The sequence below is a fragment of the Triticum urartu genome, chromosome 6A, assembly GCF_056163025.1.
Source record: "Triticum urartu cultivar PI428250 chromosome 6A, HENAU_Tu73, whole genome shotgun sequence".
Classification (NCBI taxonomy): Eukaryota; Viridiplantae; Streptophyta; class Magnoliopsida; order Poales; family Poaceae; genus Triticum; species Triticum urartu.
Window position 1 is genome coordinate 201,196,600 of NC_141878.1, and position 72,089 is coordinate 201,268,688.

Genomic DNA, 72,089 nt, shown 5'->3' on the forward strand with positions numbered 1-72,089 from the left:
TATCGTTGAAGAAGTCACTCTTCACATGCATTTGGTACAGAAGAATGTTGTTGTGGTGAGTATAGACTAGCAGTATACGAATGGCTTCAAGCCTAGCCACAAGAGAAAAGGTTTCATCAAAGTTAATTCCCTCTACTTGTGTGTAACCTTGAGCAACGAGACAAGCATTGTTTCTGATGACTAGGCCATGTTCATCTTGTTTTTCATGGTAGATCCATTTCGTGCCAATAATATTGTGCTTGCGTGGATCAGGTTGTTTGACTAGCTCCCAGACATTGTTGAGCTCGAACTGATGAAGCTCTTCTTGCATAGTGCTACTTTTGAGCTTGCGTTGGTTTTTCCCTTGAAGAGGAAAGGGTAATGCAGCAAAGTAGAGATAAGTATTTCCCTCAGTTAGAGAACCAAGGTATCAATCCATTAGGAGACAATGCACAAACCACCAATACCTGCACCAACAATCAAACAACTTGCACCCAACGCGATAAAGGGATTGTCAATCCCTTCACTGTTACATGCAAAAGTGAGATCTAATAGAGATAGATGAAACTAACCAAAAGATAAAGTAAATATTTTTGGTATTTTTTGGTTTATAGATATGAAAATAAAAGATTGCAAAATAGTAGATAGGACACTAATATGATGGAAAATAGTAGGTCGGAAACTTATATGATGGAAAAAAACTCGGGGGCCATAGGTTTCACTAGTGGCTTCTCTCAAGACAGCAAATAACACGGTGGGTGAACAAATTGCTGTCGAGCAATTGATAGAAAAGCACAAAGTTATGACAATATCTAAGGCAATGATTATGAAATATAAGCATCACGTCTGTGTCAAGTAGACCGAAACGATTCTGCATTTACTACTATTACTCCACACATCAACCGACTCCTGCCTGCATCTTGAGTATTAAGTTCATGAAGAACAGAGTAATGCATTAACTAAGATAACATGATGTAGAGGAATAAACTCAAGAAATATGATGTGAACCCCATCTTTTTATCCTCGATGGCAACAATACAATACGTGCCTTGCTGTTGGGAATCGTTACATGGAAAACAAAAAAATTATACGTACACGCAATGATCTATCCATGGAGATGCATAGCAACGAGGGGGGTTGTGTGTCTACGTACCCTCGTAGACCGTAAGTGGAAGCGTTTCTCAACGCGGTTGATGTAGTAGAACTTCTTCACGCTTCAACCGATCATGTACCGAACGCACGACACCTCCGCGTTTTGTACACGTTCAGCTCGGTGACGTCCCTTGCCTTCTTGATCCAGCAAGACGTCGAGGTAGTAGATGAGTTCCGTCAGCATGACGGCGTGGTGATGGTGATGGTGAAGTGATCCTCGCAGGGCTTCGCCTAAGCACTATGAAAATATGACTGGGGATGTAAACAGTGGAGGGGGGCGCCGCACACGGCTAAACAATTGTCTGGTGTGTGCTCGGATGGCACCCCATATATATAGGTGGGAGGGAGGAGCAGCCATAGGAGGCGCCCAAGTAGGAGGAATCCTACTTGGACTCCCTCCCAAGCCGCACGTCCCTGCCATATATAACCGAGGGGGAAGCAAAGAGGGGGGAGAGGGAAGGAAGGGGGAGTCCTACTCCACACTTTCCTTTCCCTCCCCTCTTTCCTTCTCCTCCTCATAGGGATGGCCACTATAGGGGCGCACCAGCCCCTTGTGGGATGGTGTGTTCCCTATCTTGTTCCATAAGGCCCATATTTGTCGGGGGTGCCTGAAACTCCTTTCCGGTGACCCGATAAGTACCCGGTACCCTCTGAAACACATCCGATGTCCGAATACCATCGTCCTATATATCAATATTTACCTCTCAGCCGTTTCGAGACTCCTCTTCATGTCCGTGATCACATCCAGGTCTCCAAACAAACACTTGGTCACCAAATCATTTAACTCATATAACACTATATCATTAATGAATGTTAAGCGTGCGGACCCTACGGGTTCGAGAACTATGTAGACATGACTGAGACACCTCTCCGATCAATAACCAATAGCGGAACTTGGATGCCCATATTGGCTCCTACATATTCTACGAAGATCTTTATCGGTTGAGCCGTTATGACAACATACGTAATTCCCTTTGTCCATCGGTATGTTACTTGCCCGAGATTCGATCATCGGTATCTTCATACAGTACAAAAAGGAAACTTCCATGATGATATGTGTTTGTCACAGTAGGTCACGTTTTCTGTCATGCATGTGCAACCATGACGATTTTATGACAGAATCAAGATAGTCATACCTGTGTTGTCATAGAAGTGTTCCATGACATTACCAAAATTATCATCACGGAAGTGTCCACTTCCATGACGATAAATGGCGCGTCATGAAAGTGCTTTCATCAAGGGTGACCGACACGTGGCATCCACCGTAATGGGTCACCGTTAAGCTATTGGGTCCGGTTTTGGATCCGATAACCCTTTAACAGCCCGGACCAATGAGGATTTTCCACGTGTAAAATTCTCATTGGCCGGAGGAAACACATGTTGGCTCACCGTTGGGACAGATGTCATCCACTCATTGGACAGGAGGTGCCTATGATAGGTCGACATGTGGCACGGCCCAACAGTGGCCCATTCCGGTGAAAAAGGTCGACCCAGTAAAAATTAGCAGGCCGGCCCATATAAGGCCTACTTGTGCAGGTCCATTTAAGCCCACGGCCCATACGAGATGTGCCAATTCAGCCCGTCAACAGCCTGTTAAAGAGTTGACACCATTGTAGCCCATCTCCAGTTCGAGCCCGTTAACAGCCCACTATATATTTGAGCTCAATATCGGCCCGATGTGATTTCGGCTTGTTAACGGCCCATTCAAGGGATGCGCCAATTTTCAGGATATACATCTTTCGGCCTTTTAGCGACCCATCTAAGTGTTGGGCCAATTTCCGGCCCGGTGTGTCTTTCAGCCTGTTGACGGCCCATAAATGAGTTGGGCCATTTGTAGTTGGACCGTAGTTTTGGCCTTTTAGCGACCCGTTTAAGTGTTGGGCCAATTCCGGCCCGGTGTGTCTTTCAGCCTGTTGATGTACCATAAATAAGTTGGGCCATTTGTAGTCAGACCTGAGTTTTGGCCTTTCAACGGCCCATGCTCTTCATGGTCCAATACCAGCCCAGTTTCTCTTTCGGCCTTCTAAAGGCCCACAACACAGTTGGGCCATTTACAGTACGACCTGACTTTTGGCCTCTTAGCGGCCAATGCTCTTCATGGTCCAGTACGAGCCCGCTGTCTCTTTCGGCCTGCTAAAGGCCCATAGTATAGTTGGGCCATATGTAGCCCAACCTTAGTTACGTCCTGTTAACGGCCCGTGAAATCAAATGGGCCCACCTGTTGCCCGCTTTGATGTCGGCCTGTTAACGACCCGGGAGGTAAGAGGGCCGACCATTAACTTTCGGCCTGGTAATGGCCCATTAACTTAATGGGCCCACTAAAGTTTGTACATGTCTATAGGCCCAATTAGATATCTTGAGCCCATTACAACAAGCAATTATACACAGGACCAAAACCGATCAAGCAAAGGTACGGCATACAGGGACAAATGTTGCACATCCAGCATATATTACAGGATATTAGATCCACTGGGCAATCAAAGATTGATGCCAGTGCAAATAAATGAACAGAACCTAACGTAATACAACGTCACAATCTACAACCTCAGCGTGGATGACGCCCATAAGCATGTGGGCAAGTTCTTGCTGCTTTGCTACACTATCTCTGAAAACATTTATCAGTTGTTGTTGTTGGGGAACGTAGCATAAATTCAAAATTTTCCTACGTGTCACCAAGATCAATCTATGGAGTCATCTAGCAACGAGGGAGGATTGGATCTACATACCCTTGTAGATCGCGCGCGGAAGCGTTCAAGAGAACGGGGTTGATGGAGTCGTACTCGTCGTGATTCAAATCACCGATGATCCTAGCGCCGAACGGACGGCACCTCCGCGTTCAACACACGTACGGAACGGAGACGTCTCCCATGCCTTGATCCAGCAAGGAGGAGGGAGAGGTTGATGGAGATCCAATAGCACGACGGCATGGTGGAAGTAGCGGGATTCCAACAGGGCTTCGCTAAGCGCTGCGGGAGGAGGAAGATGTGTCATGGGAGGGAGAGGGAGGCGCCAGGCCTTAGAGTGGTTTGCTCCTCCTTTTCCCCACTATATATAGGGCCAAGGGAGAGGGGGAGGCGCAGCCCTTGCCCCTTCCTCCAAGGAAGGGTGCGGCCAAGGGTGGGGAGGAGTCCATCCTCCCTAAGGCACCTCGGAGGTGCCTTCCCCTTTAGGACTCTCCCCTTTTTTCTCTCTCTTGGCGCATGGGCCTCTTGGGGCTGGTGCCCTTGGCCCATATAGGCCAAGGCACACCCCCTACAGCCCATGTGGCCCCCCGGGGCAGGTGGCCCCACCCGGTGGACCCCCGGGACCCTTCCGGTGGTCCCGGTACAATACCGGTGACCCCGAAACTTGTCCCGATGGCCGAAATAGCACTTCCTATATATAATTCTTTACCTCCGGACCATTCCGGAACTCCTCGTGACGTCCGGGATCTCATCCGGGACGCCGAACAACTTTCGGGTTACCGCATACCAATATCTCTATAACCCTAGCGTCACCGAACCTTAAGTGTGTAGACCCTACGGGTTCGGGAGACATGCAGACATGACCGAGATGACTCTCCGGTCAATAACCAACAGCAGGATCTGGATACCCATGATGGCTCCCACATGTTCCACGATGATCTCATCGGATGAACCACGATGTCAAGGACTTAATCAATCCCGTATACAATTCCCTTTGTCTATCGGTATGTTACTTGCCCGAGATTCGATCGTCGGAATCCAATACCTAGTTCAATCTCGTTACCGGCAAGTCTCTTTACTCGTTCCGTAACACATCATCCCGTGATCAACTCTTTGGTCACATTGCGCATATGATGATGTCCTACCGAGTGGGCCCAGAGATACCTCTCCGCTTACACGGAGTGACAAATCCCAGTCTCGATTCGTGCCAACCCAACAGACACTTTCGGAGATACCTGTAATGCACCTTTATAGTCACCCAGTTACGTTGTGATGTTTGATACACCCAAAGCATTCCTACGGTATCCGGGAGTTGCACAATCTCATGGTCTAAGGAAATGATACTTGACATTAGAAAAGCTATAGCATATGAACTACACGATCTAGTGCTATGCTTAGGATTAGGTCTTGTCCATCACATCATTCTCCTAATGATGTGATCCCGTTATCAACGACATCCAATGTCCATGGTCAGGAAACCGTAACCATCTATTGTTCAACGAGCTAGTCAACTAGAGGCTCACTAGGGACATGGTGTTGTCTATGTATCCACACATGTATCTGAGTTTCCTATCAATACAATTATAGCATGGATAATAAACGATTATCATGAACAAGGAAATATAATAATAATCAATTTATTATTGCCTCTAGGGCATATTTCCAACAGTCTCCCACTTGCACTAGAGTCAATAATCTAGTTCACATCGCCATGTGATTAACACTCACAGGTCACATCGCCATGTGACTAACACCCAAGAGTTTACTAGAGTCAGTAGTCTAGTTCACATCACTATGTGATTAACACTCACAGGTCACATCGCCATGTGACTAACACCCAAGAGTTTACTAGAGTCAGTAGTCTAGTTCACATCACTATGTGATTAACACTCAATGAGTTCTAGGTTTGATCATGTTGCTTGTGAGAGAGGTTTTAGTCAACGGGTCTGAACCTTTCAGATCCGTGTGTGCTTTACAAGTCTCTATGTCATCTCCTAGATGTAGCTACCACGCTCTATTTGGAGCTATTCCAAATAACTGTTCTACTTGGAGCTATTCTAAATTGTTGCTCCATTATATGCATCCGGTATCTCTACTCAGAGCTATCCGGATAGGTGTTAAGCTTGCATCGACGTAACTCTTTACGATGAACTCTTTTACCACCTCCATAATCGAGAAAATTCCTTAGTCCACTAGTTACTAAGGATAACTTTGACCGCTGTCCTGTGATCCATTCTTGGATCACTCTGGTACCCCTTGACTGACTCATGGCAAGGCACACTTCAGGTGCGGTACACAGCATAGCATACTGTAGAGCCTACGTCTTAAGCATAGGGGACGACCTTCGTCCTATCTCTCTATTCTGCCATGGTCGAGCTTTAAGTCTTAACTTCATACCTTACAACTCAGGCAAGAATTCCTTCTTTGACTGATCCATATTGAACACCTTCAAGATCATGTCAAGGTATGTGCTCATTTGAAAGTACTTTTAAGCGTTTTGATCTATCCTTATAGATCTTGATGCTCAATGTTCAAGTAGCTTAATCCAGGCTTTCCATTGAAAAACACTTTCCAAATAACCCTATATGCTTTCCAGAAATTCTATGTCATTTCTGATCAACAATATGTCAACATATACTTATCAGAAATTCTATAGTGCTCCCACTCACTTCTTTGGAAAATACCAGTTTCTCATAAACTTTGTATACACCCAAAATCTTTGATCATCTCATCAAAGCATACATTCCAACTCCGAGATGCTTACTCCAGTCCTCAGAAGGATTGCTGGAGCTTGGCATACTTATTAGCATCTTTCAGGATTGACAAAACCTTCCGGTTGTATCACATACAACCTTTCCTCAAGAAAATCGTCGAGGAAACAATGTTTTGACATCCTATCTGCAAGATTTCATAAATAATGCAGTAATCGCTAACATAATTCCAACAGACTCTTAGCATCGCTACGAGTGAGAAAATCTCACCATAGTCAACTCCTTGAACTTGTCAGAAAACATCTTAACGACAAGTCGAGCTTTCTTAATGGTGACATTTACCATCATTGTCCGTCTTCCTTTTAAAATCCATCTGTACTCAACAACCTTACGACCATCGAGCCGTTCTGCCAAAGTCTACACTTTGTTTTCATACATGGATTCTCTCGGATTTTATGGCCTCGAGCCATTTATCGGAATCCAGGCCCACCATCGCTTCTCCATAGCTCGTAGGTTCATCGTTGTCTAGCAACATGACTTCCAAGACAGGATTACGTACCACTCTGAAGTAGTACGCATCCTTGTCATCCTACGAGGTTTGGGAGTGACTTGATCCGAAGTCTCATGATCAATATCATAAGCTTCCACTTCAATTGGTGTAGGTGCCACAGGAACAACTCTTTGTGCCCTGCTATACACTAGTTGAAGTAACGGTTCAATAACCTCATCAAGTCTCCACCATCCTCCCACTCAATTCTTTCGAGAGAAACTTTTCCTCGAGAAAGGACCCGATTCTAGAAGCAATCCCTTATTGCTTTTGGATCTGAGACAGGAGGTATACCCAACTATTTTGGGTGTCCTATGAAGATGCATTTATCCGCTTTAGGTTCGAGCTTATCAGCCTGAAACTTTTTCACATAAGCGTCGCAGTCCCAAACTTTTAAGAAATGACAACTTAGGTTTCTCTAAACCATAGTTCATATGGTGTCATCTCACCGGAATTACGTGGTGCCCTTTTAAAGTGAATGTGGTTGTCTCTAATGCCTAACCCATAAACTATCGTGGTAATTCGATAAGAGACATCATGGTATGCATCATATCCAATAGGGTGCAGTTATGATGTTCGGACACACCATCACACTATGGTGTTCCAGGCTGTATCAGTTGTGAAACAATTTCCACAATGTCTTAATTCTGTGCCAAACTCGTAATTCAGATATTCATCTCTATGATCATATCATAGATCTTTTATCCTCTTGCTACGACGATCTTTCAACTTCACCCTCAAATTACTTGAACCTTTCAATAATTCAGACTCGTGATTCATCAAGTAAATATACTCAACATCTACTCAAATCATCTGTGAAGTAAGAACATAACGATATGCACTTCATGCCTCAGCATTCATTGGACTGCACACATCAAAATGTATTACTTCCAACAAGTTGCTTTCTAGTTCCATTTTACTGGAAACGAGGCTTTCAGTCATCTTGCCCATGTGGCATGATTTGCATGTATCAAGTGATTCAAAATCAAGTGAGTTCAAACGGTCCATTTGCATGGAGTTTCTTCATGCATATACACCAATAGACATGGTTCGCATGTCTCAAACTTTTTCAAAAATGAGTGAGCCCAAAGATCCATCAACATGGAGCTTCTTCATGCGTTTTAGACCGATATGACTTACGTGGCAGTGCCACAAGTAGGTGGTACTATCATTACTATCTTTTGGCATGAACATGTGTATCACTACGATCGAGATCCAATAAACCATTCATTTTGGGTGTAAGACCATTGAAGGTATTGTTCAAATAAACAGAGTAACCATTATTCTCCTTAAATGAATAACCGTATTGCGATAGACATAATCCAATCATGTCTATGCTCAACGCAAACACCAAATAACAATTATTTAGGTTTTAATACCAATCTCGATGGTAGAGGGAGCGTGCGATGCTTGATCATATCAACATTGGAAATACTTCCAACACATATCGTCAGCTCACCTTTAGCTAGTCTCCGTTTATTCCGTAGCTTTTATTTCTTGTTACTAACACTTAGCAACCGAACCGGTATCTAATACCCTGGTGCTACTAGGAGTACTAGTAAAGTACACATTAACATAATGTATATCCAATATACTTCTATCGACCTTGCCAACCTTCTAATCTACCAAGTATCTCGGGTAATTCTGCTCCAGTGGCTGTTCCCTTTATTACAGAAGCACTTAGTCTCGGGTTTGGGTTCAACCTTGGGTTTCTTCACTAGAGCAGCAGCTGATTTGCCGTTTCATGAAGCATCCCTTTGTTCCCTTGCCCTTCTTGAAACTAGTGGTTTCACCAACCATCAACGATTGATGCTCCTTCTTGATTTCTACTTTTGTGGTGTCAAACATCGCGAATATCTCAAGGATCATCATATATGTCCCTGATATATTATAGTTCATCACGAAGCTCTAGCAGCTTGGTGGTAATGACTTCGGAGAAACATCACTATCTCATCTGGAAGATCAACTCCCGCTTGATTCAAGCGATTGTTGTACTCAGACAATCTGAGCACAAGCACAACAATTGAGCTTTTCTCCTTAGTTTGCAGGCTAAGAAAATCGTCGGAGGTCTTATACCTCTTGACGTTTGCACGAGCCTGAAATCCCAATTTCAGCCCTCAAAACATCTCATATGTTTTGCGACGTTTCAAAAACCGTCTTCGGTGCCTCAACTCTAAACCGTTTAACTGAACTACCACGTAGTTATCAAAACGTGTATGTCAGATGTTCGCAACATCCACAGACAACATTCGAGGTTCAGCACACTGAGCGGTGCATTAAGGACATAAGCCTTCTAAGAAGCAATGAGGACAATCCTCAGTCTACGGACCTAGTCCGCATAATTGTTACTATCAACTTTCAACTAATTTTTCTCTAGGAACATATCTAAACAATAGAACTATAGCGTGAGCTACGACATAATTTGCAAAAATCCTTTTGACTATGTTCAGAATAATTAAGTTCATCTTATGAACTCCCACTTAGATAGACATCCCTCTAGTCATCTAAGTGATTACATGATCCGAGTGAACTAGGCCGTGTCCAATCTGTGCGTGAGACGGACTAGTCAACGTCGGTGAACATCTTCATGTTGATCGTATCTTCTATACGACTCATGCTCGACCTTTCGGTCTTCTGTGTTCCGAGGCCATGTCTGTACATGCTAGGCTCGTCAAGTTAACCCTAAGTGTTTTTGCTGTGTAAAACTGTCTTACACCCGTTGTATGTGAACGTAAGGATCTATCACACCCGATTAACACGTGGTGCTTCGAAACGACGAACTGTCGCAACGGTGCACAGTTAGGGGAGAACACTTCTTGAAATTTTAATGAGGGATCATCTTATTTACTACCGTCGTTCTAAGCAAATAAGATGTATAAACATGATAAACATCACATGCAATCAAATAGTGACATGATATGGCCAATATCATGTAGCTCCTTTGATCTCCATCTTGGGGCTCCATGATCATCTATTACAAGAACATGATCAATCTCATACATTACATATATCATTCATCACATCCTTTTGGCCATATCACATCACATAGCATACCCTGCAAAAACAAGTTAGACGTCCTCTAATTGTTGTTAGCATGTTTTACGTGGCTGCTATGGGTTTCTAGCAAGAACGTTTCTTACCTACGCAAAAACCACAACGTGATATGCCAATTGCTATTTACCCTTCATAAGGACCCTTTTCATCGAATCCGATCCGACTAAAGTAGGAGATACAGACACCCGCTAGCCACCTTATGCAACTAGTGCATGTCAGTCGGTGGAACCTGTCTCACGTAAGAGTACGTGTAAGGTTGGTCCGGGCCGCTTCATCCCACAATACCGTCGAATCAAGATAAGACTAGTAACGGCAAGCATATTGAACAAAATCAATGCCCATAACTTCTTTGTGTTCTAGTCGTGCATAGAATCTACGCATAGACCTAGCTCATGATGCCACTGTTGGGGAACGTAGCATAAATTCAAAATTTTCCTACGTGTCACCAAGATCAATCTATGGAGTCATCTAGCAACGAGGGAGGATTGGATCTACATACCCTTGTAGATCGCGCGCGGAAGCATTCAAGAGAACAGGGTTGATGGAGTCGTACTCATCGTGATTCAAATCACCGATGATCCTAGCGCCGAACGGACGGCACCACCGCGTTCAACACACGTACGGAACGGAGACGTCTCCCATGCCTTGATCCAGCAAGGAGGAGGGAGAGGTTGATGGAGATCCAACAGCACGACGGCATGGTGGAAGTAGCGGGATTCCAACAGGGCTTCGCTAAGCGCTGCGGGAGGAGGAAGATGTGTCATGGGAGGGAGAGGGAGGCGCCAGGCCTTAGATTGGTTTGCTCCTCCTTTTCCCCACTATATATAGGGCCAAGGGAGAGGGGGGAGGCGCAGCCCTTGCCCCTTCCTCCAAGGAAGGGTGCGGCCAAGGGTGGGGAGGAGTCCATCCTCCCTAAGGCACCTCGGAGGTGCCTTCCCCCTTTAGGACTCTCCCCTTTTTTCTCTCTCTTGGCGCATGGGCCTCTTGGGGCTGGTGCCCTTGGCCCATATAGGCCAAGGCACACCCCCTATAGCCCATGTGCCCCCCCGGGGCAGGTGGCCCCACCCGGTGGACCCCCGGGACCCTTCTGGTGGTCCCGGTACAATACCGGTGACCCCGAAACTTGTCCCGATGGCCGAAATAGCACTTCCTATATATAATTCTTTACCTACGGACCATTATGGAACTCCTCGTGACGTCCGGGATCTCATCCGGGACTCCGAACAACTTTCGGGTTGCCGCATACTAATATCTCTATAACCCTAGCGTCACCGAACCTTAAGTGTGTAGACCCTATGGGTTCGGGAGACATGCAGACATGACCGAGATGACTCTCCGGTCAATAACCAACAGCGGGATCTGGATACCCATGATGGCTCCCACATGTTCCACGATGATCTCATCGGATGAACCACGATGTCAAGGACTTAATTAATCCCGTATACAATTCCCTTTGTCTATCGATATGTTACTTGCCCGAGATTCGATCGTCGGAATCCAATACCTAGTTCAATCTCGTTACCGGCAAGTCTCTTTACTCGTTCCGTAACACATCATCCCGTGATCAACTCTTTGGTCACATTGCGCATATGATGATGTCCTACCGAGTGGGCCCAGAGATACCTCTCCGCTTACACGGAGTGACAAATCCCAGTCTCGATTCGTGCCAACCCAACAGACACTTTCGGAGATACCTGTAATGCACCTTTATAGTCACCCAGTTACGTTGTGACGTTTGATACACCCAAAGCATTCCTACGGTATCCGGGAGTTGCACAATCTCATGGTCTAAGGAAATGATACTTGACATTAGAAAAGCTATAGCATATGAACTACACGATCTAGTGCTATGCTTAGGATTAGGTCGTGTCCATCACATCATTCTCCTAATGATGTGATCCCGTTATCAACGACATCCAATGTCCATGGTCAGGAAACCGTAACCATCTATTGATCAACGAGCTAGTCAACTAGAGGCTCACTAGGGACATGGTGTTGTCTATGTATCCACACATGTATCTGAGTTTCCTATCAATACAATTATAGCATGGATAATAAACGATTATCATGAACAAGGAAATATAATAATAATCAATTTATTATTGCCTCTAGGGCATATTTCCAACAGTTGTTGCGCACGAATGTGCAGGTCTGATTCCTCCACCATTTTCATCATTGCTTCAGCCATTAATTGGTTCACAAACATACATTTTTTCCATTGCATTCGAGACATAGGAAACTAAACAGATTCAGATGGCGATTTTGGCAGGCTTTTATTATTGATAGTGGAGAGTGTCTCGACCACTGCATCATAACATAAATTAGGAGGGGAACCGAACAGATTAATCATGAGTTATTGCCATATTACCTGGCCTAGATTTATTGGAAAGAAACAATGGGGTTGCCTTGCTGTTTTTAGAGTTTGTCTTCTTATCTTTAGTAGTCTGCACCAAATTAACACACTAGCATTGTTATCATTGGCCAGGTGAGATAATAGGAAAGCAACATTGACACAACGAACATTTGGGCAACCAGACCACACCAGCCTACACCAAATTAACACAATATGGCACATCTATCATCAGCCAGGTAAGGTAATACGAAAGAAACATTGACACAATGAATGAATGGGCAACCAGAGAAGCAGTACAATTCAGTAATGTGCATGATATGAGATAGTACACTCATGCAGCTCAGTATGCGAAACTACCAGGCAGTTTTCCTTACAAAAATCAACATTGCCCCCTTTAACATTTTTCTACAACTGAATTTAGATCAGATAAAGGTTGGATTCACACCAATTAACAAAATACATGCTGATGTAAAAATATAGTGATATACAACAGGTACTTACATCAGCATTGGAGCACAGATAATTCCCGCAAGATACTTTCCTTGAATATGATCCCAGTACAGAAAGTCTTCTATCCTTTAAGCTTATTTTCTAAAAGAGAGATGGGTAAGAAACATGTAGAAAATATGATCAGAATACTATAAAATTTCATGATGCGAGGATACGCCCATGCTTCTTAGAATGGAGTTGACATATTTTTGCTGGACTGGAGCAGACTAGTTCTGTGGCCACTGGAATCTTCTTATTATCAGTGGGAGTTGGGTTCTCTGTGCGGGAGCAGTATCTATGAAAACAGGAGTTGGTTTATTATCTCTTGGAGTTTGGATCTTTTGCAAAGACTTGGTTTGTAACCTTCCAGATTCTAACATAGCCATCTTCCCCTTGAATGTCTTATATAGAAGAATGGTACTTCAATTATAAAAACATGCTACAGCAGAGATGGAACAGGTACTGAAGAATAGAAAGGCATGACATATTGACATGTATTCCCTCCATCCTGAAATAAATGGATGGGTCTAGGCGTATTTCAGTTCTAGATACATCCAGTTTAATCCATTTCCGCGACATGTAATCCGGACAGAGGGAGTATGGTGTAAGATCTAGGGATACGACAGGACAACAGTGTAAAAAAACACTATTTGAATGTAAAACTGGATGCTAGCGGAATACATTACAGAAAAACACTAAGGGAACATATGTGTGTATGATTGGGAAACTAAGATGGCATTGCAAGAGACCACTAGAACAACACTTCAATGTAAAAAAAGAACAAAGTATGGTAGACAGATGAAGTACATACTGATGAAGCATGATTGAGAAGCATGATTGTCCAAACTGAGCAGATGGCATTGCGATAGAGTAGAATGACAGTACTTGAATTTGAAAATATGTTATCATTAATGGAATAGGTACTGAAACACAGGAAAGCATGCCATATTTACATGCATGATCAGCAGGTGAAGCACAAGGCATTGCAACAGAGTAGATGCACTCCAGGACATTATATGCATGATATACCCATATCAAGGGACAAGTTAGAGCAAGGACCTGTAACATCCCAAATTTCAATTTGGAATGTTATACATTAGGTCATCATTGCATATCATATTTTTATTGCATTTTGGCTTGATCCTAGAAATTCTACGCAACTCAAGGACCTACGGAGAGAGTTGGGAATTTCGTTATTTTCAAATTTGAGTTTTTCTCGAATTATGAAAAGAGGATCGTTTGATTTTAATTATTTTATCTTCGAATATTTCTTTTATAAAAAATAAAAGAGAGAGGATAAAATGACTTCCTCAAAATAAAGAAATATTGGAGATTTAATATTAAAACCAAATAAAAGTTTTATTCAGAGTTTTATTGCTATTTTATTTGAATTAGGAAAAATATGCGTTTTCAAAATTGCATTAGAGTCCCAAATAAATGTTCACCTTGTCCGGTAGATTTTTAGAGGACGGGGAAAATTTATTTCAGGATTTTTGGAGTCTGTTTAGTATTTGCTATATTTGTTTTTCTGCGCGGAATATTTAAAAAAAAAGGGAAACCGACTTTGGGCCGTATCCGCCCGGGACTCCGCCCGGGGAGGCTTTATAAGCCGCGCAGCCCAAGCCCCACAGCCCAACAGCCCACCGCTGCCGAAACACTAGCCGCCGCCCGCGCCGTCGCCGCCGACGCCGCCCTCTGCCGCCACCGTGCCGCCCCGCCGCCCGCGCCGCCGAAGCCGCCGCCCGCCGCGCCGCGCTACCACCCACCGCCACCCGACCCGCCACCGGAGCAGCCCGCTGCCGCCGCCGTCTTGTCGGACTTCGCCGGAGGTAGCCGCCGCGGCCGTCCTCGGTTTTCGCAAGAAAACCGATCGGGTTTTTTTGAAACCCTAGATCCCATTTTTTTTAGATCGGTTTTTCCCGTTTGGTTATATAGCGGATGTTCGTCCGTACATTTGTTTTAACGAACGGTTTTCGCCCGTTAGCCGCAGATAGCGAACGTTTGTTCGTTAGACTATTCGTCAGTATTTCTTTTTCTCGGATTTTTCACGATTATTTTCGATCGCAATTTCTGATCCGATTTTCATTTTAGTTTAACTTTTCGCTCGTTTATCAGAATCAGGCGATTCAAGCGCCTAGAGTTTCGTCTCGAAGCCCTCTTTCTGTTTAATCAACTTAAACAAGTTTTTGCTAATTTAAAAATTTGACTTTAGTCCAGATTAGTAAACGAAGCTTGTTTCTTTCGCAGTTTGTGTTTCGTTGCTTCGTTCGATTTGATTCTTTTTGCAAACCGGAGTTCTTAAGTTGAACCTTCTGGTTAGATCTTCTTATTTGAGTTTTACCCGTGCATCTTTGCTTGATTGCTTATTGTATGCTTGTTTGATTGCGATAGAGTACCCGGAGTGCAAAGCGTGCTACATCGAGTCTCTAGGTTTCACGGATCATCAGCAGGGCAAGTAACACTTTAATCATACCTCTTTACTACCTAGTTTTATTGCATTAGATCACTCCTCAAACAATTGCATAGTTAGGATCTGAATAAATTGTGGGTTTTGGGAAGTAGATGAGGTAGTACCTATTCACCCATTTGTTACCAAACCTTTGGGAGTTACTTCTACGTTGCTTATATTGCTATGTTATGCTTGTAGACATGGATTGGGATAGTGTATCCATGACAGATGTGAGTTTTGTTAATTAATGGTTAACTTAAGGTGTCAACTTTAATACACATCTGGGTGGACTGAGGCACCTGGGGAACCCAGTGATTACCTGTATTTTTGGAAATCCCGGGGTATCGTGTGATTCTCCTATGGACTGCCACCCAGGCTCAGAGGGATCGTGAGATTATTCATACTGGAAACTTCCGTGTGCAGCCACATGCCATTATGGGCTCTGGCATAGTTGAGTAAGTTGTGGGAAACCTTTCTATGATGGGCTAGCAGATGTAGGGGATTGTAGGTGTACAGGCCTATCTATCGGTTAAGGGGACCTCTTCGGAAAGACTGTGTCTCGGTCATTCGTTTCTCAAACATTGTGTAGTGCGAGAAAACCAACGGAGGAGATTGAGTCTTATGGGTAAAAGTGCACAAACCTCTGCAGAGTGTACAAACTAATCATGGTTAGCCGTGTCCCCGGTTATGGACATATTGAGTATCTAGTTCTTGGATTATCATGTGGATCTCATCAATCTCAATATAAATTTGATCGGGTTTTTAAATTACTTTTAATTGGGATTGAGATGGGGTTTACCATTCTCAATGCTTTCAACCAACTTTCTTGTTAAATAAAATCTATTCCTTTGCAGTAGGGAAAAGTTGGCTTTCCACAAAACATATTAACCCTACAGCCTCCACCAGCCATATATGCATGTAGTGATAGCTTTATTCTGTTCATTACTCTCTTGTGTTACATTGCCAGCATATTCCATGTGCTGACCCATTTCGGGCTTCAACGTATCATGTTTCTGACTTTTCAAACGGCGAGTAAGGAGCCTTAGGTCGTGGTCTTTCACTAAGTGATGCCATTGGAGTTGATGGGCTCACTTTATCTTCCATGCCTTCCGCTTTTATCGTAATAGATGGCCTTAAGACATATTTATTGTAATAAGTTCTCTTTTGAGACATTCGATGTAATAAGTGTGTGATTGCTACTCTGTTATAAATCCTCAAGTACTGTGCGTGTCAGCATTACCGATCCAGGGATGACACTGATGCACAGAGATCAGACTGTTTGAGGTCTGGTCGCTACACGATGGTATCAGAGCACACGCTGACTATAGGACACGACCACTAAGCTAAAGCCCTAGATCACTACTCTCTTCTCATTTCCAACTCCTCTCCATTTTCTACTCTTTAGGATGGCGGATGCAAGGAACAAGTTTGCACAACCAGATGAAGACACACCTTTTGGACGCCACCTGAAGGAAGTCACTAGGTACCTGAACATTGGAATACCAAGCTTCACCGGGACTTACAACGCCACTTTACCAGAAGAGGAGCGCTTGATGATTCAAGTTCATGTTCCAGGAAGGACATTTACGCCAGTCACTGAGCCCATAGAGTTTTCCTTTGATGCACCAACCTGGAGTCTAGGAAAGAGTATGGTAGCCCATATCACCATGGGACGCATTGGAGAAGTTTACCACAAGGATCTCAAAGATACTATCTACCAGATTTGTGGGCGCCGAGATGAGAAATGGGAGATGATTAGCACCAGGAAGGATAGATCCATTGCAGCTTTCATCCAGGAGTTAAACTAGCACATTCGTCGCCAGGAGAATCAGATGTGCGCAAGAATGATAGATCTGAAGAAGGCAATGACAAGGATCACGAAGCTGGAGGAAAAACTCAAGGCTACTCGCGAAGATTATGAGGAATATATCATCGTACTAGTGGAGAAGAATGATGATCTGACAAGGAAGCTGGGAGTATTCATGGGAGACCCCGCGCCAGGAGGAGAAGATGATGGTTCCACCTGCCCGGAGAACTACATCATCATCGACGACACTGACTCAGACCCCGACGATAGCGATGATGATTGTGTTGATGAAGCTGGAGCAGATATCATGGAGTCTTCGACCGATCAATATTTCTAGTCGACCACCATATCAGTAGTAGTATTCCACCATGTAAATAGTATAGTCCGAGCACTTTTGTAACGATAATTCTAGACCGATTGTATGCCCTTGCTTGATTGATTGAGTGATATGATTGTGTTTGTCTCATGTGCATATGGGTAGTGCTCACGAGACCTCATTCTATTCTATTCTCTTCCCTCTAAACCCTCAGATGCCTCCGAGACGTGATCCTGGATTTACCTTTCCACCGGAGCTCACTCAGTTGATCCAACAGCAGAATACCTTGATGCAGTTATTAGTTCAGAACCAAGGCAACAACAACAACAACAACCCACCACCACCACCCCTAATTGACAACTTAGCCCGTTTTCTGAGGTTGCAGCCGCCGGTGTTTTCCAGTAGCACCGACCCGATAGTGGCAGATGATTGGATCCGCAGGATTGGAAGGGAGTTAACCACTGCAGGATGCACAAATGCTGAGAAGGTGCGTTTTTCCGTGCACCAATTGGATGGACCAGCAGCCTCATGGTGGGAGAATTACACTGTCACCTATCCTATAGCCACTGTTACATGGGACGAGTTCCAGCAGGCTTTTCGCACTTCCCATGTATCAGCAGGAGCTATGGCCATAAAGGAGCGTGAGTTTCGCAACTTACGCCAAGGAGGACGCACCGTTGGCCAGTATGTGGATGACTTTAGCAAGCTAGTACGTTATGCCCCAGATGATGTTGCTACGGATGCAGCTAAACAGGAGAAGTTTCTGGAAGGACTGAACAATGAGCTAAGCATGCTATTGATGGTAGCAACCTTTAATAACTACCAACAGTTGGTATATAGAGCTCTCATGCTTGAAGGGAAGCAGCAACAGATTGATAACCTCAAGAGGAAGTATAGACAAGGGAAGTATAATTCTGGAGCTCAGCAGAGACCCCATTTTACCCCGAACTCGGGAGGACTTGTCCATAACCATGGAGGTCACAATCACCCAGGAGGGAGTTCGCACAACCATAGTGGCCCAAAGAATAGAAATGGTAATGGAGGAAGCAACGGACAAAACCGTTCCAACCCAGCAACCCCCGCCAAGAAAGATCTAAGCCACGTTACCTACTACAAGTGCCAGAAGACCGGACATTACGCCAATGAATGTCCTGAAGCTAAGAATGGAAACAGCAATGGAAGTTCTGGGAAGAAGCCCAACCCTTTCAACAGGGGACAAGTGAACCACGTTCACGTGGAGGAGATTGAAGCCCAACCAGATGCAGTAATAGGTAAGTTTTTGGTTAAGTCATTTACTGCAACCATTCTTTTTGATACTGGTGCATCGCATTCATACATATCAAGGGGATTTGTGGATAAGTATAAACTGGCCATCAAAGTTCTTAGTACACCTATGTTAGTGAGCTCGCCAGGAGCAGAGTATATGGCAAGCCAAGGATGTTTTCAGATGCCATTGACCATAGGTAGGCATGGTTTCCCCTCAGATCTAATAATTTTGGAATCGCAAGGTTTGAATGTGATTCTGGGTATGGATTAGCTATCGATGTATGGAGGGAACATCGATTGCGCCAGTAAGTCGATTTTGCTCACCACCCCAGAAAGAAGAAGGATCAAGTATGTATCCCGGCATGCGCCGATTAGGACTCAAGTCAATTCCTTAATAGGAGTTGAACAGGAGGAAGTACCAGTGGTGAAGGATTCCCCGGATGTATTTTCAGAAGAGTTGCCAGGAATGCCACTAGATAGAGACATCGAGTTTTTGATTGAGCTTTTTCCAGGCACAGGGCCAATATCTAAGAGACCGTACAGGATGCCCACACAGGATTTAGAGGAAATTAAGAAGCAGATTAAGGAGTTACTCGATAAAGGTTATATTCACCCAAGTTCGTCACCTTGGGGATCACCAGTACTTCTAGTGGAGAAGAAGGATGGATCGTTGAGGATGGTTGTTGATTATCGAGGATTGAATGAGGTGACGATCAAGAACAAGTACCCACTGCCAATGATCAATGATTTGTTTGATCAGCTACAAGGAGCTAATGTATTTTCCAAGATCGATCTGCGATCAGGGTATCACCAGCTAAAGATCCGAGAGCAGGATATACCTAAGACAGCTTTTACCACAAGGTACGGGCTATATGAGTATACCATTATGTCATTTGGCCTGACTAACGCACCTGCCTATTTCATGAACATGATGAATAAGGTGTTTATGGAGTTTTTGGATAAGTTCGTTGTGGTGTTCATTGATGACATTCTGGTCTACTCGAAGAATGAAGAGGACCATAAAGAGCATTTGCGATTAGTACTTGGGAAGCTCAGAGAACATCAACTATATGCCAAGTTCAGCAAGTGTGAGTTTTGGTTGAAGGAAGTTGGATTCCTTGGACATGTTATATCCAAAGAAGGAATAGCGGTAGACCCCAACAAATTCATCACTGTGACAAATTGGGAGGCACCCACGTCAGTTGGAGAGATCCGGAGTTTTCTTGGACTCGCAGGATACTACCGGAGGTTCATTGAGAATTTCTCAAAAATTGCAAAGCCTATGACGGAGTTGTTGAAGAAGGACACCAAGTTCAAATGGACTGAGGAATGTGAGGCCAGCTTTCAAGAGTTGAAGAAACATTTGGTTACATCACCAGTGTTGATCCTACCAGATCAACGCAAGGATTATGAAGTGTATTGCGACGCTTCTCATCGAGGACTTGGAGCAGTACTTATGCAGGAAGGAAGAGTTGTTTCATATGCCTCACGACAGCTTAAACCCCATGAGTTAAATTATGCTACGCATGATTTGGAGTTAGCAGTCGTAGTGCATGCGCTGAGGACTTGGAGACATTTTCTCATCGGAAACCATTATGAGGTATACACGGATCACAAGAGTTTGAAGTATATCTTCACGCAAAAGGAGTTGAACCTCAGGCAGAGGAGATGGTTGGAACTCATTAAAGACTATGACATGAAGTTGCACTATCATCCCGGAAAGGTTAACATAGTAGCTGATGCGTTGAGCCGCAAGAGTCATGTCAATACCCTCATAACCGGAGAGTTACCCAAGGAGTTAGCAGAGAATCTTCGCGGGCTATGTTTGGAGATAGTTCCGAGAGGCTATATAGAAGCATTGGAGATTCAGTCTACTTTGATGGATAAGATCAGAGAAACTCAGAAGACGGACAAGGAGATTGCCGAAATAAAGGAAAGTATGAGCAAAGGAAAGGCTAAGAGATTTCGTGAGGATGAGCACGATACCTTATGGTTCGAGGACCGCGTATATGTGCCAAATGATCAGGAGATCAGGAAGCTGATTTTGCAGGAGGCCCATGATTCGCCATATTCCATTCACCCAGGAAATACCAAGATGTATTTGGATTTGAAGGATAGATTCTGGTGGACCGGAATGAAGAAGGATATTGCGGAGTATGTAGCCGTTTGTGATGTATGTCAGAGAGTGAAGGCAGAGCATCAGAAGCCAGCAGGATTGCTACAACCATTGCCGATACCCGAATGGAAGTGGGACAAGCTAGGCATGGATTTTATCATGGGATTGCCGAAGACTCGTTCAGGCTACGACTCGATATGGATTGTAGTCGATCATTTGACGAAAGTAGCTCATTTCATTCCAGTGAAGACCACCTACACCAGTGGTAAGTTGGCAAAGATATACATGACCAGGATCGTATGTTTACATGGAGTTCCGAGGACCATTGTATCAGATAGAGGAACCTAGTTTATGGAATCAGTTGCATGAAACTTTGGGAACCAGGCTAGAGTTCAGTACAGCTTTTCACCCGCAGACAGATGGACAGACTGAGAGAGTCAATCAGATTTTGGAGGACATGTTGAGAGCTTGTGCACTAGACTATGGATCTAGTTGGGACGATAATTTTCCTTACGCAGAGTTCTCTTACAACAATTGCTACCAATCCAGTTTGAAGGTGGCCCCTTTCGAATCATTGTACAGAAAGAGGTGCAGAACATCGTTGTTATGGGATGAAGTTGGAGACCGACAGTTGTTTGGACCAGATTTGATTAAAGAGTCTGAAGAAAAGGTTAAGCTGATTCGTGATAGGCTCAAGGTAGCCCAGTCCAGGCAGAAGAGCTATGCGGATTCTAAACACAAGGAGACAGTTTACGAAGTCGGAGACAGAGTGTATCTTCGTGTAACACCACTCCGAGGAGTTAAGCGTTTTGGAGTTAAAGGGAAGTTAGCACCACGTTTTGTGGGACCATACAAAGTTTTGGAACGTATGGGAGAAGTTGCTTACAAGTTGGAATTGCCCGAAGGATTGTCAGGAGGTCACGATGTGTTCCACGTTTCTCAGTTGAAGAAGTGCCACGCAGAGATGGCTGATATCCCTCTGAGAGATACACTGCCACTGGAAGCGATACTGTTGGATAGCGACCTGACTTATGAGGAGAATCCAATCAAGATTCTTGAGTTTGCCAGCCGAGTTACACGCAGCAAAGTTATCAAGTTCTGTAAAGTTGAGTGGAGCCACCATGCTGAAGATGAAGCCACCTGGGAACGAGAGGAAGACCTACGGAAAATTCACCCTCACCTATTTTCTAGCCAACCTGAATCTCGAGGGCGAGATTCATCTTAAGGGGGGTAGGTTTGTAACATCCCAAATTTTCAATTTGGAATGTTATACATTAGGTCATCATTGCATATCATATTTTTATTGCATTTTGGCTTGATCCTAGAAATTCTACGCAACTCAAGGACCTATGGAGAGAGTTGGGAATTTCGTTATTTTCAAATTTGAGTTTTTCTCGAATTATGAAAAGAGGATCGTTTGATTTTTAATTATTTTATCTTTGAATATTTATTTTATAAAAAATAAAAGAGAGAGGATAAAATGACTTCCTCAAAATAAAGAAATATTGGAGATTTAATATTAAAACCAAATAAGAGTTTTATTCGGAGTTTTATTGCTATTTTATTAGAATTGGGAAAAATATGCGTTTTCCAAAATAGAAAGGCATGACATATTGACATGTATTCCCTCCATCCGGCAATAAATGGATGGGTCTAGGCGTATTTCAGTTCTAGATACATCCAGTTTAATCCATTTCTGCGACATGTAATCCGGACAGAGGGAGTATGGTGTAAGAGCTAGGGATACGACAGGATACGACAGGACAACGGTTCGTTCAAATTTTGGGAGAACGAGCATCCCCGTCTACCTTACGAAGTCGATTCAAATCAAATTTTGAAATATTAGCCTGCCACTTCTTTTTTAGATGGAGAGATGATGCTCGGGAGTAATGTGTTTTTATATGCTCGTTGCTAGCGATTTAATATATGACAAATAGTTGACCGACTCAAAAATAGGAATCAAACCCAAAATGAAATATCTCGATTCAATGAAATAGCTCGTTCACCAAGTCAAAATAGTGAACTAAATCCAAGATTGAACACCTCAATCGAGTAGCATGTTGTACAGTATTAGTATTATAGTACTCCATGAACATGTTGAAAGTCAAATTAATGAACTTGTTTGATATACGCATAACTCCGTTCATGTGTGGATTTCAGACAACATGTTCTCCAATTTAAATATTTGAATGCAAGTTTACATCGAAACATGGTTTATATAAGTCTTTGATGCATAAAATGCAACCTCCCCCTCTCTCGGACTCTTGCTCTCTCTCTCTCTCTCTCTCTCTCGCCGACAATCTTCAATTCTATCGTACACATCCAACATACAAACCTTGTTGGTCCCTCTCCCTCTCTCTTCGTCTCTCTCTCTCTCTTTGTGTGTGTGTGTGTGGGGGGGGTCTTTCTAGTTCGCATGCATATATACTCCATCTATAGGTCTTTCTCGCACACTATGTATGGTTCTCTAGTCCAAGATAAATATCTTGGGTGCACTCACCGTACGCACACAAATTCCTTGGCTCATTACCGACAACTCTCTCACGCACCACTCTATCATCTCGGAGCTCTTCCCTCTCTCTCTCAAACTCTCCATCTACCTGGGTCACACATACACATGCATATCTCACTCGCACTTGATAGACCCATCTAAAACTCTATCTCTCTCCCTCGTTCTCTCTCCATCTCACACGCACACGCACACAATCTCATGCCTATCCAAGTATGATGGTCTCCACTCAAATGTAGGCACACGTAGCCCCCCTATATGTATATGACTAGCTAATCTTAGTCTCCATCACAAACATGTGCATGGTCTATCTCGATTTCTCTCAGGGCATCTTTCTATCGCGCATGAACCTCCCTTGATCTCCCACCCATATAGTCCCCTCACGATCTCAAGGGGATCTCTCTATCACAAACACACCCTCTCTCCCTCCCCATGCGTCCATGTTCTGCATGTGTCCCTCTCGACCTTTGTTCCTTGTTGGCCAGACCTCTATTGGACATGTGCTATAGGGGTGTCTCTCTCCATTGCAAACAATCACGCACTAGCTATTTCGTGTATCTCCTCACCTCGCTTTTCTATCTCGGAGATGCATGCGTGATATGTTTTCATAAGAAATGAAAAAACAGACTCTCTCTCTAATTTATCGTTTGTTGTCCCTTACTCTTTCACACACATACTCTTTTTGCACACTCACTCATTCTCCTTCACACGCATTTGATCTCTCTCGGCTTAGGCACTCTCTTCGGTCCATAGCATATAGATTTATTGAAAATTCAAAAATCACAAAGTTTGACCATGTACGTGGAGAAAAACATTTACATCTAGAACGGAAAACATATACCATTAGATTCATCATGAGATGTAGTTTCGTATGATGTATCTTTTGTATTGTAGATATAAATAGCATTTGTGTAAACCTGATCAAAGTTTCCAAAGTTCGACTTCTAAAAAATTTACATGCACTGCATTATCGAGCGGATGGAATATCTCTTTCCCCCTCTCAGCTATCTGACGCACCACTCAGCCTTATCGGGGCTCCTCTATCTCTCTCAAACTTTATATCTCCCTGGTTCACACATACACATGTCTCAGTCGCACTACATATAGACCCATCCAACACTCTCCGCCCTTGTTCTCCCTCTATGTGACACGCACCCCCCTAAGTACCATAATCCCTCACTCCATCATAGGCCCACACACTCCCTCCTAAGTATGATTATCTCTCACTAGCCATCAAGAACACACGTATTGTCTCCTTCCATCCATACGTCTATCTCGATATCTCACGGGGTATCTTCTATCACGCATACACCTTGTCACTCGATTTCCCACCCATGTAGTCCCATCACGATCTCCAGGGGATCTCTCTATGACAAACATACACTCTCTCCTCCCCATGTCTGCATTTTCTCCGTACGTCTCTCTCGACCTCTCTCCCTTGTTTGTCAGACCCCTCTTGGCCACGTGCTAGCGGTCTTTCTCTCTCGGTTGTAAACAACCACACACTATCTCCTCACCTTGCTTCCGTTGTCGAAGATGCATGTGTGATATGTTTGCATAAGACACACACGCCTTTTCTCTACTTTTATCATGTGTTGTCCATGTCTCTTTCACACACGCACACACACTTTTTTCACTCACTCTTTCTATTTCTCTCTCTCTAGTTAGGGACTCTCTCACGTCCATAAGCATATGGATGTTTTGAAAAGTCAAACCTCAGAAAAGTTTGACCAGGTATATGTGGAGAAAAACAGTTACATCTAGAACGATCATTAGATTCATCACAACATGTACATACTTCATACTATCATTTATCTTTGGTATTGCAGATATAAGTAATTTCTTAATAAACTTGGTCAAAGTTTAAAATGTTTGACTTTAAAAAAATGTTGGCACTACATTATCGAACGGAGGGAGTAGCTCTTTCTCTCTCTTTGCTATCTCTCACGGGCCTCCCCACTCACTCGGACTCTCTATACCGACGGATTATATGCTCACTGTGTCAGCATATATCTTCGTATATTGTTTAGTTGACCGGTCAACCAGTCCACATGTTGCCTTGTTAGCTTGTGTTCTCTATCTTCGTGTGCTGGCCCATGTGGCAGTGGGTGAAAATAAGTAAACTAGAGGCCCATTTGACACGCGGTGAAGTAAACAAAGTTGAAACCACTCGGGGTAGCACCCCGCATGCTAGTAAATTGAGGGCGCATTGAGGACACACTTCTTCGGTGTGAAGGACACACTCACGCACAATTCACCACTACGCGGCGGCATGCATAGAAGGATGCACTCGCGCACACCCAGCAGGCCAGCACACAACACACACAAGCACACGTGTACACCGGTGTCGCTGCCGGTTGAGATGGACGGCGAGGCAGCCAATAAGCGGAGGCGGCTCAAGCCAAAACCGCATCCAGCGAGCCTGGACCTCATCAGTAGCCTCCCCGACGACATGCTGCTCGTCATTATTGGCTCCTCCCCACCAAATTTGCCATGCGGACCGTCCTGCTCTCCCGGCGGTAGCTCCCCCTCTGGCACCGCGTCCCCCTCAACCTCACCGTCGACAACTGCCTCTACGAAGGGGATTTCAAACGCATGGCTGCAGTCTTCAAGATCCTTCCATCGCACCCTGGGCCAGCCAGACGCCCTGACATCCGCATGTTCAGTACCAATTGCACGGTCCAAGCCATTTTTGATGAGTGATTCTTATCCCCCGCCCTAGATTAGCTCAAGGAGCTCAGCTTTGAAGCTGGACGATGTCGCTCTCTACCGCCGTCCGCGCTCCGCCTCACGCCAACGCTACGCCACGCTAGCTTCACCTCTTACTATCTTCCCCAGATTAATGTCGCGCCCACCCTTCTTCTCCCTCAACTCAAGCAGCTTGACCTCTTCGATGTTGGCATCTCGAAGAAGGCTATGGAGCACCTGCTCCACAACTGTACTGCACTTGAGTACCTTCGTCTTGAGTAGATCCATGGGTTCATTAGCCTCCACATCGCCTCGACGAATCTCTGATGGATTTATGTATCTTGCTGGCCCCACAACAAGACATCAATTAGGAAGAGATCACTCCAACTGTTCTATGTTATGGTCATTGAGAATGCACCTTTCCTTGAGAGATTGCTTGTATCTGATCTAGAAGGTCCAACAAAAATCAGGGTCATTGACGCGCCAAAATTGACAGCATTGGTGCACTCGTCTGCCAAATTCTCCGAACTCTTTATTGGACCCGTAATCGTTCAGGTACAGCACTCATCTTCTTCTCCGTCTTCTTGAAATTCACATTTTTAAATTTCTTCTTGATGTATTTTCGACCGTCTTCCAGAAAATGATTCCCACAAGCTTGACCCGGTCTATGCGCACAGTGAAGATCTTGGCAATAAAATCTATCGGCCCCAATTTGGATCAAGTTGTTGGATTCCTTACATGCTTTTCGTGCATGGAGAAGCTACTCATCAAGGTGAAACTTCTTTCCTATTAGTAAACAGTAATCACAACGTAGCTCAATTTTTTCGTAATTTTCCCAAAATACGATGACAAGTGTAGTGTTCAAAACTGCATCTACGCACTGTACCGAAAGAAATGTTTTTAATATTTTTTCTCACATGATCACCTACATCGTTTTTTCTTGTACTACTATAGTAGCCTAGCATAGTGGAAAGTAACTTAGACTAGTAACTCTATGGTTACCCTAAAGGCAAGTACTACCTCCATCCTAGTTTACTATTCCTATTTTGTAGTATCAAAATTTGACCATAGATTTAACAAACAAAATGTTAATGCATGTCACTAAAAATTATATCGTTGGATTCGTATTTGAACATAATTTCAAATGGTATAATTTTTGGTGACATGCATTGGCATTTTCTTAGGTAAATCTATGGTCAAAATTTTACACTAAATACAAGGTAGTACAAAAGTGGGCTATAACGGCCCTCCACTATGTAGGCCAAAACACGTGCCAAATTCACTTGTGATGCATTTGGCATCGATGCCCCTCCATTGCTCACCTGGTGCCCCAATCTGGATCACCTACTTTGCTCCAGTGCCAAATTAACTCACGCAATGAAAAAACACTTGCGTGGGAGAGAGAGAGGACCGAGGCAATAAAAAAACACTTGTTTGGGAGAGTGAGAGGTTGTATAGTTGGTTTGATTGATATTTTTATACATGTGGGTCTGTGTGCACAGCGGTGCCAACTCTCTCACATCACGAGAGCGATGCCAAAATCTTTTGATTTGACATCGATGCGTATTATGTGGCATACTTTTGAGAAATATGGCATCGACCAGATAGTGGAAGACAAGAAATGCCCAAGCTCTTCACGTGCTCCTAGGTAAATAATAGGAGAGAGAGAGAGAGAAAATATCACTAGCCAGCCAACCCTATTGTATGAGCGAATGATACTGGTACCTCTTGATGACACGGCAATCTTATAAAGCCAGTTGCTCTAATATGTTCTCTTCTTTTGCAGATAAAAAAGACCCAAAAGTGAAAAATGTGTTGCACTATAACAATCTCATCGAATGCCTTGATCTCCATCTTACAGAAATTGATTTGATCGACTACCAAGGCAACACATCTGAGATTAAATTGGCCAGGTTCTTTGTTCTGGAGGCAAGTGTGCTCAAGGTAATGAGGTTTGGCGTTCTCTGGCGCACCAATGAATGGCGTGCTAATCACCGCAAGCGTCTAAACATAAATGACAAAGTCTCCGCAGAAGCTGAATTTGTTTTTGAAACATCAAGTGGCCAGAGACTCGAAAATTTATTTGCCCATTAGTGACTTGTCAGGGCGGTGGATTTTAGTTTATACGATAATGCTGCATCCACCTAAAGTAGCAAAATTTCTTAATTAAACTTCCTAGATTCCCTCTTCATAGGTGCTGCATTACTCCTAACATTTGTAATATCAGTTTGAAACTTGTAATATTGCCGTGTCATATTCTGCGTTTTCAAAATCCTACGAAACAAAGAGGTCTTGAGTTAGTGACAATGTTGTGCCTGTCATCTTTCACCAATAGCCGTCGGATCTAGATCTGACGCATACAAACCAAACTTCTCCAGTTTTGCAAAAAGAAGCCCGCACTTGTTCCCTATTTACAAACAACTCCTTGTCTCTCACAATCAGCCTTAACTCCTCCCCACCACATCTAGAAGGCAATGGAAAAATCTGGCGTGATGGCCGCTGCCGGCGCCGTCCACCCCCAATCTTGGTGTTCCGTGCAATGCATGGGCATCTATGCACGGGAAATTATGTGGAACGTGGCTAGTTGTAAGTAGGCTAGCTCTACAGCCATGATGATAGTGACTGCAGACGGTGAGGCTGACTATGTTATGCCGAACATGGCGCCTATACTCAGGTCTCATCTCTGGCGCAGGGTCTTGTCACTTCACTGCGAGGAGCAGCATGTAATAATTTGACCAACGGGTAGTACAGTGCTACTATATTGGTAGTACTACTACTAGTACTAGCACCACCGTCTGGATTTAGTAGTACTACCACGTCCATCTGGATTTAGTATTTGACTAGCAATATCTAGTAATGCATGTCACAAAAAAGGGTTTGTCTAGGAAACATCTAGATGTGACATAGTTATGTCACATCTAACCTGATGTCCACTATGTTCGTGGCCTGTTTTTTTCTTGCCTCAGTTTTTTTGTTCCTTGTTGTTACGTTATTTGTGGGAGATTAGATGTGACATCCTTGGAAAACATCTAGATGTGAATTAGACAAACTACACAAAAATGTACTACTCCCTCCGTAAATAAATACATGGTGTGTTGTTTTATTCCTTCCGGTAGATGGCTCAAATATGTAGTCTCATCAATCAGACAACTATTGTACTCACCGAGCGCTCAGCTTTGTAAGCTACCAACAAAAAATTGCAATCAAAAACTACTATCGTACTCCCTCCGTACTGGTGCATTAGTCACGTTACGGAAACCAAATAGTAATCCCAAAACTTTTAGGCGTGATGCATTAACTACCCACCTCGTTCCTTTTTTTTGCCACAAGAAAAGAAATCACCCAATACGAGACATGGGGTGCATATGCATCCAATGACTTGAGACTACTCTCTCCGTCTAGGTGTATGACTAGCCACAATGAGGAGTAACATACACATATCCCTAAACTATGTTACTACCTTTCATAGTCAGTAGTATCATAAGTATGGTAACATGCAAAGCCTCATTTATGAGGTTATAGACTCATACTGCATTGGGACATGTGATGTTACAGTAACTAGCTAAGTTACTCAAACTACCTCTCTCCTCATTAACTCATTGCCACATAAGCAAATTTGTTGAGTTGGACTCGATGTTACTGCTGAAGTTACTCCCACTATGGCTAGTCTAAGTCATCTTAGAGCAAGTGAAAAAGAGGAGTGGGCTCTCATGCAAGAGCCCCTATATGTGGATTCCTAGGCTGATATACAATAAATATGAAGAAAGAGAGAGAGAGAAGATGAGAAAAGGTAGTACTCTTATAGCCAGCCTTATAGCTAACCTTATTTTATGAGTGGCTATAAGTGATGGCTCTATATGACATGGCAACATCATATAGCCAACAGCTGGCTATACTATTAACCATGCTCTTGTGCACCGTGACCAAGACAAAGGGGAAAGCGAGAGAACTTAATGTCTTTTTGTTAATTAATAGGATTACATGCAATGAACTAACCACTACATGTCATGTTTGGTAGTCTCAAGTCATTGAAAGCATGCACGGCTCGCATCTCTCATTGGTTGATATGTCACGAAATAAGAAACGAGGAGGGAGTTAATGTACCGTGCCTAAGTGTTTTGGGATGGAGGGGCATGCGGCTTCATTGACTTACTGCACCTGTGTTTGGGTGAATGACTCGTGGGCCCAACAGGTGGCTGGCCCACATGTCATACAGCCAAAGGCAGGTGCAGTAGGGGGATGAGGAGTAGATGGCCAACACACACGTGAATGCAACGCAGACTGCACTTCTCATATAAAGGCTCCCCGCCAGTCCAATCTACAAAATCCTACGCACCTACGTACCCTAACCAAGGGAAAGAGTGATCACTCCAATCGCAAGATCAGTTGACTAGAAGCTAGACTCATGGAGGTGAAAGTGCATTATATCGACTAGAGGGGGGTGAATAGGCGATTTTTATGAATTCTTCACTGAGGAATTTCAGGGTGAGGAAATTCCTGGGTGAAGAACTACTTGGAGCGGAATAAGTACTCAGAAGTAAACATAACAGAACAAGAGCATGGTCTTCATGATAAAATGAAAACAAGCACAGAGTACAGAAAGCGTAAACACAGGATATACAGAATGAAGACAAACAGGCTGAAGAAATTGAGCTGAGGAAATAGAGAAAGTCTTCAGCCAATGTCTTCAAACAGATATGAACAAGCACACAATACTGAAATGAGGAAATGGAAGGGTTGAGGAAATAGACCCAGGTAGCTTGGTGAAGACAATGATTTGGTAGACGAGTTCCAACTGCTGTGACAGTTGTACGTCTCATTAGGGTGGCTATGTATTTAAACCTGAGGACACACAGTCTCGGACACACAGTCCTGAACACGCAGCTCAGGGCACTTAGTCCTCACCTTATTCTCCTTGAGCTAAGGTCACACAGACCTCGCCCAATCAGTCGCGGTAAGTCTTCAGGTGACTTCCAAACCTTCACATACTTGGTCACTCCGCGATCCACAATTTCCTCTTGGATGCTCTAGACCATGATGCCTAACCGTCTGGAAGATGCACAGTTTTCAAAGGTAACAAGCGTCGGATCCATGCAGGATCAATCTCTTCAGTGATGCTCAATCACTTTGGGGTTTGTAGGTGTTTGGGTTTGGGTTTTCCTCACTTGATGATTTTCACTCAAAGTCCTTGGAGGATGGCATGCTCTCAAATGACAAGTGTCAGTTTCTCTCGGAGCAGCCAACTAGCTAGTGGTTGTAGGGGGCAGCTATTTATAGCCTAGGGAGCAGCCCGACATGATAAGACATAAATGCCCTTCAATGATATGACCGTTAGGTGGGTAGATATTTTGGGACAGCTGGCGCATAGCATAGCAATGGTCGGAATTTTGAGTATCAAATTCCTCAAGGCTATCATGTTCCTCATTGTGTAGGCAATCTGCACTGGTGAATTCCTAACTTCTCAGTCAGAACAAATTCCTCGGAGACTAGAACTTCGTCTCTGTCACTGAATAAATTGACTGAGCTGTATGAGATTTCCAATGGCTTCACTTGAAGGGATTGGTAGGTGTAGGATTTGAGTTGAGCATCACTTGGAAATTTTTCCTTAGTATTTCCTCGACCCCCTTTAACGGTACGGTGTTTCCTATGACTCAAAAAAGAGAAAAAGAAACTACGAAAACAAAAGTCTTCACGCTTCATGTTCCTCGAATGAATACCAAGTCTTCAGGATTACACCAATTTCTTCACTTTCAGATTCTTCAGAAAGTCTTCAGAAATCCAAAGCCTTCATTCGAAGAACTTCATTTTTAGGGTTTGACTTTCTATGTAAATATCAAACTCCTCATAGACTTATAGACCTATGTACACTCACAAACGCATCAGTCCCTTAACCTATAAGTCTTTAATACACCAAAATCACTAAGGGGCACTAGATGCACTTACAGGAGGCGATGAGCGCGAGCATCAGCCGGCTGTGCCAGATGGTCCACGACGCCGTCCTGCGGCCCGGCACCGAGGAACATCTCCAGGTCGTGCTTGAGGCGGCCAGGGCAAGAGGCCGCTTGGATGACAACTTTGTCTCATTGTTCGACAAGGTCCTCGTCGGCTTCCTCGACAAGTTCACCGTCGTCAAGAAGCTCATGGATGACCTTGACGTACGCCTCCAGCCCGCGCGCCCAGGCTTTGCGATGCCCGCCACCCTTAACAGCCTCTATGGTGACAACCTCTTCGATGCACTGATGGCTCTGCGACTGCCCACCATTGCGCCGGAGAATGTCCACCTCAAGGTCGCACTCACAGCATAGTGCCTGGCGCAGCAAGACACCATCGACATAATCACCCACGTCTACGTGCAAATCGTCCACAAGGACTACTACATGCCAAGGAGGAAGACAGGTTGCTAGCCTTCTTGATCCATAGGGAAACCATGGACGACATTGTTTAGAAGCACGTTGAGCTCGCTGCCAATGCCGCTGCTCCACACACGTCGGTGGGTGACCCGGCGCACTAGGGCGTGAGGATGTCGTTGATGGATCCGTATGTATCTTTATCTTCCCGTCAAATCCATGTAGTAGTATATGGTACTACTAGTAATTATCTTACCTTTCGCATCAACTTCACAATTTTCGTACGTACTCAATGCATGAACCGCGCCAGAACCAAACTTCTCATTACTCTACAGAAAATCGTTATTTCTATTTATTGGTCGCGCCATGGAGCAGAACCAAATTTTACAAGCTACAAGTTCAAAAGGAAAAGCCTGCCGTGTTCGCGTTGCACCCCCACACGGTTGGTCCGGCACGCTGCTCAAGGGGGAATGCGTGTTGTGTTGCATTTTTCACTTACAAGTGGGATTGCAGTTGAGCAAACTGAGTATCGGCAAACCCCTACCCCTCCCACCGCGTGATGGCTGAGAAAACAGGAGGGAGAAGAGATGGTTGTAGCATGGACTCCAAGAAAATTTGTGTCAGATGGGACCCGTGTGGGTGGCGCGCGTGTGCCATACTGCTAGACGTGAATGCTAGTTATGGCCCATACCACTCCACTATATCGAGCCTATATTGAGGTGCTGGTTATGTAGAACCAATTTCCTAGAGTCCGTGTTCAGCCCTCCTCTATCTCTCTTCTCAGCTAGCCAGCAAGCGCGCGGAGCCCATCGTCTGCTTTCTCACATGCGGTCCCACTTGTCAGTGAAAACGCAAGAGGACCCACTGAACCTGCACATCTTTCACCTCGACGTGCTGGTGATGAAAAACAAATCCAATAAAGATCTTCGGTGGCCTCTTTTGGAGTTACTCAAGAGTAGTAAGTGAAGGAAATATGCCCTAGAGGTAATAATAAAGTTATTATTTATTTCCTTATATCATGATAAATGTTTATTATTCATGCTAGAATTGTATTAACAGGAAACATAATACATGTGTGAATACATAGACAAACAAAGTGTCACTAGTATGCCTCTACTTGACTAGCTCGTTGATCAAAGATGGTTATGTTTCCTAACCATAGACATGAGTTGTCATTTGATTAATGGGATCACATCATTAGGAGAATGATGTGATTGACTTGACCCATTCCGTTAGCATAGCACTTGATCATTTAGTTCGTTGATATTGCTTTCTTCATGACTTATACCTATTCCTATGACTATGAGATTATGCAACTCCCATTTACCGGAGGAACACTTTCTGTGCTACCAAACGTCACAACGTAACTGGGTGATTATAAAGGTGCTCTGCAGGTGTCTCCAAAGGTACTTGTTGGGTTGGCGTATTTCGAGATTAGGATTTGTCACTCCGATTGTCGGAGAGGTATCTCTGGGCCCTCTCGGTAATGCACATCACTTAAGCCTTGCAAGCATTGCAAATAATGAGTTAGTTGCGGGATGATGTATTACGGAACGAGTAAAGAGACTTTCCGGTAACGAGATTGAACTAGGTATTGAGATACCAACGATCGTATCTCGGGCAAGTAACATACCGATGACAAAGGGAACAACGTATGTTGTTATGCCGTCTGACCGATAAAGATCTTCGTAGAATATGTAGGAGCCAATATGAGCATCCAGGTTCCGCTATTGGTTATTGACCGGAGACGTGTCTCAGTCATGTCTACATTGTTCTCGAACCCGTAGGGTCTGCATGCTTAACGTTACGATGATAGTTTAGTTATGAGTTTATATATTTTGATGTACCGAAGGTTGTTCAGAGTCCCGAATATGATCACAGACATGACGAGGAGTCTCAAAATGGTCGAGACATAAAGATCGATATATTGGACGGCTATATTCGGACACCGGAAGTGTTTCGGGTGATTTCGGAGAAAACCGGAGTGCCGGAAGGGTTACCGGAACCCCTCAGGGAAGTTATGGGCCTTTGTGGGCCTGAGGGGAGAGAGAGGGCAGCAGCCGAGGAGGTGGCGCGTCCCCTCCCATGGGGAGTCCCAATTGGACTAGGGGAGGGGGGCGTGGCCCCTCTTTCCCTCTCCCTGTCCCTCTCTTTCCTTCCCCCTTCTCTCTTCCTAGTTGGACTAGGAAAGGGGAGTCCTACTCCTACTAGGAGGAGGACTCCCCCCTCCTTGGCGCGCCCCAAGGGCCGGCCGGCCTCTCTCCCTTCCTCCTTTATATACGGGGGTAGGGGCACCTCTAGACACAAGTTGATCAAGTGGATCGTCTCTTAGCCATGTGCGGTGCCCCCCTCCACCATAGTCCACCTCGATAATACTGTAGCAGTGCTTAGGCGAAGCCCTGCGTCGGTAGAACATCAACATCATCACCATGCCGTCGTGCTTATGAAACACTCCCTCAACACTCGGCTGGATCGGAGTTAGAGGGACGTCATCGGGCTGAACGTGTGCTGAACTCGGAGGTGTCGTGCGTTCGGTACTTGATCGTCGGATCATGAAGACGTACGACTACATCAACCGCGTTGTGCTAACGCTTCTGCTTTCGGTCTACGAGGGTACGTGGACAACACTCTCCCCTCTCGTTGCTATGCATCACCATGATCTTGCGTGTGCGTAGGAAATTTTTGAAATTACTACGTTCCCCAACAGTGGCATCCGAGCCTATGTTTTATGTGTTGATGTTATATGCACGAGTAGAACACAAGTGAGTTGTGGGCGATATTAGTCATACTGCTTACCAGCATGTCGCACTTTGGTTTGGCGGTATTGTTGGATGAAGCGGCCCGGACCGACATTACGCGTACGCTTACGCGTGACTGGTTTTACCGCCGTGCTATGCACACAGGTGACTAGCGGGTGTCAGTTTCTCCATCTTTAGTTGAACCGAGTGTGGCTACGCCTGGTCCTTGAGAAGTTTAAAACAGCACCAACTTGACAAACTATCGTTGTGGTTTTGATGCGTAGGTAAGAACGGTTCTTGCTAAGCCCGTAGCAACCACGCAAAACTTCCAACAACAAAGTAGAGGACGTCTAACTTGTTTTTGCAGGGCATATTGTGATGTGATATGGTCAAGACATGATGAGATATAAGTTGTTGTATAAGATGATCATGTTTTGTTGAAGTTATCATCAACTGGCAAAAGCCTCATGGCTATCTCTCTATTGAATAAGATGCAAGCACCAAATAATTACTTTACTTTATTGCTATGCGATAGCAATAGTTGCAAGAGCAATTGTTGGCGAGACAACCATATGACAACACATTGATATAGATCAAGATGATGGAGATCATGGTGTCATGCCGGTGATGATGGAAATCATGACGATGTTTTGGAGATGGAGATCAAGGACACAAGATGATGATGGCCATATCATGTCACATATTATGATTGCATGTGATGTTTATCTTTTATGCATCTTATCTTGCTTTAATTGACGGTAGCATTATAAGATGACCTCTCACTAAATTTCAAGATAAAAGTGTTCTCCCTGAGTATGCACCGTTGCCAAAGTTCACCATGCCCAGACACCACGTGATGATCGGGTGTGATAAGCTCTACGTCCATCTACAACGGGTGCAAGCCAGTTTTGCAGACGCAGAATACTCGGGTTAAACTTGACGAGCCTAGAATATGCAGATATGGCCTCGAAACACTGGAGACCGAAAGGTCGAGCGTGAATCATATAGTAGATATGATCAACATAATGATGTTCACCATTGAAAGCTACTCCATTTCACGTGATGATCGGTTATGGTTTAGTTGATTTGGATCACGTGATCACTTAGATGATTAGAGGGATGTCTATCTAAGTGGGAGTTCTTAAGTAATATGATTAATTGAACTTTAATTTATCATGAACTTAGTCCTAGTAGTATTAGCATATCTATGTTGTAGATCAATAGCTCGTGATCTTGCTCCCCGTTTAATTTTTATATGTTCCTAGAGAAAACTAAGTTGAAAAAGGTTAGTAGCAATGATGCGGATTGGATCCGTGATCTGAGGTTTATCCTTATTGCTGCACAGAAGAACTATGTCCTTGATGCACCGCTAGGTGACTGACCTATTGCAGGAGCAGATGCAGACGTTATGAACGTTTGGCTAGCTCAATATGATGACTACTTGATAGTTTAGTGCACCATGCTTAACAGCTTAGCATCGGGATTTCAAAGACGTTTTGAACGTCATGGACCATATGAGATGTTCCAGGAGTTGAAGTTAATATCTCAAGTAAATACCCGAGTTGAGAGATATGAAGTCTCCAACAAGTTCTATAGCTAAAAGATGGAGGAGAATAGCTCAAGCAGTGAGCATGTGCTCAGATTGTCTGGGTACTACAATCGCTTGAATCAAGTGGGAGTTAATCTTCCAGATAAAATAGTGATTGACAGAATTCTCTAGTCACCATCGCCAAGTTAGTAGAACTTCGTGATGAACTATGATATGCTAGGGATAACGGAAATGATTCCCAAGCTCTTCGTAATGCTGAAATCGACGAAGGTAGAAATCAAGAAAAATATCAAGTGTTGATGGTAGACAAGGCCACTAGTTTCAAGAAAAGGGCAAAGGGAAGAAGGGGAACTTCAAGAAGAACGGCAAGAAAGTTGCTGCTCAAGTGAAGAAGCCCAAGTCTGATCCTAAGCCTGAGACTAAGTGCTTCTACTGCAAAGGGACTGGTCACTAGAAGCGGAACTGCCCCAAGTATTTGGCGGATAAGATGGCAAAGTGAACAATGGTATATTTGATATACAGATTATTGATGTGTATTTTACTAGTGTTCGTAGCAACCCCTCGGTATTGGATACTGGTTCAGTTGCTAAGAGTAGTAACTCGAAACGGGAGTTGCAGAATGAACAGAGACTAGTTAAGGGTGAAGTGACGATGTGTGTTGGAAGTGGTTCCAAGATTGATATGATCATCATCGCACACTCCATATACTTTCGGGATTAGTGTTAAACCTAAATAAGTGTTATTTGGTGTTTGCATTGAGCATGATATGATTTGATCATGTTTATTGCAATACGGTTATTCATTTAAGTAAGAGAATAAATTATATGGTTACACACCCAATGAAAATGGTTCGTTGGATCTCGATCATAGTGATACACATATTCATAATATTGAAACCAAAAGATGCAAGTTAATAATGATAGTGCAACTTATTTGTGGCACTACCATTTAGGTCATATTGGTGTAAAGCGCATGAAGAAACTCCATGCTGATGGACTTTTGGAATCACTTGATTATGAATCAGTTGATGCTTGCGAACCATGCCTCATGGGCAAGATGACTAAGACTCTGTTCTCCGGAACAATGCAGCAAGCAACAGATTTGTTGGAAATCATGCATACTGATGTATGTGATCCGATGAATACTGAAGCTCGTGGCAGGTATTATTATTTTCTGATCTTCACAGATGATTTGAGCAGATATGAGTATATCTACTTGATGAAACACAAGTCTGAAACATTTGAAAAGTTCAAAGAATTTCAGAGTGAAATGGAGAATCATCATAACAAAAATAAAAGTTTCTATGATATGATCGCAGAAGTAAAATATTTGAGTTACGAGTTTGGCCTTGAGTTAAAAACAATGTGAAATAGTTTCACTACTCACGCCACCTGGAACACCACAGCATAATGGTGTGTCCGAACGTCATAACCGTACATTATTAGATATGGTGCGATCTATGATGTCTCTTACCGATCTACGACTATCATTTTGGGGTTATGCATTAGAGACACCCGCATTCACGTTAAATAGGGCACCATCTAAATCCGTTGATATTGCTTTCTTCATGACTTATACATGTTCCTATGACTATGAGATTATGCAACTCCCATTTACCAGAGGAACACTTTGTGTGCTACCAAACATCACAATGTAACTGGGTGATTATAAAGGTGCTCTACAGGTGTCTCCGAAGGTACTTGTTGGGTTGGCGTATTTCGAGATTAGGATGTGTCACTCCGATTGTTGGAGAGGTATCTCTGGGCCCTCTCGGTAATGCACATCACTTAAGCCTTGCAAGCATTACAACTAATGAGTTAGTTGTGGGATGATGTATTACGGAATGAGTAAAGAGACTTGCCGGTAACGAGATTGAACTAGGTATTGAGATACCAACGATCGAATCTCGGGCAAGTAACATACCAATGACAAAGGGAACAAAGTATGTTGTTATGCGGTTTGACCGATAAAGATCTTCGTAGAATATGTAGGAGCCAATATGAGCATCCAGGTTCCGCTATTGGTTATTGACCGGAGACGTGTCTCGGTCATGTCTACATTGTTCTCAAACCCATAGGGTCCGCACGCTTAACATTACGATGACAGTTTAATTATGAGTTTATATATTTTGATGTACCGAAGGTTGTTCAGAGTCCCGGATATGATCACAGACATGACGAGGAGTCTCAAAATGGTCGAGACATAAAGATCGATATATTGGACGGCTATATTCGGACACTGGAAGTGTTTCGGGTGATTTCGGAGAAAACCGGAGTGCCGGAAGGGTTACCGGAACCCCCTGGGGAAGTATTGGGCCTTTGTGGCCCTGAGGGGAGAGAGAGGGCAGCAGCCCAGGAGGTGGTGTCCCCTCCAATGGGGAGTCCAAATTGGACTAGGGGAGGGGGGCGCGGCCCCTCTTTCCCTCTCCCTCTCCCTCTCTTTCGTTCCCCCTTCTCTCTTCCTAGTTGCACTAGGAAAGGGGAGTCCTACTCCTACTAGGAGGAGGACTCAAGGGCCGGCCGGCCTCTCTCCCTTGCTCCTTTATATACATGGGCAGGGGGGCACCTCTAGACACAAGTTGATCAAGTTGATCGTCTCTTAGCCGTGTGCGGTGCCCCCCTCCACCATAGTCCACCTCGATAATACTCTAGCGGTGCTTAGGCGAAACCCTGCGTCAGTAGAACATCAACATCGTCACCACGCCATCATGCTGACGAAACTCTCCCTCAACACTCGGCTGGATCGGAGTTAGAGGGACGTCATCGGGCTGAACGTGTGCTGAACTCGGAGGTGCCGTGCGTTCGGTACTTGATCAGTCGGATCATGAAGACCTACGACTACATCAACCGCGTTGTGCTAACGCTTCCGCTTTCGGTCTACGAGGGTACGTGGAAAACACTCTCCCCTCTCGTTGCTATGCATCACCATGATCTTGCGTGTGCGTATGAAATTTTTGAAATTACTACGTTCCCCAACAGTAAGATTCTATTTATAGTTTAACCCAAGATGCACATCACGTGGCTTCAACTACCACTCCATTTTCTTGCATGACACGACCTATATGCTGGATGTCCCACATGTCGGCAAAAGGAGGAAGAAATCGACCAAATCTTCTCCACATTTAGACCAGAGGAGTAGGAAACACGACAAGCCATGTGCCTACATCATACTACGTACAATCCCACCTCACGCGTACAAGCCCACATCACCATATTTCTCGGCCTCCGTGCGACACCTAGCTATTGGTTGGCTCTATGTGATGTGGCAACTTCATACTATTATAGATGCTAGCCATACTATTACGGCACTAGCACTCCAAGAAGTGAGTCGAAAACCATTTATGAATTGAGTTTATGACATGCATATGCAAATGTACCATTCATTACATACAACAAGTCATCAACACACAACGATAACAAGGATGCATGTTGGATTATAGTTTAGTTCCAACAAAACAATCTAGTAAATACTAAAATTTTCATCACACAACAAATGACAAGCAATGAAATGAACTTAAGCTCAACCAATCCTCGGCGTTGGAAACGCTTGCTTTGAACCAGAAGTGATTCTCTAGGAAGGGGCAGCTACTGTCAATCTCGAGACCAACGCAGGACTGATCATCCAGGCTGAAGCGGCCTATGTCAGGACGCATATTGTAATAGCCACGGTAGGAACCATGCCAATGTCCGAGGTATAGATACAAGTGCTTCTCATAAATGGTAGTAACGTTGTGTCAACAGCAGTTGGATCGCCTTTCACCATCATTGGATAGTTTTGTCCAAGGAAGAGCGAGTTTCCTCCAAGAGTATCAATACTAAACCAGGGAGAAGGTGTTGGCGCTAGCACAACAGTATCCATCCTGAATACCCTGCAGCGGATGTTGGAATAGGTCCACAGAGTGCGACCATGGGAGAGAACACCTTCTTCCTTACTAACATCAGCAGTGCCCTGTATACAGATAAGATGAGGTGATCCATTGGAATAAGTTGCCAGGCGCCACTGAGTATATGGGTCCCCATGCTTGTGATCATTATCATTGTCATCTCCACCGTGGTTATAAATTTTTTCAAATATAGGTGGTGGAATGTTTACAGGACCTTGGAAAGACAAGAAGGTTATTTAGTAAAGGGAAACTAGCTAACCCGCATGCATCTGGATGAAACAATTATAATTACGGTGGAAGACAAACGTACTGAAAGCATAAGGATTCCATGCAAAAACAGTGCCACAAGTGGTGGCAGCAAACACAAGACCCTCGTATTGAATTGCATCACAGTACTCATCCGCGTATAGAAACTGATTTTTGAGCAATATCCATCGAGTCGAACCTCGAAGGACGGCAGCAAGCTTGTCGAAGATAGTGACAACAGAAGCATTCCTATAACCCCAAAAGCGGTTGGGAACTCGACAAATTGCTATCTTCTGTAGACGAGAGTCACCATGATCGTAGTTGAACGGACGTAGAAGTACTCAACCTCTGGGCAGTCTGAGATTTTTGGAAGTGGAACCCGGTGACAAGTGTACACATTCACAAGTTCCCACTCGCAATTGTACCCAATATAAACAACCCAATCTCCATTTGCGCCTACCCAAGCCTTACCCTCAAGCGATGGCATCTTAACATCACACTTATCATTATCAAGAGGCATCAACTTGCACAAGATAGGGGAGATCAAACCGCTCCTGGACCCTTGGGTTCCTTGTAATGATGTTATTAGTTGAGTCGAGAATGGCTTCCGTCCCCCACACGAGCGAAGCCACTTCGCACCCCCACATGGTTGGTCCACCACACCACTAGGCCAACTCCAGCGCGTGTAGCTCGGAAGCATGCTCGCTCAGCCCCCTTTCCCTCGACACCCCGGAGCTACCCAACCACGGCTATGTGTTTTGAGCACCCGGCGGCCGGATTTGGAGCGGATCCAGTCAGGCTTGAGCTCGCCCGGCTGTGGGAGGCCGCACCGCGCCATGGACTGGCCAGGCACCGGGATGAAAGGTCCTGGCAAGGCCTCAAGGCCGCATGCAGGTACGGACTCCTCCTCTAGCCGCTTGGATCTACACCGTCGGCGGTCCGCCGACAGATACATGAATGCCGGTCAGCCGGGCTCGGTACTGGCCCAAAAGCTCGTCGGCGCACCGTTGCCACTCATTACGTGCGACGACTACCCAAAGAATGTCTTGTGTCGCGTGTCTACAACGCCGGAACATCCCGGATGGGTGTTCATCAAGTCCTCAACCTATGGGGTAGGTGCTACTTTAGGTTCGGTTGTGCTCTCGGATTAGACTAGTTGTGCTAACTTAAAATTTTATTGTGTAGAATGGTTGGAAGTTTTGGCATTGGGAAGAAGAGTACATTGATATATTGATAGAGCGCAATTTAGTACATGTTCTAGTACTTTTAGCTAGCATCTAGGCTAGAGATGAGACTAGTGCACTTGTTGATAGAATAGAGGCTACACATAAGACTAGATGCAAGGAAGAAACGTCTACTTCTTTACACTCAAAGAAAAAAGAAGCACGGAAGATCGAGCCTCCGCAGATCAACAATGAATGCATCGAGAAGGCACTAATCCAACTTACAGGAGCAGTTATGGAAGTTGGATATCTTCTAAAATGTATTCTTGTGGTTCTTGTTTTTTCTACGGTCTTGCTTTTCTAGTAAAATTTTGGTGATGCATTTCCATGATGAAAAAAAGATATGTGTTTGCAAAGAAAAATGTACGCGGCCGGGATGCGTCCGCGCGTCGGGCGCACGGCCACCGCATTTGAGAAATGGCCCGGACACGACCCCATTGCCCTACCCAAACGGACAGAATCTAGGCAAAATGGAGGTCCGTTTGGGGTAGTGAGTTGGAGTTGGCCTTACAAGTGGGACCGCAGTTGAGGAAACCGACTATCGGCAAACCCCCACCTCTCCCGCCGCGCGATGGCTGAGTTAGAGAAACGACGAGGTTGAAGAGATAGTTGTAGCACGGACTCCAAGAAATATGGTGTCAGATGGAAGTCGTGTTGGTGGCGTGTGCCGTACTCCTAGACGTGAATGCTGATACGTCTCCAATGTATCTGTAACTTTTTATTGTTCCATGCTATTATATTATCTATTTTCGATGTTTATGGGCTTTATTATACACTTTTATATTATTTTTGGGACTAATCTATTAACCGAAAGCCCAGTGCAAATTGTTGGTTTTTTTGCCTATTTTAGTGTTTCGCAGAAAAGGAATATCAAACGGAATGAAACCTTCGCGAGGATCTTTTTTGGAACAAATGTGATCCAGGAGACTTCGAGTGGACGTCAAGGAAGCAGCGAGGCAGCCACGAGGTACGGTGGCGCGCCCCCACCCTCATGAGCCCCTTGCAGCTCCACCGACCTACTTCTTTCGCCTATATATACTCTTATACCCTGAAAACATCCAAGGGAGCCACGAAACCACTTTTCCACCGCTGCAACCATCTGTACCAGTGAGATCCCATCTGGGGACCTTTTCCGGTGATCCGCCGGAAGGGGATTTGATCACGGAGGGCTTCTACATCAACACCATAGCCTCTCCGTTGATGTGTGAGTAGTTTACCATGGACGTTCGGGTCCATAGTTATTAGCTAAATGGCTTCTTCTCTCTCTTTGGATCTAAATACAATGTTCTCCTCGATGTTCTTGGAGATCTATTCGATGTAATTCTTTTTTGCGATGTGTTTGCCGAGATCCGATGAATTGTGGGTCTATCATTAAGATTATCTATGAACAATATTTGATTCATCTCTGAATTCTTATATGCATGATTTGATATCTTTGCAAGTCTCTTGGAATTATCAGTTTGGTTTGGCCTGCTAGATTGATCTTTCTTGCAATGGGAGAAGTGCTTAGCTTTGGTTTCAATCTTGTGGTGCTCGATCCCAGTGACAGAAAGGAAACCGACACGTATTGTATTATTGCCATCGAGGATAAAAAGATGGGGTTTATATCATATTGCTTGAGTTTATCCCTCTACATCATGTCATCTTGCCTAATGCTTTACTCTGTTCTTATGAACTTAATACTCTAGATGCATGCTGGATAGAGGTCGATCTGTGGAGTAATAGTAGTAGATGCAGAATCGTTTCGGTCTACTTGACACGGGCGTGATGCCTATGTTCATGATCATGCCTAGATATCATCATAACTATGCGCTTTTCTATCAATTGCTCGGCAGTAATTTGTTCACCCACCGTAATTCATGCTATCTTGAGAGAAGCCACTAGTGAAACCTATGGCCCCCGGGTCTACTTTACATCATATTATTTTTCCCGTCAACTAGCTATTTCTGTCGCCATTTATTTTGCAATCTTTACTTTTCAATCTATACAACAAAAATACCAAAAATATTTATCTTATTATCTCTATCATATCTCACTTTCGTAAGTGACCGTGAAGCGATTGACAACCCCTTTATTGTGTTGGTTGCGAGGTTCTTGTTTGTTTGTGCAGGTACTAGGTGACTTGTGTGTAGTCTCCTACTGGATTGATACCTTGGTTCTCAAAAACCGAGGGAAATACTTACGCTACTTTGCTGCATCACCCTTTCCTCTTCAAGGGAAAATCAACGCATGCTCAAGAGGTAGCAAGAAGGATTTATGGCGCCGTTGCCAGTGAGATCTACGCCAATTTAAGACATACCAAGTACCCATCACAAACTCTTATCCCTTGCATTACATTATTTGCCATTTGCCTTTCGTTTTCCTCTCCCCCACTTCACCCTTGCCGTTTTATTCGCCTTCTTCCGTTCGATCTTGTGTTACCATGTACCTTCTTTTTGCTTGCATATTCACTGCTAAAAGGATCCTCATCCGCTTGCCAATCATTTTTAGAGATCCAATTATCATGAACCAATTGCTAGTGAGTTTTGTGCACTAGATTATCTTTATGAAGTTTTGCTTGAAATTCGTGAATCTGAAAATTGTGATGAAGTACTTTATGAAGTAATTCATGATAGATCTTTGAATAAAAAGCATGATTGCAATGAAGTTATTATAAATTCTATGAATGTCAATTGTGCTAATAATATGCAAAGCCCTAAGCTTGGGGATGCTAGTTTTGCTATGTCTACTACTTGTTGCAATGATCATGATTGGGGTGATTCTTCTTATGATCTTGAAAATTTATTTAAGCCCCATGATGAATATGAGATTGATAATATTGTTTGCAATAATATTAAAAGTGGGTTTGGAAGAGTGTCAACTTTAGATCCCACATATTTGGAGAATGTTCAATCTTACGAAGTTTTTGATAAAAGTGGGTTTGGAGAGGTCATGACTTTAGTTAATGTTAATCCCACTATTTTGGAAGAGTGTCAACTTTGCATACATGTGGATCATGTTAAGAATATGTTTTGTGATAGCTATATTGTTTAATTTGCTTATTATCCTACATGTAATTATTATGAGAGAGGAAAATATGCTTGTAGAAATTTTCATGTTACTAAATTACCTCTTGTCTTGTTGAGATTGCTATTGTTTCCTTTTTTCTTCCATGCATATGCTAATTTTTGCTTTTCTTGATAATTTGTTTGCTTATAAAATTCCTATGCATAGGAAGTATATTAAACTTATATATGTTTTTCCTGTGTTTTGTGATGCTCTCTTTGTGCTTCAACTCTTGTCTTTCATGTGAGCATCATCAAAATTATCAATGCTTGTTGGGAGGCGTTAAACGATAGCGCTTGTTGGTAGGCAACCCAATTTTATTTTTGTTCCATGCTTTTTGTTCCTGTTTAGTAATAAATAAATCATCTATCCTATGTTATGATTGTGTTTTTTATGTTTTAATTAGTGTTTGTGCCAAGTAAAGCCTTTAGGATCTTCTTGGATGATTGTTATTTGATCTTGCTGAAAAAACAGAAAGTATGCGCTCACGAGAATAATTTTCATTTTTAACCATAGAGAAATAAAATACTAATTCCAACTGCAGTAAATCAATATAAAAATTATTTAGGATGTCCCAATTTCTCAGGATTTTTGGAGTTACAAAATATTCGAAACCTACAGATTACTACAGACTGTTCTATTTTTGACAAACTCTATTTTTCATGTGTTGTTTGCTTATTTTGATGAATCTATGGCTAGTATCGGGGGGTATGAACCATAGAGAAGTTGAAATACAGTAAGTTTAAGACCTATATAAATAAAGAATGAGTTTATTACAATACCTTAAAGTGGTGGTTTGTTTTCTTATACTAACGGAGCTCATGATATTTTCGGTTGAGTTTTATGTTGTGAAGTTTTCAAGTTTTTGGGTAAAGATTTGATGGATTTCGGAAAAAGAGTGGCAAGAGCCTAAGCTTGGGGATTCCCAAGGCACCCCATGGTAAAATTCAAGGACAACCAAAATCCCGAGCTTGGGTATGCCCCGGAAGGCATCCCCTCTTTCATCTTCATCTACCGGTACTTTACTTGAGGCTATATTTTTATTCACCACATGATATGTGTTTTCCTTGGAGTGTCTTGTATGATTTGACTCTTTGCTTTTTAGTTTACCACAATCATCCTTGCTGTACACACCTTTTGGGAGAGACACACATGAATCAGAATTTATTAGAATTCTCTATGTGCTTCACTTATATCTTTTGAGCTAGATAATTTTGCTCTAGTGTTCACTTATATCTTTTTAGAGCACGGTGGTGGTTTTATTTTATAGAAATTATTGATCTCTCATACTTCACTTATATTATTTTGAGAGTCTTTTAGAACAGCATGGCAATTTGCTTTGGTTATGAAATTAGTCCTAATATGATAGACAGCCGGGATGGGTATAATAAAAACTTTCATATAGAGTGCATTAAATGTTATGAGAAGTTTGATTCTTGATACTTGTTTTGAGATATAAAGGTGGTAATATTAAAGTTGTGCTAGTTGATTAATTATGGAATTGAGAAATACTTGTGTTGAAGTTGGCATGTCCCGTAGCATGCACATATGGTAAACGTTGTGTGACAAATTTGAAGCATGGGGTGTTCTTCGATTTCTTTCCTTATGAGTGGCAGTCGGGGACGAGCGATGGTCTTTTCCTACCAACTTATCCCCATAGGAGCATGCGCGTAGTGCTTGGTTTTGATGACTTGTATATTTTTGCAATAAGTATATGAGTTCTTTTGACTAATGTTGAGTCCATGGATTATACACACTCTCACCCTTCCATCATTGCTAGCCTCTTCGGTACCGTGCATTGCCCTTTCTCACCTCGAGAGTTGGTGCAAACTTCGCCGGTGCATCCAAACCTCGTGATATGATACGCTCTATCACACATAAGCCTCCTTATATCTTCCTCAAAATAGCCACCATACCTACCTATTATAGCATTTCCATAGCCATTCCGAGATATATTCCCATGCAACTTTCCACCGTTCCGTTTATTATGACACGCTCCATGGTTGTCATATCGCCTTGCATGATCATGTAGTTGACACTGTATTTGTGGCAAAGCCACCTTCATAATTCTTTCATACATGTCACTCTTGATTCGTTGCATATCCTAGTACACCGCCAGAGGCTTTCATATAGAGTCATATTTTGTTCTAAGTATCGAGTTGTAATTCTTTAGTTGTAAAGTAAATAAAAGTGTGATGATTTTCATTATTAGAGCATTGTCCCATGTGAGGAAAGTTCTTCGAAAAAAAAGAAAAACAAAGAAAAGCCAAAAAAGGCCCAAAAAATGAGAGAAAAAGAGAGACGGGGCAATGTTACTATCCTTTTTCCACACATGTGCTTCAAAGTAGCACCATGATCTTCATGATAGAGAGTCTCTTATGTTGTCACTTTCATATACTAGTAGGAATTTTTCATTATAGAACTTGGCTTGTATATTCCAACAATGGGCTTCCTTAAATGCCCTAGGTCTTCGTGAGCAAGCAAGTTGGATGCACACCCACTTAGTTTCTTTTGTTGAGCTTTCATATATTCATAGCTCTAGTACATCCGTTGCATGACAATCCCTACTCCTTGCATTGACATCAATTGATGGGCATCTCCATAGCCCGTTGATTAGCCGCGTCAATGTGAGACTTTCTCCCTTTTTGTCTTCTCACACAACCTCCATCATCATATTCTATTCCACCCATAGTGTTATATCCATGGCTCGCACTCATATATTGCATGAAAGTTGAAAAAGTTCGAAAATACTAAAGTATGAAACAATTTCTTGGCCTGTCATCGGGGTTGTTCATCATGGGAGCATTTTGTGTGACGAAAATGAAGCATGGCCAAACTATATGACTTTGTAGGGATAAGCTTTCTTTGGCTATGTTATTTTGATAAGACATGATTGCTTGGTTAGCATTGCTTGAAATATTATTATTTTTATGTCAATATTAAACTTCTGTCTAGAATCTTTCGGATCTAAACATTCATGCCGCAATAAAGAGATATACATTGAAAATTATGTTAGGTAGCATTCTACATCAAAATTTTTGTTTTTATCATTTACCTACTTGAGGACAAGCAGGAATTAAGCTTGGGGATGCTTGATACGTCTCCAATGTATCTATAATTTTTTTATTGTTCCATGCTATTATATTATATGTTTTAGATGTTTATGTGCTTTATTATACACATTTATATTATTTTTGGGACTAACCTATTAACCGAAAGCCTAATGAAAATTGTTGTTTTTTTGCCTATTTCAGTGTCTCGCAGAAAAGGAATATCAAACGGAATGAAACCTTCACGAGGATCTTTTTTGGAACAAATGTGATCCAGGAGACTTGGAGTGGACGTCAAGGAAGCAGCAGGGCGGCCACGAGGTAGGGCAGCGTGCCCAGGGGGCCAGGCGTGCCCCCCACCCTCATGGGCCCCTCGCAGCTCCACCGACCTACTTCTTTTGCCTATATATACTCAAAACCACTTTTCCGCCGCCGCAACCTTCTGTACCCGTGAGATCCCATCTGGGGACCTTTTTCGGCGATCTGCCGGAAGGGGATTCGATCACGGAGGGCTTCTACATCAACACCATAGCCTCTCCGATGATGTGTGAGTTGTTTACCACAGACCTTCGGGTCCATAGTTATTAGCTAGATGGCTTATTCTCTCTCTCTCGATCTCAATACAAAGTTTTCCTCGATGTTCTTGGAGATCTATTCGATGTAATTCTTTTTTGCGGTGTGTTTGCCGAGATCCGATGAATTGTGGGTTTATGAGTAAGATTGTCTATGAACAATATTTGATTCTTCTCTGAATTCTTATATGCATGATTTGATATCTTTGCAACACTACTGCAGGATGCTGCTAATGTGACGCTACGATCAGAGACCCTTCGAGAAACTATGTGCGATGGAGTAATCGCAAACGGTGGTGTATGAAAACCGTCAAAAAGGTGCAAAACGTTTGCGATAGAGGATGCATAAAATACGGTTCAGCTTTTAGTTGCGTGTGCGATTCAGGCCACATGGTTAACCCGTTCGAATTGTTTGCGATGAGGTAGAACAAGATAAACGGGCAGCCATATCAATGTGTGTGCGATATACGGCATACAGTTCGCTCCGATGAACCATTTGCTATTAGGGAGTGCAACATAAACGGTTAGCCACATCAAGGTGTGTGTGATATAGGGCATACGGTTCACTCGGACGAACTGTTTTCGATTAGAGAACGCAATAGAAACAGTTCAACTTAACAAGATGTGTGTGATACGTGGCAAACAGCCGACTCAGATGAACTGTTTGCGATGAGAATTTACAACACAGACAGTTAATACAGTTAGTTCGTGTGCGATTCTATGTGTACAATTTTTTTTTGAAAAATGCAAACTAGTTGCTTGCGGTGGCTAGGAGTATCACACACGATGCGTCTGCGAGTACTCGTGTGCGATGATTAGTAAGTTACACATGCATTTTCTTATGTTAACACTTGTGTGATAAATAACACGTGGCACCGGCTACGGTATTTGGGTTGTGTGTGTGCTCCACTTAGTTTTCCCGCGCACCGGCTAATGGCTTGCTGCATATAAACCAGGCAGCAACGCACCACCGGGACACTCTGCGAAGATCTAGTCCTCACCCATCTACCATTAGTTAGTCCAAGAATGCCAGGCAACAACCAAAGCTTCCACGTTGATGCCTATCTGCGTTACATCTTCGGCAAGGAGAACGAGTCGGAGCATGTCAGGGAGCAAGAGCTTCATCGTCCGGTGCAGGCACCATGGCCCATCGGTAGCAATATCGGTGTCACAGTCCTTGGGAGCACAATCGACATATTGCAGAGGAGGTGTGATGAGAAGTTTGCCATCCAGCGTGCAAAAGATCCAGAGCTGCTCGGCGGCATGATCGACGACCCACCCGAAGAACCGCCATCACCAGTGCTCATCGCGAGCCTGATGCCCCGCAAGGAATGGGCACAAGACCTCTGCGATTCAGTCAAGACAAAGGCCGCATGCGGCTTCATCATTGCCCGCGGCGACCATGTCATCCTCGATCCCGATGATGTGGTTGCCAGGCTCGAGCGCATCCTTGGCGGAGGTGATGTCCCCGATGAAGTAGAACATCGCCAACGTGATATCTTGAGGATGCAGGTGATCGATAGAATTTGCTACTAGGCCAGAGACATGGAAATGGAGCAGTTCTGCAGAGTTTTCATGCGTGTGATTGCACGCTTTCAAGCTCTTCGGGAAGAGGCCCAGCAGACCCAAGAGCCTCCCATCAGCGCCTGCAGCTCTATACGCGGCGGCGTGTCGGGACACTCAGAGTGAACGGCCGCAAGGGTGCTATGCTAATCATGGAGTCCGAGAAGACCATCGTCGGAAGGCCGCCCGCTCACCCTTTTAGCTTGTATTTTATTATAATTGTATGCATATGTAGGTCGTGAGTGTTCTGGGCCTTGCGGCATTTGGCATTTTAAATTATCCTGAATATGTAAGACAATTATTAAGAATTATTAACAGTTGCCATTGTAACTTTGCCTCAACAGCAAGCAGTGCGCGCGCAGGGACGCCAGAGCAGAGGATAATAATTAATTGCCGCGGCCACCTCAACGACGAGCAACCACGTGGTCAACCTTCTGCCATCAATAAATTTTGACCTTGTTTCTCGTCACATTGCTGATTAAAATGCAATAAGTAATTGCAAATCTGTTCACACCTCTCAAACTAATATGTGTTCACACTTAGCACCGGGCTATAAAAACTACCCACTCGAAAATTACTTCACAGTTCCTCTCCTCATCACCCACAAAACTGGTTTTCTCTGTCAAGTCGTTCCGCCATGACCAGTAGGAGGATTTTAGGGTGGACATATATCCAGGAAGCAAAGACCAAGGCCGCGGAAGCACTAGAGAGGTCCCGTCGTGAAGCCGCAGCCACAGCAGAGATGTCCGGGCGCGCCACGGAGCCCTCGAACAAGCTCTCACGGGCACGCGAGGGCACTCACAAGCGCATTCGCGGCGTCAGCCATCGTGATGAGCCGGTGTTCCTGAAGTCCTTCGCTGGCGACGATGACATTCTCGCGAGCGTCACTACGCGGCAGGAGTTGGTCGACGGCTTGATGAAGCTGCTCAAGATCAGCGATGCCTCGGTTGACAAGGCGACCGACCTCGTCGAGCAACTCATGGATGACAATGCGAAGCTCCTCAAGTTGGTCGCCGAGAAGGAGGAGGAGGCTGCCAGATGGAAGATGTTGCATGAGCAGAGCAGTGCTTCGGAGATGACGCTGAAAGCGGTCATCGAGGAACTGATGGGTGGCTTGAGGAAGCTCTGGATCGAGCGCGAGCAGGAGGTGGAGGAATCCGTGGCTGCTTTCAAGCAAAGTCGTGAGGAATTGAAGAAGGAGCTAGAGGATTTCTCCGCCCGGCGATCCATCGACGAGTAGAGACAGTAGCGACCCAGGCGTTGTCTGCAAATCATTCTTCTCTTGCCCACGTGTCTTTCGGGCTTTGCCGCATGTGGCATTTTAAATTATCCGGAATATGTAAGACAATTATTATGTGCGCCATTGTAAATTTGTTGTCGTATTATCCATTGCCATTTTATTTGTGGTCATATTATCCATTGCCCTGTGTGGCAATTTAAATTAGGGCGGAATACTAGTTGAAAACACGAACAAAGCAAATGCTGCCATGGGATCACAAGCAAACACCATCCGTCCAGGTACTTTAATTAACCCATTAAGGGAGAAGTTGTGAGCGTGGCGGGCGGTGTCTGGTGCATGGAGGTCAAAGAGCTCGCTTCCCGGTGAGCATGGGCGGCCTTGCTGCTCACACGTGTCCCGTCGAGCCTGCGAGGTGGACAGGATGCACGCGTCCCGTCGAGCCTGCGCGGCGGACTGCTCACATGCGTCCCGTCGAAGCTGCACGGCGGACTTCTCGCACTCGTCCCGTCTAATCAAATAGTTGCACGCACGCCACCGAGTATGGTTCAATTTCGACATGGTAAATATAATAGAACCGTTTGCAATATTAATGTGTCAGCATTTTTTCAAAAAAGGACTTCGTTGGCTACAAATGTTTGCGCCTCTTCTCAAACTGGACGATTTTTCTTACCACGGCAGATATGTGCCATGTCATGAAACCGTGCCAAGTTTCATATTTTTTGGGTGACTTTTTTATCTACTGGGATTTAAAAACCGAGATTCTCATTGTTTCAGGACGACGACAAGTTTGTAATTCAGTCTCATTCCTTAAACGAGACCTAAACATGCACCCAATGACACATGTACGATTTCCCACCCATTTCGCTTCACTGGAGCATGTGGTTGTAGTTCAAATTTGAATTATGGACTACATTAAATGCATAGAAAACTTAGTAATTAGTAATATATATACAATGGCCAAACGAACCCTGAACAATTTCAAATTTCAGCCCGACACTCCTGTTATTCTATGTTGCCTATAGAAAACAAAGTTCAAGGCGAGAAGAGGCATCGATTATCATTTCGCCCATAAGAGGGGCATGTTTCCCTACCGGAACCACAAGAGTTGCGACAGGCTCGGGTTTGTAAAAGACTTGTAATATAGCTTCGCCCAAATTGGACAATTATATATACCATGTAGTGACACCATACCAAGTTCCATGATTTCGTGGTGAGTTTTGGGTTTACACACATTTAAAAACCGAGATTCGCAATGTTTGTGGCCAGGACGGTGAGACGGTTGAATTCGTTCCCATTCATTCCATGGGACCTAAACATGCACCCCAAGGAAACATGTATATTTTTTCTCGCCATTTTGGTGCACTGGTGCATGTATTTGTAGTTCAGATTTGAATGATGGACAATAAATGCCTAGAAAACTCAATTGATGAATAAAAAAGGTCAAACAAACCCTGAATAATTTGAAAGTTCAGCCCGAATCTCCAGTTGTTCCGTGTCGCGTTGCTACCTCTTGAGCACTGCGTTGTTTTCCCTTGAAGAGGAAAGGGTGATGCAGTAAAGCAGCGTAAGTATTTCCCTCAGTTTTTGAGAACCAAGGTATCAATCCAGTAGGAGACCATGCGCGAGTCACCTCGTACCTACACAAACAAATAAGAACCTCACAACCAACGCGATAAAGGGGTTGTCAATCCCTTCACGGCCACTTGCAAGAGTGACATCTGATAGAGATGATAATAATAAGATAAATATTTTTGGCATTTTTATGATATAGATTGAAAGTAAAAGATAGCAAAATAAAGTAGATTGGAAACTTGTATGATGGGAAATAGACCCGGGGGCCATAGGTTTCACTAGTGGCTTCTCTCATGATAGCATAAGTATTATGGTGGGTGAACAAATTACTGTCGAGCAATTGATAGAAAAATGAATAATTATGAGAATATCAAGGCATGATCATCACTGGTAGAAAAAGGGCCTTTAGTCCCGGTTCGTAAGGGCCTTTAGTCCCGGTTCTGGAACCGGGACTAAAGTGTCGGTACTAATGCCCTGACCCTTTAGTCCCGGTTCAATCCAGAACCAGGACTAAAGGCCCTCCACGTGGCCGGTCCACCTTTAGTCCCGGTTGGTGTTACCAACCGGGACTAAAGGAAATTTCCTGATTTTTTTTTGAATTTTTTTAATTTTTTTCATTTTTTTTGGAATTTTTTTATTTTCAAATTTCTGAATTATTTTAACCTCTAATCTCTAATCACCCCTCATCACTGCTCAATTTAATCTCTAATCACCCCTCATCATTCCAAATCATCTCACTTCCCGAACGGTCACCCATCCTCTCACTACTCCAGCCTGAGCACGCTTAACTTCCGGGTTCTATTCTCCCTCGTTTCCAAGTGTGCACTTGTTGTTTTCCTGACAATAGTAAGATGTCAATCCTATTAACCCTCAGGAATTTAGCTTGAGCATGAAGTCACATATTTCACTGTTTGAGTTTAAAACTATTGTTCTAAAAAACAATAATTTTTTAGTAACACTAATATTTTTGAATAAGTAGTTTGACCATTGTTTGACCACAGTTTGACCATAGTTTGACCAGATTTGACCAAAATTCAAAAAAGGTGAAATAATTATTTAATAACACTAATATTCTTGAATAATTATTTAGTAACACTAATACTTCTTGAATAAGTAGTTTGACCATAGTTTGACCAGATTTACTGAAAATTTAAAAAAACTGAAATTTGAGCATAACTTTTTTTCCTTTTGGAATTTGAGGATTCTAGAAATTTGCAAACAGGCCATAGGCCGTCTCCATCGGATGTAACTTTTCAAGTAGATGATTTTTCATATAAAAAACTTTTTCATCCGAGTTCGTATGCAAAAGTTATGCCCATTTTACACATTCCAGAGAGATTTTGTAAATAAAGTCGAAATTCATATTTGTAAATTTTCCCAACAACTAGACCACATATCACATGGGAAACTTATTTTCTTTTATTTTTTTGACATTTCCATCATTTTCTTTTAATTTTTTTTAAAACTGAAAAGGCGATCCACGAGGGGGGGGATAGTTTGAAAATCGGACCTTTAGTACCGGTTCGTGGCACGAACCTGGACTAAAGGTCTCATCCCCATTAGTCCCGGTTCGTGCCTCAAACCGGGACTAAAGGTCTAATCTTTAGTCCCGGTTTGTGGCACGAACCGGGACCAATGGTTGTGGGCCAGGAGCGAGGCCCATTGGTCCCGGTTCATCCCACCAACCGGGACCAAAAGGTCTAGATGAACCGGGACTAATGCCTTAGCCGCACGAACCGGGACCAATGCTCACATTAGTCCCGGTTCTAGACTGAACCGGGACTAATGGGCTGAGCCGGCCTGGACCATAGCCCTGGTTTCTAGGTATGATCATGTATATAGGCATCACGCCCGTGACAAGTAGACCGACTCCTGCCTGCATCTACTACTATTACTCCACACATCCACCGCTATCCAGCATGCATCGAGAGTATTAAGTTCATAAGAACAGAGTAACGCCTTAAGCAAGATGACATGATGTAGAGGGATAAACTCATGCAATATGATATAAACCACATCTTTTTATCCTCGATGGCAACAATACAATACGTGTCGTTTCCCCTACTGTCACTAGATCGAGCACCATAAGATTGACCCCAAAGCTAAGCACTTCTCCCATTGCAAGAAATATCAATCTAGTAGGCTAAACCAAACTGATAATTTGAAGAGACTTGCAAAGATAAACCAATCATACATAAAAGAATTCAGGGAAGAATCAAATATTGTTCATAGATAAACTGGATCATAAACCCTCAATTTATCGGATCTCGACAAACACACCGCAAAAGAAGATTACATCGAATAGATCTCTAAGAGAATCGAGGAGAACTTTGTATTGAGATCCAAAGAGAGAGAAGAAGCCATCTAGCTACTAGCTATGGACCCGAAGGTCTGAAGTACACTACTCACACATCACCGGAGAGGCCATGGAGTTGATGTAGAGGCCCTCCGTGATCAATGCCCCCTCCGGCGGAGCTCCGGAAAAGGCCCCAAGACGGGATCTCTCAGGTACAGAAGGTTGCGGCGGTGGAATTAGGTTTCCATGGTGCTCCTAGATATTTGCGGTGTACGTGGACTTATATAGGAGGAAGAAGTAGGTCGGTGGAGCAACGAGGGGCCCACGAGGGTGGAGGGCGCGCCTAGGGGGGTAGGCGTGCCCCCCTGTCTCGTGGCCTCCTCCATTGTTTCTTGACGCCCACTCCAAGTCTCTTGGATCACGTTTTTTGAGAAAATCACGTTCCCAAAGTTTTCATTCCGTTTGGACTTCGTTTGATATTCCTTTTCTGTGAAACACTGAAATAGGCAAAAAAAACAGCAATTTGGGTTGGGCCTCCGGTTAATAGGTTAGTCCCAAAAATGATATAAAATTGTAAAATAAAGCCCATTAACATCCAAATCCGATAATATAATAGCATGGAGCAATCACAAATTATAGATATGTTGGAGACGTATCAAGCATCCCCAAGCTTAATTCCTGCTCGTCCTCGAGTAGGTAAATGATAAAAAAAGAATTTTTTGATGTCGAATGCTTTCTAACATATTTCTCAATGTAATTTTTCTTTATTGTGGCATGAATGTTCAGATCTGAAAGATTCAAGATAAAAGTTTAATATTGACATAAAAATAATAATACTTCAAGTATACTAACTAAACAATCATGTCTTCTCAAAACAACATGGCCAAAGAAAGTTATCCCTACAAAATCATATAGTCTGGCTATGCTCTATCTTCACCACACAAAATATTTAAATCATGCACAACCCCAATGACAAGCCAAGCAATTGTTTCATACTTTTGATGTTCTCAAACTTTTTCAATCTTCACGCAATATATGAGCGTGAGCCATGGATATAGCACTATATGTGGAACAGAATGGTGGTTGTCGAGAAGACAAAAAGGAGAAGATAGTCTCACATCAACTAGGCATATCAATGGGCTATGGAGATGCCCATCAATAGATATCAATGTGAGTGAGTAGGGATTTCCATGCAACGGATGCACTAGAGCTATAAGTGTATGAAAGCTCAACAAAAGAACTAAGTGGGTGTGCATCCAACTTGCTTGCTCATGAAGACCTAGGGCAATTTTGAGGAAGCCCATCATTGGAATATACAAGCCAAGTTCTATAATGTAAATTTCCCACTAGTATATAAAAGTGATAACATAGGAGACTCTCTATCATGAAGATCATGGTGCTACTTTGAAGCACAAGTGTGGAAAAAGGATAGTAACATTGTCCCTTCTCTCTTTTTTCTCTCATTTTTTTATTTGCACCTTCTTTCTTTTTTTGGCCTCTTTTATTTTTTATCTTTTTTTATTTTTTGTCCGGAGTCTCATCCCGACTTGTGGGGCAATCATAGTCTCCATCATCCTTTCCTCACTGGGACAATGCTCTAATAGTCTCCATCATCCTTTCCTCACTGGGACAATGCTCTAATAATGATGATCATCACACTTTAATTTACTTGCAACTCAAGAATTACAACTCAATACTTAGAACAAAATATGACTCTATGTGAATGCCTCCGGCGGTGTACCGGGATGTGCAATGATGCATGAGTGACATGTATGAAGAATTATGAACGGTGGCTTTGCCACAAATACGATGTGAACTACATGATCATGCAAGCAATATGACAATGATGAAGCGTGTCATAATAATGGAACGGTGGAAAGTTGCATGGCAATATATCTCGGAATGGCTATGTAAATGCCATAATAGGTAGGTATGGTGGCTGTTTTGAGGAATGTATATGGTGGGTTTATGGTACCGGCGAAATTTGCGTGATACTAGAGAGGCTAGCAATGGTGGAAGGGTGAGAGTGCGTATAATCCATGGACTGAACATTAGTCATAAAGGAACTCACATACTTATTGCAAAATTCTATTAGTTATCCAAATAAGTATTACGCGCATGCTCCTAGGGGATAGATTGGTAAGAAAAGACCATCGCTCGTCCCCGACCGTCACTCATAAGGAAGACAATCAATAAATAAATCATGCTCCGACTTCATCACATAACGGTTCACCATACGTGCATGCTACGGGAATCACAAACTTCAACACAAGTATTTCTCAAATCCACAACTACTCAACTAGCATGACTCTAATATCACCATCTCCATATCTCAAAACAATTATCAAGTATCAAACTTCTCATAGTATTCAATGCACTTCTATGATTTTTTTATATTATTCCTACAAGCAAATTTCCATGTTGTTCTAAAGGACTCTCAAAATAATATAAGTGAAGCATGAGAGTCAATTATTTCTATAAAATAAAACCACCACCGTGCTCTAAAAGATATAAGTGAAGCACTAGAGCAAAAACTATATAGCTCAAAAGATATAAGTGAAGCACATAGAGTATTCTAATAAATTTCAAACCATGTGAGTCTCTCTCAAAAGGTGTGTACAGAAAGGATGATTGTGGTAAATTAAAAAGCAAAGACTCAAATCATACAAAAAGCTCCAAGCAAAACACATATCATGTGGTGAATAAAAATATAGGTCCACGTAAAGTTACCGATGAACGATGACAAAAGAGGGGATGCCTTCAGGGGCATCCCCAAGCTTAGGATTTTTGGTGTCCTTGGATTTTACATTGGTGTGCCGTGGGCATCCCCAAGCTTAGGCTCTTGCCACTCCTTGTTCCATAATCCATCAAATCTTTACCCAAAACTTGAACACTTCACAACACGAAACTCAAAATAGAAAATCTCATGAGCTCCGTTAGCGAAAGAAAACAAAACACCACTTCAAGGTACTGTAATGAACTCATTATTGATTTATACTGGTGTTAAACCTACTGTATTCCAACTTCTCTATGGTTTGTAAACTATTTTACTAGCCATAGATTCATCAAAATAAGCAAACAACACACGAAAAACAGAATCTTTCAAAAACAAAACAGTCTGTAGTAATCTGTACCTAACGAAAACTTCTGGAACCCGACAAATTCTAAAATAAATTGCTGGACGTGAGGAATATATCTATTAATCATCTGCAAAAATAATTAACTAAATAGCTTCCAAATAAAAATGGAGCAATTCTCGTGAGAGCTAAAGTTTCTATTTTTTACAGCAAGATGAAAAAGACTTTCCCCAAGTCTTCCCAACGGTTCTACTTGGCACAAACACTAATTAAACACAAAAAACACAACCAAAACAGAGGCTAGATAACTTATCTATTACTAAACAGGAGCAAAAAGCAAGGAATAAAAATAAAATTGGTTTGCCTCCCAACAAGCGCTATCGTTTAACGCCCCTAGCTAGGCATAAAAGCGAAGATATATCTTGTTATTGCCATGATAATGATAAGGTAAATCACGAAAACTCATCTCATACTCCCTACGTTCAGCAGTAAGTTTTCTTTGTGGCAAGCAAAAGTAATCAAAAGGGCTAAATTTAATGGGACAAAAGTCCCCAAGATCAAGCTCGGGAGGTATTGGTTCCTCCTTTGGCCCCTCATATTGCACAATCAATTCATCATTATAAGAATTCTTTTGGAAAAAAAGTCATGAGCCTTTGTTCAAGGGAAAAACCTAGCCTATTGTTCTGGATGGTAAAATTATCATTAAGTTCAGAGATCCTATTAACAACAGCATCGGTAGGAACCTTCTTTTCTAAGGTTTTCATTAAAAGCAACATGATCTAACGATCGTAAACGCATAATGTCTTCTTGATAGAAAAGGATCGCTTCTATGGGAGGACGGCCAACATCCACCCTATAATGCACAAAAATTTCATTGGCTTCTTTTATTACAAATCTGAATTCATGAGCTAAAAAGATGGTAGCAACTCGCTTAACAGAAGAATGCTCCATATTAGAAAATTCTAGGAAAATCCTTTGTATGGAAGGATGCATATGTAAAAATTGTCTTTCAAGTTCAACTATGAGCAAAGATATAGCATCTGCGAGACTACTAGTTTTATGAAGGATAGATCCACTCATGGTGGGCAAAGCACCGGCACAAGTAAAGAAATCTTGGATAACTCCCTTCCCAATAATATTACCGCTACCAATGCGAAACTTTTTAGTGTGCAAAATAGTTGGATTTTCAAGAGGATCATCAATAGCATCAAAGTTTTCCATATTACTATCCTTACCAACGATAACCTCCCCAGTTTCAGACATGATGGCAACAGATTGCAAAAAGAACGAGCACACAGAAGGCAGGAAGGAAAAAGAGGCGAACGGAAAGAGAGGGCGAAAGGAAAAGAGGGTGAATAAAACGGCAAGGGTGAAGTGGGGGAGAGGAAAACGAGAGGCAAATGGAAAATAATGTAATGCGGAGGATAAGAGTTGTGATGGGTATTTGGTATGTCTTGACTTGGCGTAGATCTCCCCGGCAACGGCGCCAGAAATGGCTAGTTGTCGGGAGATCAAATCTTGACTTGACTTTGCGTAAGCCTCCCTGGCAACGGCGCCAGAAATCCTTCTTGCTACCTCTTGACCACTACGTTGGTTTTCCCTTGAAGAGGAAAGGGTGATGCAGTAAAGCAGCATAAGTATTTCCCTCAGTTTTTTAGAACCAAGGTATCAATCAAGTAGGAGACCACGCGCAAGTCACCTCGTACCTACACAAACAAATAAGAACCTCGCAACCAACACGATAAAGGAGTTGTCAATCCCTTCACGACCACTTGCAACCGTGAGATTTGATAGAGATGATAATAATAAGATAAATATTTTTGGCATTTTTATGATATAGATTGGAAGTAAAAGATAGCAAAATAAAGTAGATTGGAAACTTGTATGATGGAAAATAGACCCGGGGGCCATAGGTTTCACTAGTGGCTTCTCTCATGATAGCATAAGTGTTACGGTGGGTGAACAAATTACTGTCGAGAAATTGATAGAAAAGCAAATAATTATGAGAATATCTAGGCATGATCATGTATATAGGCATCACGTCCATGACAAGTAGACTGACTCCTGCCTGCATCTACTCTATTACTCCACACATCGACCGCTATCCAGCATACATCTAAAGTATTAAGTTCATAAGAACAGAGTAACGCCTTAAGCAAGATGACATGATGTAGAGGGATAAACTCATGCAATATGATATAAACCCCATCTTTTTATCCTCCATGGCAACAATACAATATGTGTCATTTCCCTACTGTCACTGGGATCGAGCACTGTAAGATTGAACCCAAAGCTAAGCACTTCTCCCATTGCAAGAAAGATCAATCTAGTAGGTCAAACCAAACTCATAATTCGAAGAGACATGCAAAGATAAACCAATCATACATAAAAGAATTCAGAGAAGAATCAAATATTGTTCATAGATAAACTAGATCATAAACCCACAATTCATCAGATCTCGACGAACACACCGCAAAAGAAGATTATATCGAATAGATCTCCAAGAGAATCGAGGAGAACTTTGTATTGAGATCCAAAGAGAGAGAACAAGCCATCTAGCTACTAGCTATGGACCCGAAGGTCTGAAGTAAACTACTCACACATCACCAGAGAGGCCATGGAATTGATGTAGAGGCCCTCCGTGATCAATGCCCCCTCCGTCGGAGCTCCGGAAAAGGCCCCAAGATGGGATCTCTCGTGTACAAAAGGTTGCGGCGGTGGAATTAGGTTTTTGAGATGCTCCTGGATGTTCGCGGGGTACGTGGACTTATATAGGATGAAGAAGTAGGTCGGTGGAGCAACGAGGGGCCCACGAGGGTGGAGGGCGCGCCCAGGGGGGTAGGCACGCCCCCTGCCTCGTGGCCTCCTCGATTGTTTCTTGACGCCACTCCAAGTCTCCTGGATCACGTTTGTTTAGAAAATCACGTCCCTGATGGTTTCATTCCGTTTGTACTTTGTTTGATATTCCTTTTCTGTGAAACACTGAAATAGGCAAAAAAATAGCAATTTGGGCTGGGCCTCCGGTTAATAGGTTAGTACCAAAAATGATATAAAAGTGTAAAATATAGCCCATTAACATCCAAAACAGATAATATAATAGCATGGAGGAATCAAAAATTACAGATACGTTGGAGACATATTACGCGTGTGGTTATCGTTTGGCCCACAAGGGAACACGTTTCCCTATCGAAACCATGAGGGTTCTTGCGATAGGCTCCGGTTTGTAAGAGGTTTTTGATAAAGCTTGGCCCAAATTGGCAATGTTTTTACCATGACATATATGTGCCATGACATGACACCTTGCCACCTTTGATGACTTCCTGGTGAGTTTAGGATTTATGGGGACTTAAAAACCAAGATTCGAAATGTTTGAGGAAGAGCCAGGACACCGGTACGGTTGTCATTCGTTCCTATTTCTAGCATGAGACCTAAACATGCACCCAAGGACACATGTATAATTTTTCTAGCCATTTTGGTGAACTGGAGCATGTATTTGTAGTTCAGATTTGAAATATGGACATTAAATGCCTAAGAAAGTCAATTGGTGTATAAAAAGGCCAAACGAACCCTGAATAAGTTTAAATTTCAGCACGGATATCCTGTGGTTCCATGTTGCCCATGGAAGAAAATACAAGGCGAAAAGAGGCAGTGATTATGTTTCGCCCACAAGGGGAACATGTTTCCCTATCAGAACCACGAGGCATCTTTGAGAGAAGCTCTAGTTTTTGTAAGAGGTTTGTAATAAAGCTTGCCCCAAATTGGACAATGTTTTTACCACGACATATATGTGCCATGACATGACACCATGCCACCTTTGATGACTTTTTGGAGATATTAGGATTTATGGGGACTTAAAAACCGAGATTCGAAATGTTTGAGTACGAGCCATGACACCAATATGGTTGTAATTCGTTCCCATTCCTGGCATGGTACCTAAACATGCACCCAAGGACACATGTATAATTTTTCTAGCCATTTTGGTGAACTGGAGCATGTATTTGTAGTTCAGATTTGAATTATGGACATTAAATGCCTAGGAAACTCAATTAGTGTATAAAAAGGCCAAATGAACCCTGAATAAGTTTAAATTTCAGCACGGATATCATGTCATTCCATGTTGCCTGTAGAAGAAAATACAAGGTGAAAAGAGGCAGTGATTATGTTTCTCCCACAAGGGGGACACGTTGCCCAAGCGGAACCACGAGGCTTCTTTGAGAGAAGCTCCGGTTTGTAAGAGGCTTGTAATAAAACTTGCGCCACAATGGATGAAAAAATTCCTCGACATATAAGTGTGATGTCGTGACACCATGGCAGGTTTCACGATTTTCAGCTTAGTTTTGGATTTATGGGGATTTAAAAACCGAGATTCTTCTCACAAAATGTTTTCAAATAGCACATGGTTCACTCACGAAAGCCAATATTCAATGAAAACTTTGTGGAAACCATATTTTAAAGTTCCATAAAAATCTTAAAAAATGTGGGATGTGATACGTCTCCAACGTATGTATAGGGGATCTATCGTAGTCCTTTCGATAAGTAAGAGTGTCGAACCCAACGAGGAGCAGAAGGAAATGATAAGCGATTTCCAGCAAGGTATTCTCTGCAAGTACTAAAATAAGTGGTAACCGATAGTTTTGTGATAGGATAATTTGTAACGAGCAACAAGTACCAAAAGTAAATAAAGTGCAGCAAGGTGGCCCAATCCTTTTGTAGCAAAGGACAAGCCTGGACAAACTTGTATAAGATGTAAAGCGCTCCCGAGGACACATGGGAATATCGTCAAGCTAGTTTTCATCATGTTCCTATGATTCGCGTTCGGTACTTTGATAATTTGGTATGTGGGTGGACCGGTGCTTGGGTGCTGTCCTTACTTGGACAAACATCCCACTTATGATTAACCTCTATTGCAAGCATCCGCAAATACAACAAAAGTATTAAGGTAAACCTAACCATAGCATGAAACATATGGATCCAAATCAGCCCTTTACAAAGCAACGCATAAACTAGGGTTTAAGCTTCTGTCACTCTAGCAACCCATCATCTACTTACTTCCCAATGCCTTCCTCTAGGCCCAAATAATGGTGAAGTGTCATGTAGTCAATGTTCACATAACACCACTAGAGGAGAGACAACATACATCTCATCAAAATATCGAACAAATACCAAATTCACATGACTACTAATAGCAAGACTTCTCCCATGTCCTCAGGAACAAAAGTAACTACTCATAAAGCATAAACATATTCATAATCAGAGGGGTATTAATATGCATATAGGATCTGAACATATGATCTTCCACCAATTAAACCAACTAGCATCAACTACAAGGAGTAATTAACACTACTAGCAACCTACTAGCACCAATCCCGGACTTGGAGATAAGAATTGGATACAAGAGATGAACTAGGGTTTTGAGATGAGATGGTGCTGATGAAGATGTTGATGGAGATTGCCCTCTCCTGATGAGAGGAGCGTTGGTGATGACAATGGCGATGATTTCCCCCTCCAGGAGGGAAGTTTCCCCGGCAGAACAGCTCCACCAGAGCCCTAGATTGGTTCCGCCAAGGTTCCGCCTCGTGGCAGCGGAGTTTCGTCCAAGAAGATGGCTTATGATTTTTTCCCATTGAAAGACTCCATATAGCAGAAGATGGCCCCGGAGGGCCACCAGGGGGCCCACGAGGTAGGGGGGCGCCCCCCACCCTCGTGGGAAGGGTGTGGCCCCCCTGGTGAGGTTCTTGCGCTCAGTATTTTTTATATATTTGGAAAACATCATCCGTGAAGTTTCAGGACTTTTGGAGCTGTGCAGAATAGGTCTCTAATATTTGCTCCTTTTCCACCCCAGAATCCCAGCTGCCGGCATTCTCCCTCTTTATGTAAACCCTGTAAAATAAGAGAGAATAGGCATAAGTATTGTGACATAATGTGTAATAACAACACATTATGCAATAAATATTGATATAAAAGCATGATGCAAAATGGACGTATCACGTATCTATAATTTTGATTGGTCCATGCTATATTATCTACTGTTTTGGACATTATTGGGCTTTATTATCCAGTATTATATTATTTTTGGGACTAACCTATTAACCGGAGGCCCAACCCAGAATTGCTGCTTTTTGCCTGTTTTAGGGTTTCAAAGAAAAGGAATATCAAACGGAATGAAACCTTCGGGAACGTGACTTTCTCAACGAACAAGACCCAGGAGACTTGGACCCTATGTTAAGACACAAAAGAGAAGGCCACGAGGTAGGGGGGCGTGCCTACCCACCCCCAGGCGCGCCCTCCACCCTCGTGGCCCCCCTGTTGCTCAACCGACATACTCCTTCCTCCTATATATACCTACGTACCCCCAAACGATCAGATATGGAGCCAAAACACTAATTCCACCGCTGTAACTTTCTGTATCCACGAGATCCCATCTTGGGACCTATTCTGGAGCTCCGCCGGAGGGGGCATCGATCACGGAGGGCTTCTACATCAACACCATAGCCCCTCTGATGAAGTGTGAGTAGTTCACCTCAGACCTACGGGTCCATAGTTAGTAGCTAGATGGCTTCTTCTCTCTTTTTGGATCTTAATACAATGTTCTCCCCCTCTCTTGTGGAGAACTATTCGATGTAATCTTCTTTTTGCGGTGTGTTTGTTGAGACCGATGAATTGTGGTTTTATGATCAAGTCTATCCATGAACAATCTTTGAATCTTCTCTGAATTCTTTTATGTATGATTGGTTATCTTTGCAAGTCTCTTCGAATTATCAGTTTGGTTAGGCCTACTAGATTGATCTTTCTTGCAATGGGAGAAGTGCTTAGCTTTGGGTTTAATCTTGCGGTGTCCTTTCCTAGTGACAGTAGGGGCAGCAAGGCACGTATTGTATTGTTTCCATCGAGGATAACAAGATGGGGTTTTCATCATATTGCATGAGTTTATCACTCTACATCATGTCATCTTGCTTAAGGCGTTACTCTGTTTTCATTAACTTAATACTCTAGATGCATGCTGGATAGCATACAATGAGTGGAGTAATAGTAGTAGATGCAGGCAGGAGTCGGTCTACTTGTCTCGGGCGTGATGCCTATATACATGATCATACCTAGATATTCTCATAACTATGCTCAATTCTGTCAATTGCTCAACAGTAATTCATTCACCCACCATAAAATACTTATGCTCTTGAGAGAAGCCACTAGTGAAACCTATGGCCCCGGGTCTATCTTCATCATATTAATCTTCCAATACTTAGTTATTTCCTTTGCTTTTTTAATTTGATTTTATTTTACTTTGCATCTTTATCACAAAAGTACCAAAAATATTATCTTATCATATCTATCAGATCTCACTCTCCTAAGTGGCCGTGTAGGGATTGACAACCCCTTATCGCGTTGGTTGTGAGGATTTATTTGTTTTGTGCAGGTACGAGGGACTGGCGCGTAGCCTCCTACTGGATTGATACCTTTCTTCTCAAAAACTGAGGGGAATACTTATGCTACTTTGCTGCATCATCCCTTCCTCTTCGGGGAAAACCAACGCAGTGCTCAAGAGGTAGCAAGAAGGATTTCTGGCGCCGTTGCCAGGGAGGTCTACGCAAAAGTCAATATACCAAGTACCCATCACATACCCTTATCTCCCGCATTACATTATTTGTCATTTGCCTCTCATTTTACTCTCCCCCAATTCACCCTTGCCGTTTTATTCGCCTTCTCTCTCTATCCTCCCTCTCTTTCTCTATTTGCCTCTTTTTGCCCGCTTGCTTTTTGTTTGCTTGTGTGTTAGTTTGCTTGCTTGTCATGATGGCTCAAGATAACACTAAATTGTGTGACTTCACCAATACCAACAATAATGATTTTATTAGCACTCTGATTTCTCCTCTTGCTGATGTTGAATCTTGTGAAATTAATACTGCTTTGCTGAATCTTGTCACAAAAGATCCGTTTTCCGGCCTTCCTAGGGAAGATGCCGCTACCCATCTAAATAGCTTCGTTGATTTGTGTGATATGCAAAAGAAGAAAGATGTGGATAATGATATTGTTAAATTGAAGTTATTCCCCTTTCGTTTAGAGATCGTGCTAAAGCTTGGTTTTCGTCTTTGCCTAAAAATAGTATTGATTCATGGAACAAGTGCAAAATGCTTTTATCTCTAAGTATTTTCCTCCCGCTAAGATCATCTCTCTTAGAAACGATATTATGAATTTTAAGCAACTTGATCATGAACATGTTGCACAAGCTTGGGAGCGAATGAAACTAATGATACGTAATTGCCCTACTCATGGTTTAAATTTGTGGATGATTATACAAATTTTTTATGCCGGATTGAATTTTGCTTCTAGAAATCTTTTAGATTCGGCCGCGGGAGGCACTTTTATGGAAATCACTTTAGTAGAAGCTACTAAACTCCTAGATAATATTATGGTTAATTATTCTCAATGGCATACTGAAAGATCTACTAATAAAAAGGTGCATGCGATAGAAGAAATTAATGTTTTGAGTGGAAAGATGGATGAACTTATGAAATTATTTGCTTGTAATTGTGTTTCTTCTGATCCTAATGATATGCCCTTGTCTACTTTGATTGAGAATAATAATGAATCTATGGGTGTGAATTTTTTGGTAGGGACAATTTTGGTAACAACGCATATAGAGGAAATTTTAATCCTAGGCCTTATCCTAGTAATCCCTCTAATAATTATGGTAATTCCTACAATAATTCTTATGGAAATTATAATAAGATGCCCTCTGATTTTGAATCTAATATTAAAGAATTTATTACTTCGCAAAAGAAATTCAATTCTTTGATTGAAAAAAATTACTTAAGATTGATGAGTTGGCTAGGAACGTTGATAGAATTTCTCTTGATGTTGATTCTTTGAAACTTCGATCTATTCAACCTAAGCATGGTATCAATGAGTCTGTCAAAGCCATGAGAATTTCCATTGATGAGTGCAAAGAAAGAACCGCTAGGATGCATGCTAAGAAAGATGCCTTTATAAGAGCATGTTCTTCTAGTTCCTATGAAAATAAAGATGAAGATCTAAAAGTTATTGATGTGTCCCCTATTAAATCTTTGTTTTTCAATATGAATCTTGATAATGATGGGACTGAATATGATCCCCTTTACCTAGAAGGCGTTCCAAGAATTCAGAATTTTTTGATCTTGATGCTAAAATTGATAAAAGTGGGATTGAAGAAATTAAAACCCTAGGTGTTGCTAAACCCACTATTATGGATTTCAAGGAATTTAACTATGAAAATTGCTCTTTAATTGATTGTATTTCCTTGTTTCAATCCGTGCTAAATTCTCCTCACGCTTATAGTCAAAATAAGGCGTTTATTAAACATATCGTTGATGCCTTGATGCAATCTTATGAGGAAAAACTTGAATTGGAAGTTTCTATCCCTAGAAAAATCTATGATGAGTGGTAACCAACTAATAAAATTAAAATTAAAGATCATGAATGCTATGCTTTATGTGATTTGGGTGCTAGTGTTTCCACGATTCCAAAGACTTTGTGTGATTTGTTAGGTTTCCGTGATTTTGATGATTGCTCTCTAAACTTGCACCTTGCAGATTCCACTATTAAGAAACCTATGGGAAGAATTAATGATTTTCTTATTGTTGCAAATAGGAATTATGTGCCCGTAGATTTTATTGTTCTTGACATAGATTGCAATCCTTCATGTCCTATTATTCTTGGTAGACCTTTCCTTAGAACGCTTGGTGCAATTATTGATATGAAGGAAGGAAATATTAGATTCCAATTTCCATTAAGGAAAGGCATGGAACACTTTCCTAGAAAGAAAATTATATTACCTTATGAATCTCTTATGAGAGCCACTTATGGATTGCCTACCAAAGATGGCAATACCTAGATCTATCCTTGCTTGTTATGCCTAGCTAGGGGCGTTAAACGATAGCGCTTGTTGGGAGGCAACCCAATTTTATTTTTATTCCTTGCTTTTTGCTCCTGTTTAGTAATAAATAATTTATCTAGCCTCTGTTTTGGTTGTGTTTTTTGTGTTTAATTAGTGCTTGTGCCAAGTAGAACCGTTGGGAAGACTTGGGGAAAGTCTTGTCACACTTGCTGTAAAAAATAGAAACTTTAGCACTCACGAGAACTGCTGCCATTTTTATTTGGAAAGCAATATTTAGTTAATTCTTATTGAAGATGATTAATATATAAATTACTCACGTCCAGCAATTTATTTTATAATTTGTGGGGTTCCAGATCTTGCGCTAGCTACAGATTACTACAGGCTGTTCTGTTTTTGGCAGATTCTGTTTTTCATGTGTTGTTTGCTTATTTTGATGAATCTATGGCTAGTAAAATAGTTTATCAACCATAGAGAAGTTGGAATACAGTAGGTTTAACACCAATATAAATAAAGAATGAGTTCATTACAGTACCTTGGAGTGGTCTTTTGTTTTCTTTCGGTAACGGAGCTCACGAGATTTTCTACTTTGAGTTTTGTGTTGTGAAGTTTTCAAGTTTTGGGTAAAGATTTGATGGATTATGGAACAAGGAGTGGGAAGAGCCTAAGCTTGGGGATGCCCATGGCACCCCCAAGATAATCTGAGGACACCTAAAAGCCAAAGCTTGGGGATGCCCCGGAAGGCATCCCCTCTTTCGTCTACTTCTATCGGTAACTTTACTTGGAGCTATATTTTTATTTGCCACATGATATGTGTTTTGCTTGGAGCGTCTTGTATGATTTGGGTATTTACTTTTTAGTTTACCACAATCATACTTGCTGTACACACCTTTTGAGAGATCCATACATGATTTGGAATTTGTTAGAATACTCTATGTGCTTCACTTACATCTTTTGAGTTATATAGTTTTGCTCTAGTACTTCACTTATATCTTTTAGAGCACGGTGGTGGATTTGTTTTATACGAACTATTGATCTCTCATGATTCACTTAGATTATTTTGAGAGTATTAAATAGCATGGTAATTTGCTTAAAATTCTAATATGCTAGGTATTCAAGATTAGTAAAATTTTCTTATGAGTGTTTTGAATACTAATAGAAGTTTGATGTTTGATGATTGTTTTGAGATATGGAGGTAATAATATCAAAGTCGTGCTAGTTGAGTAGTTGTGAATTTGAGAAATGCTTGTGTTTAAGTTTGCAAGTCCCGTAGCATGCATGTATGGTAAACGTTATGTAACAAATTTTAAACATGAGGTGTTATTTGATTGTCCTCCTTATGAGTGGTGGTCGGGGACGAGCGATGGTCTTTTCCTACCTGTCTATCCCCTAGGAGCATGCGCGTAGTGCCGAGGTTTTTGATGACTTGTAGATTTTTGCAACAAGTTTGTGAGTTCTTTATGACTAATGTAGAGTCCATGGATTATACGCACTCTCACCCTTCCATCCTTGCTAGCCTCTTCGGTACCGTGCATTGCCCTTTCTCACATTGAGAGTTGGCGCAAACTTCGCCGGTGCATCCAAACCCCGTGATATCATACGCTCTTTCACACATAAACCTCCTTATATCTTCCTCAAAATAGCCACCATACCTACCTATTATGGCATTTCCATAGCCATTTCGAGATATATTGCCATGCAACTTTCCACCATTCCGTTTATCATGACACATTCATTATTGTCATATTGCTTAGCATGGTCATGTAGTTGACATAGTATTTGTGGCAAAGCCACCATTCATAATTCTTTCAAACATGTCACTCTTGGTCCATTGCATATCCTGGTACACCACTGGAGGCATTCATATAGAGTCATCTTTTGTTCTAGTATCGAGTTGTAATAATTGAGTTGTAAATAAATAGAAGTGTGATGATCATCATTTTCTAGAACATTGTCCCAAGTGAGGAATTATTAAAAAAAAGAATGAGAAATGCCATAAAAAAGAGAAGGACCAAAAAATGAGAGAAAAAGAGAGAAGGGACAATGTTATTATCCTTTTCCACACTTGTGCTTCAAAGTAGCACCATAATCTTCATGATAGAGAGTCTCTTGTTTTGTCACTTTCATATACTAGTGGGAATTTTCGTTATAAAACTTGGCTTGTATATTCCAACAATGGGCCTCCTCAAGTGCCCTAGGTCTTCATGAGCAAGCAAGTTGGATGCACACCCACCTAGTTTCTTTTGTTGAGCTTTCATACATTTATAGCTCTAGTGCATCCGTTGCATGGCAATCCCCACTCCTTGCATTAACATCAACCGGTGGGCATCTCCATAGCCCATTGATTGGCCTCGTTGATGTGAGACTTTCTCCTTTTTGTCTTCTCCACATAACCCCCCCCCCCCCTCATTATATTCTATTCCACCCATAGTGCTATGTCAATGGCTCGCGCTCAAATATTGCGTGAAAGTTTATAGGTTTGAGATTACTAAAGTATGAAACAATTGCTTGGCTTGTCATCGGGGTTGTGGATGATGATGAGAGCATTCTTGTGTGACGAAAATGGAGCATGACCAAACTATATGATTTTGTAGGGATGAACTTTCTTTGGCCATGTTATTTTGAGAAGACATAATTGCTTTGTTAGTATGCTTGAAGTATTATTATTTTTATGTCAATATGAACTTTTGTCTTGCATCTTTCGGATCTTAATATTCATACCACAATTAAGAAGAATTACATTAAAAATATGCCAAGTAGCACTCCGCATCAAAAATTCTATTTTTATCATTTACCTACTCGAGGACAACCAGGAATTAAGCTTGGGGATGCTTGATACGTCTCCAGCGTATCTATAATTTTTTATTGCTCCATGCTGCATTATCCATTGTTTTGGACATTATTGGGCTTTATTATCCACTTTTATATTATTTTTGGGACTAACCTATTAACCGGTGGCCCAACCCAGGATTGCTAATTTTTGTGCCTGTTTTAGGGTTTCGAAGAAAAGAAATATCAAACGGAGTCCAAACGGAATGAAACCTTCGGGAACGTGATTTTCTCAGCGAACAAGACCCAGGAGACTTGGACCCTACGTCAAGACACAAAAGAGGAGGCCACGAGGTAGGGGGTGCGCCTCCCCCCCGGCGCGCCCTCCACCGTCGTGGGCCCCCTGTTGCTCCACCGACATACTCCTTCCTCCTATATATACCTACGTACCCCCAATTGATTAGATATGGAGACAAAACCCTAATTCCACCGCCGTAACTTTCTGTATCCACGAGATCCCATCTTGGGGCCTGTTCTGGAGCTCCGCCGGAGGGGGCATCAATCACGGAGGGCTTCTACATCAACACCATAGCCCCTCCGATGAAGTGTGAGTAGTTCACCTCTCTTTTTGGATCTTAATACAATGTTCTCCCCCTCTCTTGTGGAGAACTATTCGATGTAATCTTCTTTTTGCGGTGTGTTTGTTGAGACCGATGAATTGTGGGTTTATGATCAAGTCTATCCATGAACAATATTTGAATCTTCTCTGAATTCTTTTATGTATGATTGGTTATCTTTGCAAGTCTCTTTGAATTACCAGTTTGGTTTGGCCTACTAGATTGATCTTCCTTGCAATGGGAGAAGTGCTTAGCTTTGGGTTCAATCTTACGGTGCTCGATCCCAGTGACAGTAGGGGCAGCAAGGCACGTAT

General features: G+C 42.7%; 1 pseudogene; it reads left to right on the top strand.

Annotated features, from left to right (window-relative positions):
* The first annotated feature begins 16,824 nt into the window (after positions 1-16,824).
* Positions 16,825-17,562, top strand: LOC147964749 (uncharacterized; annotated as a pseudogene).
* Positions 17,563-72,089: the final 54,527 nt, after the last annotated feature.